This window comes from Micromys minutus (assembly GCF_963924665.1).
Source record: "Micromys minutus genome assembly, chromosome: 12".
NCBI lineage: Eukaryota > Metazoa > Chordata > Mammalia > Rodentia > Muridae > Micromys > Micromys minutus.
In genome coordinates, this window is record NC_137981.1 from 39,180,594 (window position 1) to 39,252,682 (window position 72,089).

Below are 72,089 nucleotides of genomic sequence, written 5' to 3' on the forward strand. Positions count from 1 at the left end.
ACTATAAACAATTTTTACAGTATTCACTAGGTATAAGATATTTAGGTATATAATCTTGTAAAATGTCCCTTATTCCACCTATAATGATAATTCCTCAATGAAATAATTTGAAATCTAGATGTCACTATGAGTTTTAATTCTTTTATTTATGTACTCTTTTTCTACTATTTGTAGAGTTAAATAGGCAATTTCAGTTTACATATATATATTATATATATATATAATATTTATATATATATATAAAGTATTATTTGTTTAAGACATTTAGAAAAGTAAATTTTAATCATTGGCTTTGTTTTTATTAGACCCAATTAAATTAATAGAGTATTATAAAATAAAGTTCAGTCATTTTTCATTTTTTGTTTATTTTTATGCTTTATTGGAATTTGTCATACAATATACTCTGATCATTTCTCTTCTGTCAGTTCCTCCAAGATTTTCCCTAGCTCCCCAAAAATCAAACTCCACACTTACGCTCTCCCATTAGAAAACAAATAAGACAAACAATAAAACAAATACAAGACACAAAAATATGAACAAACAAAATGAAAACACAAAAAACAAAAACAAAGAAAGACATACAACAGCAAACCTATGAAAACACAAAACTTGAAATCTAATACAAAAACAGGACTAGTAAGATACATAACAATACCACTAAAGCATTATTAGATAACACATCTTCAAAAATACCAAGGTTTTAAGTTTATGTTGACCATGTATCCACCTCTGTGGTTGCAGTCTTCCATTACCTATAGTTTTTATACCTAGTGAGACTCAATTGGAGAAAACTTTTTATTAGAGTTTGATAACTGGAAGTATCTTCTGGTTAAATTATGAAGGCGCTTGTCCACTTTCCTATTAAATACTGGCACCCCATCGGATTTGCATCTGAGTCAGTCATGTGCCTGGTGACACAGTTTCTGTGAGTTTATATGTACATCTACCATGTTGTGTCAGGAATCCATTGTTTCCTTGGGGTCTCCCATTCCAACTGGCATTTCCAATTTTTCCAAGTTATCTTTTAAAAATTTACATGTTTCCTGAGGGGAAGGGTTTGATCCCATATAGAACTGAGTGATATGGGAATATATGTATGGTTTTGTTCAGTTATGCCATGTGATTTTTTTTAAAAAACTGTACTTTGAGAAGATATTTTGGAGACATGCAGGATGTTTTGCTAAAACAGACATACAAGAGGATTCTTTGCTGAGAATAGATGCATAGTGTTTTTCTGGAAGCTGCCTGGGGAAAGGGTATGTTTTGTTTTGTTGGAGCAAATGACTAAGTAGAAAGTAATGGTTGGAAAGAGTATAAGTAAAAGCCCACAGACAGTATACAATACTCTTACATTGGTTCACCTTTCATAGCTTCATTGAGAAAAAAAATACACCAAATAACTTTGGTAGTATTCTTACTGTTTCTTTACTGTTCTGGGGACTCATGCAAATCAGCATCAGTGGAGCCTCATGGTTTCTTGTAGGTCAAGATTCCACTGCAGAATTGTGTTTGATGATTTGCTAATAGACTGGAATACTGACAAAAGAATATTGAAATTGTTGCAAAGAACCATATCTGAACAGGTCCACAATCCCTGTTTTCTACTATAATTTCTTTCCCCCTACCTCTGGTGGGTGGTAGGCTAAAAGGTGGTTTGAAATGTAAAAGAAACAAAATTAAAGTATGTCTTGAAAACTCAATGCCTACAACTGAGTGTTACAAGGTACAAACAATTTTCTATAAAACAGTAGACCCTACTAATTCTACAACTTTTCAGTGAAAGATAAAGTATTAAAGATCATTTGAGTAGGATAAGTTGTTCGTGAAATTTTTACAAAAATGTTATAAAGTTGAAATGGTAGGGAAAATGAGGTAGATTTGGAGAACCCTGTTGTTAAAGAATGAATATTATCAAAACATATTTCATTAAATTCTCACAGTACTAGTAAAAACAGTATAGATAGTAGGAAAAGGGAGTTACAGAAAAAACATTATTTTACATGTCGGGATTTATTCTTGGGGATAGGGGTTTAATTTGTTTCTTGATTTTGCTATAATTCTTTTGCTCATATATTACATTTTGACTTAAATTTTACTCCTTCCCCTGTAACAGGACCCTCTCCCCTCTTCCCACTTCTACCTCCCTTCACTTAAAAGACAATATATACTTATAAGTACATATATTTTATATTTCACATTCTGAGTTTGTGTTGGTCAACCGGAGTTTAATTTTAATTTTTAGTTCTACGTGTTTGCCTAAAATATAATTTTATGATTTTATTTTCCTTTTGAACAGCTGGACTATATTTCATTGTCTTTTTCATTGTCTTTGAAGACTACTCCTAGTACATGGTGATCTGATAGGATGCATGGGGTTATTTAAATCTTTTTGTATTGATTGAGGCCTGTTTTCTTACAGATTATATGGTCAGTTTTGGAGAAGGTACCATGAGGTGCGAAGAAGATGGTACATTCTGTCTTTTTAGGTGGGTCCCTCTGAGCAATGGTAGTAGTCCTACCTGTGCTTTCAAGAATGTCACCAATTCTGGGAGACTAGCTCTCGTTCAGTGGTATCTGGGTACATAGAACTGTGGCAAGGGTCAGTTCCAGGCCCAGGAGAAAACCGGAAGTATTCTGTCCCAGACTGTTTCTCAGTTCCTGTGTCCTGAGGGCTCCTGACAGATTCCTCTGGTCCAGGAATTTGAGCAGAAGTACTCATCTTACCTGCATTCTCTCTCTCTCTCTCTCTCTCTCTCTCTCTCTCTCTCTCTCTCTCTCTCTCTCTCTCTCTCTGTCTCTGTCTCTCTCTCTCTCTCTCTCTCTCTCTAACTTTATCTTGTATAAAGTCACATTGCTGAATGTTTTTATCACCTTTGAAATTTGCTAGTATAATTTTTAGGGTCACATACATAAACAATCATGTCATTTGCAATAATGATATATTGCCTCTTTATGTTCCAGACTATATACCCATCATCTCCTTCAAGAGTATTAAATAGACACTTAAGGAGGGGAAATTCTTGTCTTGTCCCTGATTTCATTTTAACAAGATAACTTGCTTTCAATTTGACCTATGCCCCATGAAAACCGAATATCTCTAAGACTTTAACTTGAACAGGTGTTAGATTTTTGTCAAGGGATTTTCTGCCATATAGTGAGGAGATCCTGTACGTTATTTTATTGATAGATTATACTGATGAATTTTTATATGTTGAATCACCTGTAGCTATCTGGGATAATGCCTAATTGATATGGTTAGATAATCTTTATATGTACTCATAGATTTGGTTTTCTAGACTTTTGTTTAATATTTTTGTACCTATGCTCATAAGAAAAATTCTTCTGAAATTCTCTGCACTGAATCTTTGTGTGGTTGAGTCACCAGCATGACTGTGGCTTAATAAAATGTATTTGATAATATTTCTTGTGTTTCAACATTGTGGAATATTTGAGACATATTTGTGATAGCTCTTTTTTGATATTCTGGTAAAATTCTGTGCTAGAATATTATTGCCTGGGTTTTATTTGTTTGTTTGTTTGTTTGTTTTTGTTTTGGGTTTTTTTATAGTTGACTTTTGGTTGAGATATTTTTATTGACTACTTCTATAAACTTACCAATTATACATTTATATAAACTGATTAATTATGTTATTTTAAATAATTTTTGTCCAGTGAATCTATCAAGAAATGTGTACATAGATTTTTAGATTTTTCCAATTTGTACAAAGCACATTTAAAGTATGACTAGATGACTTTTTTCTTTATTTGTTTCATGTTTGCTGTTATACAACCAACCCCATCCCTGATTTTTAAATTTGAGTATTGTCTCTCAGCCTTTTAGTTGGTTGAATAAGGGTTTTGTTCTACTGTCACTTTTCTTATTAAACAGATTTCTTTTATGTTTCATTGATTTTTTTGTGTTGTTCTTTTCATATCTATTTTATTGATTTCAGCCCACAATTTCCTTATTTGCTTCCATTTATTTCTTTTTTATCTGTTTGCTTCTTTTAGTTCTTGAGCTTTTAGGTATGCTTTTAAATGGTTAGTGTGAGATCTCTTCAATTTCCTTATAAAGGCACATATTGTTATGAACTTTCTTCTTACCACTACTTTCATGTGTCTCATATTGAGCATGCTATATATTTATATTCATTAAATTCTAGACTATCTTTGATTTCTTTTCTGTTTCCTTTCCTGACTCAATTTACATTTGGTAAAGTTTTTTTTTCTTTAAGTTTCTATGAGTTTGTAGAATTTGTTTTTTCTGTTGTTGCTGAAAGACAATTTATTTCATAAAGATCTGATATGATGTAGGGAGTAGTTTCAACTTTCTTGTACCTTTTGAGACTTGCACTGTGACTGAATATGTAGTCAGTTTTGAAGAAAGCTCTATAAGATACAGAGAAAAATATTTTTTGCATGTTTGGGTGAAATGTTCTGTAAATATCTGTTAGGGCAATTTATAGGTTAGTTTATTATGGATATTAACTCGAACATTTTTTGTTAGGTTTTGCCTAGATGATTTATTAATTAGTGGAAGTATGTTATAGAAGTTCCTCAACTCACAGACTGTATGAAGTCCAAGAAATAAAGAAAACAAAACAAAACAAAAAAAAATAGTCATGCTCAATCCTTACCCACCAAGAACACATTGACAAATTCCGGGTTGTACCCTATATTACATGTACTGTCTGCTCATTGTAAAATTAAAATAATCTTTACACACATAGAAAACTTTGAATATTTCCAGGTTGCATCTTGTTTTACATGTACTTTATGCTCATTGTTACTGGTGGGATCTTTATCACACTATCAAACCTTTAAAAAAAAAAAGTACTGACAAAAATATATTATATACTTTTTTGCAAAAAAAAATGCTTAAAATCTGTACATTTATCTTTGTTCTTTTAAATAACGTTGTTATTTATTTTTCAAAAGATAAAAGCAAATAGAACAAAAAATACTGAGACTTGGTAAACTAATCTGATGTATATACATCTTTACTGGCTTTGCAAGTCACCTCGTCAAACTTGGAAGTATTTAGGTCATATTAGTTTTATAATTTTGCACTATTTCTTGATTCTGGCATTGCTGATTTCCACTCATGAGATTATATGATATGTACTCATTAAGACAATCACAGTTACATAGGCATGTAGGCATTGTATGGAAATTTGTATGGAATTTAATGAAGATGCATGAAAAAGAACTTGATACCAAAGCCTGTGAGGTAAACAGAAGAAGTACTGGCTCAAGTCCCAGACCAACTACTTCATGTCATTGCCAAGAGCCAAGGAAACTGGAAAAGGCTATCAACACTCTTTTTTGGTTTTGTTGAATAAAAAAAGACCCAGCATGTGGGTGAGATAACTCAGCAAGTAAGAGTTTTGCCAACCAAGTCTAATGACTTGGGGACAGTTTCTGGAAACAGCATTGGAAAACACAAAACAAGCTCATCAAAGTTAACCTCTGAGGTTCATATGCAAAAGATGCAAAATGAGCATGCTTGTGCTTGTATGTGTGTGTGTGTGTGTGTGTGTGTATGTGTGTGTTACAAGAAATAAAGAGTTGTAGTGGGAAGTAAGGCAACAAGGCAACTCTTTAGCAGGAGAAAGAACTTATGTTCAAATATCAGTTCCAAAAATCTAATAATAGATAAATTCTTTTAAAATTGTATTTATTAAGGGGTTTAATCATCATATAATTTTATTGCCTCTTGTCGGGTTGTGGGTTCTAAGTCTGCTCCACAACAGGGCCTGGCTGCTTGTAGAGGTGGAATGTGGGAATTGATTTTGCTTACTGTACACCATCACTAGGCAGGTAAAGGGCCTTAAGGAAGCCCTGGGACACTGGATTAGGGGTGGAGAAACACAGACAGAGATGGCCCAGATGACAAGATGAGGCTGGGTTTATGATGCTCCCAGGCTCTTGGACACTCTGGTACCAGTGGAAGACTTGGAGAAGCTGAGAATGAAAGCTGGCCCCTCGGGCTGGATCTGGCCTAAAGCAAAGGGTTCCAGGGGTAATGCCAGAAGGGAAGAACTCTGACTGGTCCCATAGGGAGAGTCTTTCACTTGACAGCAGCAGATTTGGCTTGAGCATGGTGGCAGTCATGACTGGGAGTGTAGATGTAAGTCTCAAAGTAAATCCTAGCTATCAGGAGACTTAACTAAACTCAAATGAGACTCAAGAATGGACTTCAATGCAAAATCAAGCAGCTTATTTTTCCAGTGCTCTGGAGTCATCCTACACCCAGATAAGAGGTGATCCTTTCTCTTTTTTTCATAAGATTTGATACAATATTTTTGGGCATGTTACAGCAACAACTAAGTACATAATAAATTATGGCTCTTGTGACTTTTACATTAATTGTTTGGGCGGGAAGAGAGGGGGCTCAGGGACCTTCTACTATATCTCTATGTGGCCAGATAATTGGCTGGACAGGGACAGGGATTCAGGGATCTTCACTAATGCCTGGTAGGAAGTTGCAAATTGTGTTTCTCTCTCATAGAAAGGACTTCTAGGAGAAATTAGACAGTAGCTTTGTGGTCAAAGGCCATCTCCATGGCACCCCACAGTGGTGCCCAATGTAAAAAGAAAGTCATTGGTTTTAAGGAATTTATTGTCATAGTGGAAATTGAATGTGAGTAACTATAACCTACTTTTCATAGTGGGCCTGAAATACCTCTCAGGGAGGGAGGATAGTTTATTGGCTAAGCTCTTCAGGCTTTTAGGTACCTCATTATAATGGACATATGTCTTGAGCCTACATGATCTTGCCCTCTACATGTGGACGGGTTGAAGCATTGCCTTTTTATGTATGATGCCACACATTTATAGGGGGTTGTGGAAAGTGACAGAGGAATGGTGCCTGGTAGCAGGTAAAGCTCCTATCATTCCTTCAGGCTCTCTGGGGCTTCTAGCCTTAACTTAGTTTGGGACCTTTCCTATCTTTGCTTGTGCCTTTGTCTTTGTTTAGGTTTTTTTTATCTGTGGATTATATCATAGGTATCTTGTTCTTTATGGCTCATATCCACTTGTAAATAAATACATAACATGCATGTCTTTTTGGGACTGGGTTACCTCACTTAGGATGATATTCTTAAGATCCATCCATTTGCCTGAAAAATTCATAATGTTTTAATTTTTAATAGCTGAATAGTATTCCACTGTGTAGATCTACTACAGTGGGAGAAAATATGTCTAGCCACACAGACTTGATGTGCCAGGTGCTGGGGGATGTCCAGAGCGACACCCACTCACTGTGAAAAAAAAGGGGCCTCTAGAAAAACAAATGAGCCTGTAGAAAATACCCTAGGATTAAAGTTCCTTTCAGTAAAGTGCAACAGATATTTGGATGCTTCCTCTTTTCTCAAAGGTCTAAAGATTAAACAAATAAATAGATAATAAGTAAAACCCATTATATAAGTAAACTAGAAAAAAAATCCTAAGAGCAATGTGTATAAGTTGTATGTTTTCAATTCATACTACTGAGTGAAACCCATCTTTAGTACACCCTAAGACTGTGGAATAGAAATAAACAACCAGGGTAGAATTGCTTGGCTTAGATGTTGATTTTAACAATAGACAATTTGTTTCCTATGCTAGAAATCATGCTGTAGATATTTTAATATGCTTCAGGTGGTATAATACGCTCACAAAACCAAGGCTCTTTTCCACTTTGTAATATGAATGCTTAACTTTTAGCAGGCTTATAAGAAAGGAATTTGAACATTTTTGAGTATTGATTATGGAAGAAAGCAATGTTTCCTACTCTAAAGTGTTAATTTTTACTTTGTCCTGATAAAAGTAGAGAAATATAGTCAAAAATTTTCAACATGGAATGATATGAGTAAAGTCACAATTTTTCTAACATCTAGCTTTTCAGGAAATGTATCAGTATATTTGAACAGGCTTGTAGCAAGCTGAATACTAAAATAGAAAATCTTTAAGGCCTCTCTGCCTCAATGAAATGGATGCACGCTGCAAAGATGGATAGTAGGACACATAGAAGCACAGGTGGGTTAAATTTTCTGAATTCCTCACTAATTGCTTTTAGTGATAATGGAAAGTTAGAAACAAAAGGATGAAAGAATTCTATTCAAAGAAAGAGTTGTGGGTTGCCCTGATGCTGTTGGTATTCTAATGTAAATTCTGCATGCTCAAAAGGGGTGGCCTCCATGAACATTCAATCACACATTCAGATGATCTCATGGGAACCTTCTCCCCATTCTAAATGGTCTATAGATGCTAGAGCTTGGGATTGGTCCGTGGAATAAAAAGGTAGAGTAAGGTTTTAAAAAGTGAGGAAGGGAAAGAAGGATAGAGAGAGGGTGGGAGAAGAGGAGGAAGAAGCCATGACAAAGGATAGTGACTTGGCCACAACAAACTACCAGTAGCAAAGGGTCTTATACTTGGGAAATAAGTTAGTATAGTGTTATATGTGCTCAATATAGGCACAGAATTTATAGTTAATAAAAGTAATGTGTAGTTTTTAAACAGGCAAATTGTTGTTGGAAATTATACCACAGGGAGTTTTGAGTAATATTTGTTTATGTGTTGAGACTACTACAAGAAAAGATCTAAAATGGTTTGTTTTTCACTTTCTCAAAAGTTTACTATTATTATTTCTTTAATGTGAAGGTTAATAAGGTATAGATCGCCAACCAACAAACACATTTTGATGGCTTTATGAAATCATAAAATGATGATTTAATTCAATATTTTATAGAATGTTTGATTACTTTTTATTTCCAGTTATAAAAGTTGTCTCAAGTGTACCAGTAAAGACAGTTTTCAGTACCCGAATACTCACTATTAAACAATGTATACCCCTCATGGTTTATCTTATCCACACAAGAGACAGAGTGTGTTTCAGAGTGAAAATAATTTGATTATACTTTTGAATAGAGGCTTCTCAGATCCATCAAGTGATCACCAACCCATAACCACTACACTGATAGTCTTAGGTAGGTTCCTATAGTTGTGAAACAGAGCCATAGCCAAGGCTACTTTTCTAAAGGACAATTAACTGGGGAAGTTCACATGTCCAGAGGTTCAGACCATTATCATCATAGCAGCAAGCATAGCCACATTCAGGTAGGCATAGTACTGGAAAAGGAGCTGAGAATTCTACATCTCACTCTGAAGTACAACAGAAGCTGACGGCCAATTTTGCACTAGGCAGAACTTCATAGCCCATCCCTATTGAGACACCTGTCCTCCAGCAAGGCCACACTTCCTAATAGTGACACTTCCTATGGTACAAACATAATAAAATAACCCCTGGCCCATGTAGGTTTGTTTAAACCATACCTAGGCATAGCATCATGCAAAACATATTTAATCTAACTCAAAACTCCAATGCTTTAAAACAGTATTAACAATGCTAAAAGTTCAAATCCTCTTTTGAGATTCACTCAGTCACTTAACTGTGATTTCTTATAATATAAAACTCAAGGACACAGAACAGGGCGCGACCCATCTGCCACCCAAATTAGCAGCTCCTAAAGCTTTAAAGACTGGTGAGTAGAAGATCTGGGTAGCCAGGGAGCAGAGAGATCTCTGCGGAGTGCACACAGTAAGCGCACACCCAGGCCTGCCTGATCCAGGGACCAGGAACACAACTTTGAAACTTCTGTTTCCACCTGGCAGTGACTTCATGGCGCAGAACAGGGCCCGGCCAATCTGACACCGGGACCAGTGGAGATCCAGAGACACAGACCAGATACAAGGGAAAGAAAAGAACATATCACTGACAACAAGATGGCAAGAGGAAAGCAAAAGAGTATGTCCCAAGGAAATCAAGACAACCTGGCAAAGCCAGAACTCAGCTCTCCCATAACAGCAAACATTGGAATGCCAAACACTCCAGAAAAGAAGACGCAGACCTGAAATCATACCTCAAGATGCTGATAGAGATACTTAAACAAGAACGGGAGGAAAAGCAAAAAGATTCAGAAGCTTTTAAAGAGGAAACAAGAAAAACACTCAAAGAACTCAAAGAACTAGAGGAAAAGAGAACCAAAGAGATGAAGGAATGGAAGAGGAAATTTAAAATGGAAATTGACACAATAAAGAAAACACTAAAAGAGATAACCCTAGAGGTAGAACACCTAATAAAGAAATCAGGAGTCACAGAAGCAAGCATTTTCAATAGACTACAAGAGATGGAAGAGAGAATCTCGGGGGCAAAAGACAACATTGCAAACATAGACAAAACAGCCAGAGAAGATGCAAAAAACAAAAAGCTCCTAACCCAAAATGTCCAGGAAATCCAGGACACAATGAGAAGACCAAACCTAAGGATAATAGGAATAGAAGAGGGAGAAGAGTATCAACTAAGAGGCACAGTAAATATTTTCAACAAAATCATAGAAGAAAACTTCACTACCCTCAAGAATGAGATGACTACTATGATAAAAGAAGCCTTCAGAACTCCAAATAGGTTGGACCAGAAAAAAAATACCTCCTGACACATAATAGTCAAAACACCAAGTGCCCAAAGCAAAGAAAAAATACTAAAAGCAGTAAGGGAAAAAGGTCAGGTAACATATAAAGGCAGACCAATCAAAATCACACCCGATTTCTCAACAGAGACTATGAAAGCTAGAAGAGCCTGGACAGACATCATGCAGACCCTAAGAGAGCCCAAGTACCAGCCCAAGCTGCTATAACCAGCAAAACTATCAATCACCAAAGATGGAGAGATGAAGATATTTCAAGACAAATCAAAATTTACACAATATCTGATCACAAACCCAGCAGTACAACGAATTATAGGTGGAAAATCCAATACAAAGAGGAGAACTACATCCTAGTAAAAACAAAAAAATTCCTAAGCAAGAAAACCAAAAGAAGAAGAAGACACAGACACAACTAACCTACAAAAGCAATAAAAGCAGGAAACAGAAACCACTATTCCTTGATATCTATTTACATAAATGGACTTAACTCCCCAATAAAGAGACATAGGCTATTAGAATGGATACATAAACAAAACCCAGCATTTTGCTGCATACAGGAAACTCATCTCAGAAACAAAGACAGACAGTATCTCAGAGTAAGAGGGTAGGAAAAAAACTTCCAAGCAAACAGTCCCAAGAAGCAAGCTGGGGTGGCTATTCTAATATCAAATAAAGTAAATGTCCAACCAAAAGTTATCAAAAAAGATAAGGAAGGACTCTTTTTACTCATTACTGGGGAAATCTGTCAGGAGGAACTCTCAATTCTTAACATAATGCTCCAAATAAAAAAGCACCCACATTCATAAACGAAACCCTACTAAAGCTCAAAAAATACATTTCACCCCACATAATAATAGTGGGAGATTTTAACACCCCACTCTCACCAGTGGACAGATCATGGACACAGAAACTGAACAAGGACACTGCAAAAGTAGCAGAGACTTTGAACCAACTAGAATTAATAGATATCTTCAGAACATATCATCCTAAAGTAAAAGAATACACCTTCTTCTCATCACCCCATGGCACCTTCTCGAAAATAGACCACATATATGGACACAGAACATGCCTCAATTGATATAACAAGATTGAAATACTCCCATGCATTTTCTCAGATCTCCATGGTCTATGGCTGGTCTTTAACAACAACAAAGACAACAAAAAGCCTACTTACATATTGAAACTAAACAACGCTCTGTTAAACGATAGCAGGGCCAAAGAAGAAATAAAGAAAGAAATTAAGGACTTTCTAGAATTCAAGGAAAACGAAAACACAACATACCCAAAACTATGGGATACAATGAAAGCAGTAATGAGAGGAAAACTCAAAGCCCTAAGTGCCTCTAAAAAGACACTGGAGAGAGCATACATCAACAACCTGACAGGACAGCTAAAAGCCCTAGAACAAAAGGAAGCAGATATACCCAAGAAGATTAGACTGCAAGAAATAATCAAAATTAAGGCAGAAATAAACAAATAGAAACAAAAAGAACCATTGAAAAATCAACGAAACCAAGAGTTGGTTCTTTGAGAAAATCAACAAAATTGATAAACCCCTAGCCAGACTAACTATAGGGCAAAGAGAGAGTAAACAAATTAAGAGAATCAGAAAGAAAATTGCAGACATAACAACTGAAACTAAGAAAATTCAAGAAATCATCAGATCCTACAACTAAAAATTATACTCCACAAAATAGGAAAATCTGGAAGAAATGAACGAATTCCTAGACAAATACAAGATCCTGAAGTTAAACCAGGACCAAGTAAACCATTTTAATAATCCCATAACACCTAAAGAAATAGAAGAAGTCATCAAAAGTCTCCCAACCAAAAAGAGCCCAGGTCCAGACGGGTTCAGTGCGGAATTTTATCAGACATTTATTGCAGATATAACACCAATACTCTTTAAACTATTCCACAAGATAGAATCAGATGGAATACTACCTAACTCATTTTTTGAGGCTACAATAACCATCGTACCTAAACCACACAAAGACCCTACAAGGAAAGAAAACTTCAGACCAATCTCACTTATGAATATTGATGTAAAAATACTCAACAAAATCCTTACAAACCGAATCCAAGAACACATCAAAACAATCATTCATCATGACCAAGTAGGCTTTATCCCCGGAATGCAGGGATGGTTTAATATAAGTAATTCCATCAACGTAATCCACCATATAAACAAACTCAATGAACAAAATCACAATGTCATCTCACTAGATGCTGAGAAAGCATTTGACAAAATTCAACACTCCTTCATGTTAAAAATCCTGGAAAGAACAAGAATCCAAGGTGCATAGTTAAACATAATAAAAGCAATATACAGCAAACCAACAGCCAACATCAAACTTAACGGTGGGAATCGTGAAGAAATCCCACTAAAATCAGGGACTCGACAAGGCTGCCCACTCTCCCTCTACCTATTCAACATAGTACTGGAAGTCCTGGCCGGAACAATTAGAGAGCAAAAGGAAATCAAAGGGATAAATATTGGAAAGGAAGATGTAAATATATCACTATTTGCAGATGACAAGATAGTGTATGTTAGTGACCCCAAAAATTTCAACATAGAACTTCTACAGCTGATAAACAAGTTCAGCAAAGTGGCTGGATACAAAATCAACTCAAACAAATCAGTTGCCTTCCTATACTCAAAGGACAAACATGTGGAGAAAGAAATTAGGGAAAAGGTATCCTTCAAAATTATCACAAAAATTATGAAATACCTTGGTGTCACTCTAACTAAGCAAGTGAATGAACTGTATGACAAGAACTTCAAACCTCTAAAGAAGAAAATTGAGGATGATCTCAGAAAATGGAAAGATCTCCCATGCTCATGGATTGGAAGGATCAACATTTTAAAAATGGCCATCCTACCAAAAGCAATCTACAGATTCAATGCAATCCCTATCAAAATTCCAACCCAGTACTTCTTGAATTGGAAAGATCAATGTGAAATTTCATATGGAATAACAAAAGACCTAGAATAGTGAAATCCATCCTCAACAACAAGAAAACATCTGTGGGAATCACTATCCCTGACCTCAAGCTAAATTACAAGGTAATTGTGCTGAAAACTGCATGGTACTGTTACATAAAAAGGCATGTAGATCAATGGAATAGAATAGAAGATCCAGAAATGAGCCCTCAGGTATATGGACACCTGATTTTTGACAAGGAGCTGTAAACATTCAATGGAAAAAGGACAGCCTATTCAACAAATGGTGCTGGTCCAACAGGCACTCTGCATGCAAAAGAATGAAAATAGAAACTTTCTTATCTCCTTGTACAAAGCTCAAGTGTAAGTGGATCAAAGATCTCCACATTAAACCAGATACACTCAAACTATTAGATGAGAAAGTAGGGAAAACCTTAGAACACATTGGCACAGGAGAAAATTTTCTGAACAAAACACCAATGGCTCAAGCTCCGAGATCAAAGATTTACAAATGGGAGTTAATGAGATTGCGAAGTTTCTGTAAGGCTAAGGACATTGTCAAGAAAACAAAATGGCAGCCAACAGAATTGGAAAAGTTCTTTACCAACTCCACATCAGATAGAGGCCTAATATCCAAGGTATACAAAGAACTCAAAAAGCTAGACACCAGAGAATCAAACAACCCCAATAAAAATGGGGTACAGAGCTAAACAAAACATTCTCAGTGAGGAATATCGAATGGCTGAGAAACATCTGAGGAAGTGCTCCACATCCTTAGCCATCATAGAAATGCAAATCAAAACAACACTGAGATTCTACCTCACACCAGTCAGATTGGCCAAGATCCAAAACTCAGATGACAACAGATGCTGGCCAGGTTTCAGAGAAAGAGGAACACTTCTCCACTGTTGGTGGGGTTGCCATCTAATACAACCACTCTGAAAATCAGTCTGGCGATACCTCAGAAAATTGTACATAGTACTACCTGAAGACCCAGCTATTCCACTTCTGGGCATATACTCCAGAGACACCTTAGTACACAACAAAGATATATGCACCACAATGTTCATAGCAGCTCTATTTGTAATAGCCAGAAGCTGGAAAGCACCCAGATGTCCTTCAGAAAATGAATGGATACCAAAATTGTGGTACATTTACACAATGGATTACTACTCAGCCACCTCAAACAATGACTTAACCAAATTTTTAAGAAAATGGCTGCATCTAGAAAACATCATATTGAGTGAGATAACGTAGTCACAAAAGAGTAGACATAATATGCAATCATAGTGGGAAGCTAACCCCAGAGTCTCGCACTGCCCCAGAAACAACTCACCGTCTTTATGAAGTCCAAAAAAAAAAAAAAAAAAAAAAAAAAACAAACAAACAAAAAAAATAGTCATGCTCAATCCTCACCCACCAAGAATACATTGACAAATTCCGGGTTGTACCCTGTATTACATGTATTGTCTGCTCATTGTTAAAAAAAAAAAAAAAATCTTTACACACCAAGAAAACTTTGACTATTTCTAGGTTGCATCTTGTTTTACATGTTCTTTTTGCTCATTGTAACTTTTGGGATCTTGATCACACTATCAAACCTTTAAAAAAAAAAAGTACTGACAAAAATATATTATATACTTTTTTGCAAAAAAATGCTTAAAATCTGTACATTTATCCTTGTTCTTTTAAATAACGTTGTTAAAAAATAATATAAAACTCAGAAAAGCAGATCACATAATTCTAACATCAAAGGATATTCATTAACATTTTAAAACTTCCTAATGATGAAACCTGGATTAAACCAAGACAAAAAAACCTAACTCTAAACTCAGTATCTGTCTGTCTCATGTCCAACTAATTTCTGTCTTGTTAATTGCTACACAAATCTCTTTGGCTGGTTCTACTCCCTGTTTTCAGCTTTCTTCAGTAGTTAGTCTATAGCTCTGGATTCTATACTATCTTGGAGTATCCAAGGTAACTTCTGTTTTAAAGCTTCTTGGTCCAGTATCTAGGACCCACTTATGATTGTTTGGACTCCTCCAAAAGCCTTGAATCTCTTCTCAAGTTCTGCCCTTGGGCTGACTCCACTCTACTGCTACTGGTATTCTTGGTTATCATCTCTTGTTATTGACATCACCAATTTCCTTGAGTCTTTTGCAATAACTAGGCTTCACCAGTAGACTCTCATAATTTCTGTTCATGGAATCAGGCCTCAACATGTTTCCAAGACCACTTCGGTCCTGGACTGTAAACTATAATCAACACTATGCCTTCACTAATGGTCTTACCTTGCCTCTCAAAGTGTTCTCCATGACTATTTCATGTCTTCAAAACCAGTACCACCTGATAGAGTGCTTCATGTTACCATGTCCAGCTATAGCACAAGGTACAATCTTGACTATCTCTGGGACACAGCTTCTTTGTGCTCTCAGAAAACACTTCTCAGAAGATTTTACTTCGGTGATGTTTGTCTCTTCTTAAGCACGACTAATTTCTTAGCTTCAGCTAACCAGAATCAATTGTTTGTTAATTAATTAATTAATTAATTAATGTTTGTTTTATAAAATTTTTATAACCATTTTATTATTGACTTGAAATCATGGCTGAAGCTGCCAAATTTACTGCTTGTTGGAGCTGAAACATCACCCCTTTGTTCTATTACAACTCTCATGGCCCAGGTTTAGTTATCTTGATAGTTGCTTTGTAAACTGGTCTTGAACTCAGTATGCATGCCTCCATCTCCTGAGTTCTGATGCTACAGTCCTATACTACCACAGTTAGACCTAAGATTTTTCTACTTAGAACTTGCTTTATACCTGGCTGACCTTAGACTCAAAGATCTGGTTGTCTCTGTCTTCTATGATTAAAGATGTAAAGTACTGTGCCTGGGCCTAAATTTTTGATGCCCCAAATTTCTCAAGATCTGAATAAAAAGCCTGTATATACTATTTCTGGTTTGTAGTTCATTCCAGATTAAAAGTCACAAGAACAATCTGTGCCACACACTAACATTTTCTTCCTTTAAAAACACTTCTGTTAGGCCCACAATACTCACATCATACTCAGAACAATTTTTTTTATATTTCTACAAGCATGAACCATCAAATCTCACTTAAAACATTTCACTGCTCCCCACATCTAAAATCAACATTCCTCCAAATAAAAGTATGTCAGGCCTATCACAGGAATACCCAACTCCTAGTACCAACTTCTGTCTTAAGTTTTCATGGCTGTGAAAAGACACCATAATCAAGTCAACTCTTATAAGGGGCAACATGTAATTTGCATTAGCTTACATGAGGTTCGGTCCATTATCATCATTGCAAGAAGCATGGCAGCATGAAGGCAGGCATGCTAGTGGAGAAGGAGTTTGGAGTTCTACATCAAATTCTGAAGGTAAACAGAAGACTGATTTTTCCATACTGGCAGAGCTTCAAATCTCCCCCTCCCCCATTGTGACTCACTCCCTCCAAAGCCGTACCATCCACCATTACCACCTCTTATGCCCTAACCATATTAAAAACACCAGAGTGATCAAAAATTTGAAGAAAATTAAACTACAAAAAAGCTGGATTTCTTTATATTTTTATAAGATGTTAGACAGCTATAGCAGTTATGAAAAAAATCTTTCCTGGAATATGTATTTTTAAAACCTGGATCAATGTAGCACTGTGGCATGTCTAAACAAACATTCATATAACTCTATATATTTTAAATATTTGAATTTATTTATTTTAATTCTTAGAAATTTTATACATGTGCATGATTAATTTTGTTCCTTCTCATCCTTCATAATTTATTTTCTCTTTTTTTCTTTTTGAATACCTTCTTAACAACTACCCCTTCAGCTTTTATGTACTTAGTATTTGTGTCTGACCACTAGTTTATATAGGGTTACCTGCATAAATGTGGAAGGGAGTATTTTTACAGGAGCATAGACTACTTAGCAGTGGATCCCCCAATGAAGTTATTAATGTATTTCTGTTCTACTTTGACTACTTGTTTCTGTAATACAACACTTACTAAAAGCAACTTAGAGGGTAAAATATTTATTTGGGTTATAAGTTACAGTCAAGTTGATAACTTGAAGAAAAAAAAATCACAAAAATGCTGATTATTAACTTGATTTCTCCTTGACTTTAGCAGCTACATTTCTCAATTACTCCATGTTATTTGGCTAGGGTAATAGCACCTCTAATGGAACTGATCTTCTAGACTCAATTAACAAGCTATAAAATGGCCTCTGTGTCTACCCAGGGGCCAAATTATAGGTCCAGTTTCTGATATCAGATTTTTTTCTTCTCGGGTATTTCAAGTTGACAACTGAGGTTACTAACTTTCCATTGTCCCCCATGAGTGTTGAGGCATTGTGTGTCCTTTCTCACTTTAATGAAGAATTGTTGATGGACCAAAATTTATTCAAATTCTCTGTAGAGACCAGTAGTTCACATTCTGAGAATTTATGAGTACCTTGGTATTGCCATTTCCAGAGGGAAGTGTTCTGTCACATAGTTTTCCAAGGTCTGGATCTTACAATCTTTATTTCTTCTCTAAATGCTGCAGACTTCTTTTCTTCTCTAATACCATCCCCAGAAGATCACAGAGCTCTTCTCCAACATTTCTGTGTCCAACTCATTCCAGTATCTCAGCATCCAAGAAAAGAACACATTCCATGAAAAAAAAAGTAAAGAAAGAAATAAAACTATACTAAACACAAATAATACTAAACAGGCCATAGAAACAAGTAACATATCTGAAGACTTTGACTATTCCCTCCTCTTCTCCAAACCTAATTATCTAGTCTCATTTCTTTCTCTGCAACAGAACATATGCTGCAGCCTTCAATTTTTCCTTGACCTGCATCTCTGTTGTGGATCTTATATACTTCTTCAGTTCTAAACTCTGGTTCTACATGTATTATTTTATCAAAGCCCTTAAATAGAGATACTTTCTGCTAACTCACAGATTACTTCTGTCAAAAAACAGGAAATATATCTAGAGATCTTGCCCTCACTTTTGATTTCTCTAAATCCAAGCCCCCAGCTTCATTCCCAGCCCTAGAGCAAACACTCTGGGTTGACCTCTCTTTATTTTTTCTTTCCATTTCTATAAGATGAGGTAAGCAGATCCTAGTTGAATGATCTGTTAAACTACCTTCTGGAACCCTTTCAGTCAGCTAGCATATTTCCAATTTCTAAAATTCAGCTCCAAGAAGCTAGAAATACATTATAAATCACGTCCCAAGTGACTACAACTCTCTGGTCCAAAGAAAATTTCCTACAGGCAACTTGAAGCCAAAACACTTCTCAAAAACCCAGGACAAACAAACCAAGGAAAAAAACACACAGAGAACAAGGAAATATTCAGTAATAAGGAGCTAGAGCAATATTCATACTAATCACAAATGGGTAAATGGCAATATAAACATACAATTAATATTGCATTGATTATTGATTTAACAATATGACTATAGTAAAGTCCAGCTGTTCTACCACAGAAAGCACTATGTATTCCAACCTATGTGAAGCACAAGAAAAATATCTTAAAACTGCCAATATGAAGGTGAAAGAGGTCTTTATGATACAGTTAATAAGTACCTTAAATGAAAACACAATCATTGAAAAAAAAGTTCAAGAAATAAAATAAAAATAGAATCAGTGTAAAACACACAAATTGAGGCATTTCTCAAAATGAAAAATTTAGGAATTCAAAGAGGAAATACAAAGGCAAATTTTAGCCTCAAAATATATGAGGAAGAAAAGATTATCTTGGGTGCTGAAAATGATAAAGTAAATGGGTACATTGATCAAAGAAATGTTAAATTAAAAAAACCCTCAATAAACATAAAAGATGAAAAAAAATAACCCTGACACAAACATCTAGGAAATATGTGACAATATGAAAAGACCAAATGCAAAAATACTAAGAATATAGTAATAATAAGAATCTCAGTTCTATGTCCCAGGAAATATTTTCAAAAAAATTACAGAAGAAACATTTTTTGATCTAAGAAGAAGATGCCTATAAAGATATTACAAGAATACAGAACATGTAGTAGTCTGGATCAGGGAAAAAAAAAAACCAAAAAGAAATCCAACAAACAACAACAAAACCTTAGCTCAATACAATTACACTAAACATAGAAAACAAATAAAGTACACTAAAAGCTGTAAGGGAAAACGGGAAAGTAATATAAAAAGGCGGCCCTAGAAGAACTGTTTCATTTCTCGATAAAAAAATCGAAGATCTCTAAGACCAGAAGGTACAGGGTGGATGTGTCACAGACTATAAGATTCATAGATGAATAAAACTAGATTTTACATGATAAAGTCACATTGAGGCAACATACATACACAACTGCAGCAAGAAAAAATGCCAACCTAAGAAGGTTAACTACATACATGAAAACACAGGGAATCAATATACTACACCAGCAAAATCTAAAGAATAGTAACACACACACACACACACACACACACACACACACACAGGAATATTTAAGCACTGACACATGCACACACAGAAATATTCAAACACTGACACACACATGCACACACAGGAATATTCAAACACTGACACACATATGCACACATAAGAATATTCAAACACTGACACACACATGCACACACAGGAATATTCAAATGCTGACACAAACATGCACACACAGGAATATTCAAACACTGACACACAGATGCACACACACACACACAGGAATATTCAAACACTGACACACACATGCACACACAAGAATATTCAAACACTGACACACACATGCATACACAAACACACCACCTATCTACCCCCCAAATAAAAAAACAGAAATAATCAGTAGTTTTTTGAGATCTTTGAATATTAATAGTCTAAATTCCTTAATAAAAAGTCACAACCTAACTGAATAGCTGAAATAGGATGATTCCTTCTGCTGCATACAAAAAGCACACCTCAATATCAAAAATAAAAATTACTTCAGAGTAATTGTTTCTAAAAAGGTTTTGCAACCAAATAGATCTCAGAAGTACTCTGGAATAGACTTCAAACCAAAATTAATGACAAAAGATGAAAAAAGTAGGCTTTATCCTTGATGAATAAAAAAATCTACCAATCTAATGTTTCTATTCTTTTTTAATTTATTAATCATTTCATTTGTTTACATTTTCAACACTATCCTCCTTCCTGGTCTCCCCTCCATGAACTCCCAACCCCATGCTCCTTGCCTTTGCCTATAAATCACTTTCCCATCCACCTCTGGCTCACCCTCTAGCACCTCCCTTTTCTGGGGCATCAAGCCTCCAATGGACAAAATGCCTCTTCTCCCACTGATGCCAGATGAGGCAGTCCTTTGCTACATATGCAACAGAAGCCATGGTCTAGCCCATGTATACTCTTTGGTTGGTGGTTTAATCCCTGTGAGCACTAAGGAATATGGTTAATTAATATTGTTATTGGTACCTTAGGTAGGCTATCTGGGTCTCTTTGGCACATCTAGTTCTCTTCCCTCTCTGTCTTTTGGTGCCCCAAATTATCCATAACTCTCAGTTTATGTTTGTGTTTTCTTTTTGTGGCATTATTGTTGCTCTTTGTTTCATGTTCAAAAGAAAAAAAAATGTTAAAACTTTATCTGCTGGCTGTCCACCCACTGGTTTAATTTTAGCTCAATGAAAAAATGCAATCTCAATTTGCAGAGCAAAATGGTGAAGAAGTATGGATTCCTACACCTGTAACTAGGAATCCAGCATAGCTGGAAAAACGTTGCCAAGAGCTGACTGCCTGTACAAGCTATTCTTAAAGGGGCCAGTAGCTTCTCAGCTTCTATGGTAAGACAGCTGATGGTTGTTTGTCCTAGAAAATCTCTGTGATTTTTCTTATTGGTCCAGCAGGTGACAAGGTACTCCTCCCTTAAAATTACAGGTAGAAAAAGTAAAAAAAAAATTATGGAGTCTAATATTTTAGACCATTTCATGTTTGTTTAAATGTATAAAAACATATTCTGCATGCCTTGGTTATAGATTATTGGCTTAAGATTTATTGGGTGTGGTTTCAAATTTGTAACATTGGTAACCAAAATTGGCTTAAAACTGGTAACCCAGAGTTGGACTAATTCTAGACAATACATGGTATGAACCAACCAAGGGAAACAGGTCTTTATACATACCTCTAAATTTGGATAATCCTTGTACTGGAAACCAGACATATAAGAGATAGGATTTAAAACAATGTTTTTTAATGAGATATTAAAAGCTGCACCATCATGCATTCTTATATAAGAACTGGCAGCCAAGCTTTGTAACATGAATGTAATGCATGTGGTATTGATTTTAGAGAAAATGGATTGTTTGCACTGTTAAATATTGCTTTCCAAAATTACAATATCATCATAAAATAAAAAAAGGGGATTATGTCCTCACACACTACTTATTTAAATCTTTAAAAATTTGGATGTCAAATAACTCTCTGCTGAGTTTCTATGGCATCCTACAACTCAACATACTTATGCCTAGTTGATGGAAGAATTTACTTATTGGCATATGGCATGGTCCTGATCTGGTATTAGGATGACGAAGAGGGCTTGTTTTATGTGTTGTTTTGTTTTTGTTTGTTTGCTTCTTTGTTTTATTTTTTTTTGTTTTGTTTTTTGTTTCTTGCAGGGCCTGGTAGCTGAGGGAAGAGGCCCTGTTTTATTTGTTGTTTTGTTTTCTGTTTGCTTGCTTGTTTGTTTTCTTATTTGCAGGGCATGGTAGCTGACAGTGTGATTGGTGAGATATGATAATTATGGAACAAAAATGGTGTTGACTGTGAGTTTACTGAGTACTCTGACAATTGTGACAGGCAATCTGTATTAGGCCTATGTTTCTGACTTGTCACTAATAAAATCCATCCATATGATCCAGACAGAGATTCTTGTGCCTGGTTATTTCTGAACAGAGGAGCTAACTTATAATATTAATATTATATTCAATGTATTAGGTGACAATTTCTGTTTGCTTTGTAAATCATATTATGGGTGTATTTCTGTGGTTCCTTAACACTGAAATCTTTTATTAATTGGTCATCTTAAGATTACCTTTGTTTCTTTTACTGTATTTAATGTAAGTTTTATAGGTTGTGTACTTTCTAATTGTGTGGTATATTGAAATTTGTCATGTCTGTTAGGGTGTTCTGTCGACCACTTTTGAATTATTACTTGTAAGTATTACAGAACCTTGGTATTCTGAAAAGGACTTGTAAATTTTGGAAGAAATGAGTCAAACTTTAATCAGAAGCAAAATGGTAGTGGGCTTGACTATTGCTAGTATAGCACCACTGATCATATTAGCAGCTAATAGCACTGTTTCTGCATTTGGTTTTACACAAGAATTTAACACAACTACTTTTGTTAATCATTTAACAAAAAATGTTATTAATGCTCTGAGTATTCAAGAAGATTTATAGAGATATCTAGGACAACAAATTGATGATCTAACTTCTGAGTCTGGCTGAGCATATGCTTGGGTCTATATGTGTGTATACCTAACTAATACTGGGTCTTAAGATTGTCTTTCATTTGTATACTATATAGATGGTTACATTTGCAATCGATCATTTTGTGACTTCCTCTGACTTCCAACTTTTGAGAGAAGTTCAGTGTTAAGTGACTGATATTATCTAAAAGTATCATTTAGTTCTAAGGCTTGGAGACATGGGAACAATATAGTAGAGATTTTCTTGAATGCTGCCTTGTAAAAAATGTCCTCATTTTCATCATTCATGACTATCACTCTATGATTCACATTCATGACTGTGAGGCAACCTTGTAGCTGAATTGCTTTCAATCTGTGTTGATTTTCTACTTACATGTGCTCTTTAGCTGACATGTCATATAGTTCTTGATGTGACATATGATATGCATTTTTTTAAAAAATGAATATAATTATATCAGATTTCTGTGGACATTAGCTAAGTCACAGATTCAACTTATAGTTACTTTTGTTTATCAGGAAAGTCATTAATTGGAAAATAGTGACTTAGTGGTCTAGGAATAAGTATATAAAAGGACATTTGGAAACAACATAGAAAAAGTAAATACTCAGATTTTCTTTTTTTCAGTGCTTGGCTTTTTTTTTTTTTTTTTTTTTCTTTTTTTTTTTAAGGTTTGATACTCATTAAGGTCTTACTAGTTACAATGAGCAAAAAGTACATGTAAAACAGGATGTAACCCGGAATTAGTCAACATTTTCTTGGTATGTAAGGATTGAGCATGACTTTTTTTTTCTTTTCTTTTCTATTTTTTCTTGAACTTCACACAGTCTGTGAATTGTATCTGGGGCAGTCCGAGCCTCTGGGGTTAGCATCCCAGTATCAGTGACTGCATATTATGTCTGTTCTTTTGTGACTGGGTTATCTCACTCAGGATGATATTCTCTAGATGCAACCATTTTCTTAAGAATTTGGTTAAGTCTTTGTTTCTGATAGCTGAGTAGTACTCCATTGTGTAAATGTACCACAATTTTTGTATCCATTCATCTACTGAAGGACATCTGGGTTCTTTCCAGCTTCTGGCTATTATAAATAGAGATGCTATGAACATTGTGGTGCATGTATCTTTGTTGTATATTAAAGTGTCTCTGGGGTATATGCCCAGAAGTGGAATAGCTGAATCTTCAGGTGGTACTATGTCCAATTTTCTCAGGAATTGGCAGACTGATTTCCAGAGTGGTTGTATCAGTTTACAACCCCACCAACAATACTCAGATTTCTTACAGATACTACAAAAGGTGAACAAAACCAATAGAAGTTCACAGTAAAAGGTGAAAGTATGTGCCTCTCTATGCATAAAAACAGATGTTTTGCTAAATATTAAGTTTCCCAAATGGTCCACTTTCCAAATGTCAATACAAAAAAAAAAAAGAGAGAAGCAGATGTTGTTGTCAAGAAAAATACCAAAGTGCTTTTCACCTCAGTACTAATATATGGCTTTTGAGAATATGTGTAAAAAAACCAGCTGCAGAACACAGAATATCATTCCATTTCTTTTCTAATTTTCAAAAACACTTTTCTGTGATTATTATTAAACAAACAGTTTATCTTCAAAATCAATGTTCAATAAGTTGACTTAAAAACCACTTTAAAATTTCACATTCTCTAAGTTCTGTTTTCTGTTTTGTGAGGCAAATTCTCTGTTCACCAAAGAAGATTAAAAGAGTTATTCAAAATACCCCATTCCATATTTACAGTGATTATTGAGAAAATAAAATATTAAAAATTATAAAAGATAGTATTCCAGAATTTTTTTTACTATTTATTCTTTAGGTTTACAAAGGGGCACCTAGAGAACACTGTTACTGAATGTGTTATTGTCCATGAAACCACCTTGTGCACTACATTGATGATGGTTGCAGATGTCCTTTAACAACTATTTCACATTGCTTCTATTTTTCACTTTGAACTAAATATTTTAAAAGTAAATTTCCTATACATAATATGAGATTAATATTCAAATAATATTGGTAATCTTTATTCAAGTACACTTTGCTACAACATTCATACTGTAGAGAATAAAAAAGGAATTTTGAAGGGCTGCTTGGTTAATGAAGTATTTAATTTGCTATTTTGTACATCTAGAATGAGCAAAGCCAACTCTTGCCTGTCTCTTTTGACTTATTATCGTAGAATGAAATAAAATCAACCATAATAATGCTAATCAATGTACTGTGTGACTTCTATCATAGCAAAGAATGATGCTATTATAAAACTTGCTACATATTATAAAATGCAAAAATTGAAAGTGCTATTCTATGTGATAAGCAAATGAGCATTTTATGACCTGAGAATTCACTATCAAAATTCCTTTAGGATCCAACAATGTTTTATCATCAAATTAAAAGAACATATAACTCAAGAATGGAAAGCAATGAACTTAAATTCATTACCAATTTATCTGTAGTACTATAAAGTACTTGGAATAATAAAATGATATCAAAAGCTGAACTTTTCCTGTAGAACACTGAGATAAAATTTATAGAACAGTGTTATTCTCTTAACTGAATTTTATCTAAAATAATGAGTTTTCACCTGATTTTGGTAAATAAAGTAGCATTACCTGTTAGCTCTCACAAATTTTACATACTTTGCTATGAGTTTCTCTAAACTATTCCAGTTTTCCAATTTCTCACATCATTTAAGCTGATTTACACACACACACACACACACACACACACACACACACACACACACATATATATATATATATATATAGATAGATAGATAGATAATTGGTAGGTTAAAAGATAGGTTGGTGATAGACAATGATAGATGCATAGAGACAATGTATGAAGTACGTACAGTGTAGTTACATGATAGAAACATATGTAAAACATATTCATAAGAGATAAGCTAGATGAATGGTAGAAAGATGACTTATAGATGTTTCATAGACTACAGAAGTAATATCTAGATAGATGATGAAGATATTAATAGCATATATAAATATATAATATATATGCTGTAGATGATAAGGAATTAATAACAGATTTCTCATATTATTATGAAAATGAAGAACACTATAATTTTTGTAATTTGCTAATAAAGTTCATAGACTATTGCAAATAATAAGGATTTATTTGTATTATAGTCATTGACACATTGTTGCAGTCAGAAGAAACTGTACATAGAACTCTTATAACTTTATATTTTTACAACTCTTTCTTACTAAAAATATACATGTGTGAATTAATAAAGCAAATTAGTTCTAGGTTTATAAAATCAAGCCATTACACTGGTTAATGAGTAAATCTATGAATATTGCAATTTCAGTAATTAATTTGTGATCAATAAATTTATTTAAAATAAGGTTGACATAGTATCTTCAAACATAGACTTTAAGTTAAGCCTGTGAACATATATAAAAGATTTGATATTACAAATAAAAGTAAAAAAACTCTATAAAGAGAGAAGTTTCCTCTGGGTCTTTTCTGAGTCAACTATTAATTTTCAATCTCCCTAAAAGAGAAAAAGAATATATTGTAATTGGTAAACACAAATTCATATGGTAAGAGGTCATCTGTGAGGATAGAGGCTGAAACCCATATATCAAAATCTTATGTGTAATTTTTAAATGATTTAAATATATATTGTGCAAAATAAATTCTGAACAAACCTGAAAGTCATCTGCCACCAGGAACAGGAACAGCAGAGATGATCCAGAGAGCAGTCCTGTGGAGGATGTGCTACGAGTAGCCAGAGCACAGAGAGGTCTGGGCCGGGTGCGAGGAAAGCACGCCTCCCCCACCCAGTTGGTTCAGGGGAGCAAGAACTCTGCAATAGGGACTCAGTTTCCACCCAGAGGACCCATGCATGCAGAACAAACGTTCAGGCAATATGAAATTGGGAAAAGCAGAGATCAAGGGACACAGGCAAGGTACACAGTTAAGACAAGAACCAATCACTGACAACAAGACCACATATAATCACAGACAACAAGATGGCAAAAAGAAAGCAAAATAACTTACCCCAGGGAAACCAAGACAACCTGGCAACATCAGAACCCAGCTCTCCCATCACAGCAAAGAGCAAAATGCCAAAGACTCCAGAAAAAAAGACTCAGATCAGAAATCATACCTCAAGATGATGATAGAGATCCTTAAACAAGAAAGGGAAGAAAAGCATAAGGATGTAAAAGCTTTTAAAGAGGAAACAAGAAAAACACTCAAAGAAATCAAAGAACTAGAGGAAAACAAACAAAGAGATAAAGGAATTGAATAGGAATTCAAAATGGAAATGGAAACAATAGAGAAAATACTAAATGCAACAACCCTAGAGGTAGAATACCTAAAAAGGAAGGAAATCAGTAGTCATAGATGCAATCATCTCCAACAGACTACAAGAGATGGAAGAGAGAATCTCGGGGGTCGAAGACAACGTGGAAAACATAGACAAAACAGTCAGAGAAGATACAAAAGCCGAAAAGCTCCTAACCCAAAATGTCCAGGAGATCCAGGACACAATGAGAAGACCAAACATAAGGATAACAGGAATAGAAAATGACAAAGAATATCAACAAAGAGGCACAGAAAATATCTTGAACAAAACCGTAGAAGAAAACTTCCCTACTCTTAAGAATGAGATGATCATGAGCATAAAAAAAACCTACAGAACTCCAAATAGATTGGACCAGAAAATAAAATCCCCCTGATACATAATAGTCAAAACACCGAGAGCACAAAGAAAATAAAAAGAATACTAATAGCAGTAAGGGAAAAAGCTTATGTAACATATGAAGTCAGACCAATCAGAATCACACCCGACTTCTCAACAAAGACTATGAAAGCTAGAAGAGCCTGGACAGACATCATGCAGACCTTAAGAGAACACAAGTGTCAGCCCTAGCTGCAATACCCAGCAAAACTCTAAATCAACATATATGGAGAGACCAAGATATTCCAAGACAAAACTAAATTTACACAATTTCTGAGCACAAACCAAGTACTACAGGAATTTTAGGTGGAAAACCCAATACAAGGAGGGGAAGTACATCCTAGTAAAAACAAGAGAATACCTAAGCAAGAAAACCAAAAGAAGAAAGACACACATGCACAATTCTACCTATAAAGCAAAAAGAGCAGGAAACAGCAACCACTATTTCTAAATATCTGTTAACATAAATAAACTCAATTCCCCTATAAAAAGACATAGGCTAGCAGATTGGATACATAAACAGAATCCAGCATTTTTCTGCATACAGGAAACTCATCTCAGAGACAAAAACAGATACTGCCTCAGAATAAAAGCTTGGGAAAAATACATCCAGGAAAACGGCCCCAAGAAGAAAGTTGGAGTGTCCATTCTAATATCAAATAAAGTAGATTTTCAACCAAAAGTTATCAAAAAAAGATAAGGAAGGACACTTTTTACCCATTACAGGGTAAATTTGTCAGGAGGAACTCTCAATCCTTAACATATATGCTCCAAACACAAGAGCACCCCTATTCCTCAAAAAAACAAAACAACAACAACAACAAAAAAAAACCCCACATACTAAAGCACAAAAAATACATCACACCCCACACAATAATATTTGGAGACCTCAAAATACCACTCTCATCAATGGACAGATCATGGAAACAGAAACTGAAAAAGGACTCAGTGAAACTAGCAGAGGTTATGAAGCAATTGGAATTAATGAACATCTACAGAACATTTCCTCCTAAAACAAAAGCATATACCTTCTTCTCAGGTCCTCACAGCACCTTTTCCAAAATTGACTATATAATCAGTAACAGTACAAGCCACGATAGATAAAAGAAGATTGAAATATACCCATGCATCCTACCTGAACACCATGGTCTAATGCTGGCCTTTAATAGCAACAAAGACAACAAAAAGCACATATACACATGGAAATTTAAAAAACAATGCTCTATTAAATAATACCATGGTCAAAGAAGAAATAAAGAAAGAAATAAAGTATTTTTTAGAATTTAATTAAAATGAAAACACAACATACTCAAACCTATAGGATGCAATGAAAGGAGCACTGAGAGGAAAACTCATAGCTCTGAGTGCTTCCAAAGAGAAACTGAGGAGAGCCTACACTAGTAATTTGGCAGCACAGTTGAAAGCTCAAGAAAAAAAGGAAGCAGATACATTCAAGAGGAATAGATGGCAAGAAATAATCAAACTCAGATCATAAATTGACCAAATAGAAACAAAAAGAATCATTGAAAGAATCAACATCTTCAAGAGCTGGTTCATTGAGAAAATTAAAAAGATTGATAAACCCTTAGCCAGACAATCTAGATGGCAAAAAAGAGTGTATCCAAATTAACAAAATCAGAAATAAAAGTAGAGATATAATAACTGAAACTGAGAAAATTCAAGAAATCAGCAGATCCTACTATAAAAGTCTATATTCAACAAAGCTGGAAAATATGGAGGAAATGGATGAATTCCTAGACAGATACCAGATAGTAAAGATAAACCAGGACCAGGTAAACCATCTAAACAATCCCATAACACCTAAATAAATAGAAGATATCATCAAATGCCTCCCAACCAAAAAGAAAGCCCAGGTCCAGATGTGTTCAGTGCAGAATTCTATCAAACATTTATTGACGACCTAATACCAATACTCTCCAAACTATTCCACAAAATAGTGTCAGTTAGAATACTACCTAACTCATCTTTGAAGCCACAATAAGCTTAGGTCCTAAACCACACAGAGACCCTACAAGAAAACATAAAATCAGACCAATCACACTTATGAACATTGATGCAAAAACACTCAATAAAATCCTTGCAAACCGAATCCAAGAACAGATGAAAATGTATCATTCTCCACAATCTTATAGGGTTCATCTATCAGATGGAGGCATGCATCAATATACAGAAATCCATCAACATAATCTACCATATAAACAGACTCGAAATAAAGAAGCACATCATCATCTCACTCGATGCTGCAAAGCATTTGACAAAACTCAACACCCCTTCATTTTAAAACTCTTGTAAAGAACAGGAATCCAAGGCCCATACCTAAATATAATAAAAGCAATATACAGCAAACCAATAGCCAATATCAAATTCAATGGTTAGAAACTTGAAACAATCCCACAAAAATTAGGGACTAGTCAAAGCTGCCCACTCTCCCCCAACCTATTCAACATAGTACTGGAAGTCATGGCCTGAGCAATTAGACAGCAAAAGGAAATAAAAGGGATACAAATTGCAAAAGAAGTCAAGACATCACTGTTTGCAGATGACATGATAGTGTATATAAATGACCCCTAAAATTCTACCAGAGAACTTCTCTAGCTGATAAATAAGTTCAGCAAAGTGGCCAGATATAAAGTTAACTGCAACCAATCAGTAGCCTTCATCTACTCAAAGGACAAACATGCGGAGAAAGAAATTAGGGAAAAGATAACTTTCACAATAGTCACAAACAACATGAAATCCCTTGCTGAGACTCTAACTAAGCAAGTGAAGGATCTGTATGGAAAGAACTTCAAACCTCTAAAGAAGGAAATCGAGGAAGATCTCAGAAAATGTGAAGAACTCCCATGCTCATGGACTGAAAAGTTCAACATTGTTAAAATGGCCATCTTATCAAAAGTAATCTACAGATTCAATGCAATCCCCATCAAAATTTCAACCCAATTCTTTATAGAGTTGGAAAGAGCAATGTGCAATTTCATCTGGAATAACAAAAGACCTACAATAGTGCAATCCATCCTTGACAACAAGAAATCATCTGAGGGAATCACCATCCCTGACCTCAAGCTATATTACAAGGAAATTGTATAAAAAAAACTGCATGGTGCTGGTACAGAGATAGGCAAGTAGATCAATGGAATAGAATAGAAGATCCAGAAATGAGCCCTCACATATATTGTCACTTGATTTTTGACAATGGAGCTATAAACATTCAATGGGAAAAGGACAGTCTCTTCAGCAAATAATTGTTGGTCCAACTGGCAATCAGCCTACAGAAGAAATAAAATAGAACATTTCTTATCTCCTTGTACAAAGCTCAAGTGTAAGTGGATCAAAGATCTTACCATTAAACCAGGAACACTGAAACTATTAAAAGAGATATTAGGGAAAACCTTAGAACACATAGGTATAAGAGAAAATTTTCTGAACAGAACACCAATGGCTCATACTCTAAGGTCAAATATTGACAAATGGAACTTAATGAGATAGCAAAATTTCTGTAAGGCTAAGGATACTGCCAAGAAACAAAACGGCAGCCAACAGATTAGGAAATGATCTTTACCAACAGCACATCTGATAGAGGCCTAATATACAAGGTATACAAAGAACTCAAGAAGTTAAAAACCAGAGAATCAAACAACCCTACTAAAATATGGGGTACAGAGCTAAACAAAAAGTTCTCAAGTCAGGAATATTGAATGGCAGGGAAGTATCTAAGGAAGTGCTGGACATTGTTAGCCATCAGGTAAATTCAAATCAAAGCAAACCTGAGATTCCACCTCACAAGTGTCTGAATGGCTAATATCAAAATTCAGATGACAGCAGATGCTGGAGAGTATGCAGAGAAAGAGGAAGACTCCTCCACTGTTGGTGGGGTTGTAAACTGGTACACCACTCTGGAAATCAGTCTGGCCATTTCTCAGAAAACTGAATATAGTATTACCTTAAGACCCAGTTATTCCACTTCTGGGCATATACCCCAGAGAAGCTCCAACATACTACAAAGACACATGCATCACAATGTTCATAGCAGGCCTACTTATAATAGCCAGAAGTTGGAAAGGACACAGATGTCCTTCAGCAGATGAATGGATACAAAAATTGTGGTATATTTATACACTAAATTACTACTCAGCTATTAGAAACACAACTTTATGAAATTCTTAAGAAAATGGATGCATCTAGAGAATGTCATCCTAAGTGAGGTAACACAATCACAAAAGAACAGCCATAATATGCAGTCACTGATAATTGGATACTAACCCCAGAAATCTTGAACACCCCAGAATCAGCTTATACACTATCTGAAGTTCAAGAAAAACAAATGTCAAAAAATTAATGAAAAATCTTTATGCTCTATCTTTACACACCATGAATACGATGACTATTTCCAGATTTCATCTTGTTTTACATCTTTTTTATGCTGTAGTTTTTAAGGCATACTATCAAACCTTTAAAAGAAAATTAAGTACTGACAACAATGTATTCATATACTGTTAGGCAAAAATTCATTTATAATTTGTACCTTTATCTTTGTGTTTTTAAAATAAAGTTATTCAATTAAAAAATTCTGTAATACAAAAATTGAGTGATCCAATACATGTTCCTTGTTTTGCTACTGTGAAGGTTGGACAACTTTGTGCTCTTTGGCTCATGCAATGCTAAGAATGTAATCTAGGGATTTTTTTTATGCTAGCCACAACTCTACTACTAAATTGTAGTCAGTACCCAAACATAAGAATGACTGAGCCATTCTTTAGTGGAAAGGAAACATTTTTTAATGTATTCCATTCTTGTAAATTTGAACATATAAGTTCCAATTAGTATATTCTATGTTGAAATAGAGTTCATTGGAAACACTATTGGCAAATATACCAAGAATGTTAGAAAATTTAATTATCTTCTCCTCAGTCTCATAAAAAATATTACGTTCTTTCCATAGATGAATAAAAACTAAGAATCCACTGTTTTTCAATAAAAATTGATGAGTTTAATGCAAATTTAGGAAAACATAAATTTATATATTATTTAAATTTATATGATATTTAAGTACTATAAGGGAAAATGTCCTTTAATTAGATATTTCAGGTTATCTACATTTTTTTCCAATGTTATAGATATTTGTGATTGAGGTAAGTGTTGTGCTTTTATTTTCATTAAATTCTAGAAAGTTGGTAATGTTTTTCATTATTTCTTTTCTGATTTCTTGAAATCTTTCCCTATTTTCTAATCACCAGGGTTGCCTCTTCTTGTGCTTTCTTTATTGTTTCTATTTATATTTTTAGGTTTTGTGTAGTTTTGTTCATATTTTTACCTGATTGAGTTTTTTTACTCTAATCTTTAAAGGAATTTTTTTTTGTTAAAGGGCATCTACCTGTCCCCCTGCCCCCCCCCCCGTGTGTGTGTGTGTGTGTGTGTGTGTGTGTGTGTGTGTGTGTGTGTGTGTGTGAGAGAGAGAGAGAGAGAGAGAGAGAGAGAGAGAGAGAGAGAGAGAGAATTGTCATTTGCTCTCTTTATTTGACCAACTGAGGTGGCTTCTCACACTTTTTCACATTGCTTCTCACATAATAACAGTAGGAGTCTTCAAAACCCCATTCTCATCAATGGGCTGATCATTCAAACAGAATCTAAACAGAAATACCATGAAACTAATAGATTTTATGAACCAAATGGATGTATCATATATCTATTGAAGATTCCATTCTAAAAGGAAAGAATATACCTTCTTCTCAGCATATAGTCAGGGACAGGACAAGGTTGCCAATCTCTCTGTACTTATGCAGCACAGTATTTGAAGTCCTGTCCAGAATAATTAGACAACGAAAATTGGTAAAAAGTATTCATTGGATAGAAAGACATAGCAATATCACTATTTTCTGATGATTTGATAGTATATATAAGTGACCCAAAAATTTCAACCAAGAATTCCTAAACCTGATAAACAACTTCAGCAAAATGACTGGATATAAAATTAACTCAAACCAATCTGTAGTCTTCCTCTACTCATAGGATAAACTGGGATAGAAAGACATTAGGGAAGTGACAATCTTCACAATAGTCACAAATAATATAAAGTACTTTGGTTTGATTCTAATCAAGCAATCAAAGATCTATATGACAAGAACATCATGTCTCTGAAGAATGAAATTGAAGATCTCAGAAGATGGAAGGTCTCCTATATTCATGAATTGGCAGGATTAATATAGTGAAAATGGTCATGTTGCCTAAAGCAATCTACAGATTCAATATAATCTCCATCAGAATCACAACTCAATTCTTCATAGAGTTAGAAAAAGCATTTTGAAAATTCATTGCAATAAACAAAATCCCAGAATAGAAAAAACTGTTTTCAACAATAAAAGAACTTCTGGGGAAAATCACCAGCCTTGATTTCAAGCTGTATTACAAAGCAATTATGATAATAAATGTAAGGTATTGGTACAGAAACAGGCAAGTAGTTCAATGGAATAGCACTGAAGACCCAGAAATGATCCCCCACCCCCAAAAACACTTGATCTTTGACAAAGAAACTAAAACCACCCAGTGAAAAAGAGACAGCATTTTCAAAAAATGTTGCTGATTCAACTGGTGTTCAGTATGTATAAAAATGCAAATCAATCTATTCTTATCTCCTTGTACAAAATTCAAGTCCAACAAAATCAAGGGTCTCCATATAAACCTATATATTATGGAAGTAATAGAAGTGAAAGTGAGGAAGAACCTCTAACACATGGCCATAGTGGAAATTTCCAGAACCGAACCCAAATGGCTTATGCTTTAAGATCAACAACCAATAAATGTGTCTTCATAAAAATGCCAGTCTTCTCTAAAGCAAACGACACTGACAGTGAGACAAATAGGCAAACAAAAGATTGGAAAGAGATCTTTCCAATTCTACATTCTACAGACTCACCTAAGGAAATGTTCAACATCCTTAGTCATTAGGGAAATACAAATCAAACAACCCTGAGATTCTACCTAACACCAGTCAGAATGGCTAAGATCAGGTGATAAAGATGTTGGTGTGTATGTGCAGAAAGAGAAATCTTTCCGTTGCAGTTGAGAGGGCAAGCTGGTAAAAACTCTCTGAAAATAATTCATGCATTTTTTTTCTTGACAAAGCAGCAGTGCTGCCCTTTATTTATTTATTTTTTGAAGGCTTGATAGTATGCACCGAAATCTTACTAGTTACAATAAGCATAAATTACATGTAAAAAATAATGTAGCATGGAAATAGTCAAAATTTTCTTTGTGTGTAAAGATTAAACATAATGATTTTTAAATACCAAAAATTGCCACAAGTTTATCTTCTTAGCTCTCTGAGAGGGTGCTATATACTTATTGATTTTTTTTTCAAGAAGGACTGAGGCTTCTACTTTTTGGCCTTTTTTTGAGCTTCATATTGTCTGCAAGTTATTTCTTGGGTATTCAGAGCTTTCTGGGGCTAGTATCCAGTTATCAGTGACAGCATATTATTTCTGTTCTTTTGTGACTGGGTTACCTCATTCAGGATGATATTCTCTAGATACATCCATTTTCCCAGGAATTTCACAAAATCATTGTATCTTATAAATGTGTAATATCCAATATATAAAAAGAACTCAAGAAGTGACACTCTAGAGAATCAAACAATCCTTTTGAAAATGAAGTACAGAAACAAAGAATTCTCAATTGAGGAATATTGAATGTCTGAGAAGCACCTAAGGAAATACTCGACATCCCTAGTCATCAGGGAAATGCAAATCTAAACAACCCTCAGAATCCACCACACACCTGTCAGAATGGCTAAGATCAAAAACTCAGATGACAGCAGATGCTGGCAAAGATGTGGAATAAAAGGAACACTCCTCCACTGTTGTTAGGTTTGTAAGCTGGTATAACTACTCTGGAAATCAGTCATATAGTTTTTAATATTGGACATACTACTACCTGAAAACAAAGCTATACCACTCGTGGGCATATATCAAAAAGATGCTCCAAAATATAACAGGAACACATGTTCCACCATGTTCATAGCAGCCTTATTTATAATAACCAGAATCTGGAAACAAGCCAGATATCCCTCAACAGAGGAATGGATACAGAAAATGTGGTACATTTATACATTTGACTACTACTCAGCTATTTAAAACAATGACTCCATAAAATTTGCAGTAAAATGGATGGAACTAGAGACTATCATCCTCAGTCTGGTAATCCAGTCACAAAAGAATACACATGGTATGTACTCACTGACATGTGGATATTAGTCAACAATCTAGGAATATTCTCATTAAAAATCACAGACCATATAAAGCATAAGAAAAGAATATCAACATCTGGATGCTTCACTCCTTCTTATTAGGTGCAACAAAATATTTTCAGGAAGTAGTTGGTGGGAGGGACTTGGGAGGAAGAGAGGAGGAGGAGTCGAATTAAAGGGTGGCAGAATTGGGTATAGGAGGAGATAGTGATGATAGACAGAGGGTCAGGAAACCGAACAGAGTTTTACAAAATTGGGGAATGGAGAACTGGAGATAGCTATCAGAATGTCCCAGATGCTTGGAAAGCCAGAAGCTCCCAGTGACCAGTGGAGATGACATTACCCCAAATACCCAACAAATGGAAGAAAGAATAAGTAGAGACCATATCCAGAGGTCAGGCAAGGTGACCTTTAGGGATGGGGCCACCCACTCATTTCAAAATTTTCAACTCAGACTTGCTCCTATCTAAAGGAAATACAGGAACAAAGTGTGAAACAGAGACTGAAGGAAAATCATACAGAGGGATCCATTCCATATACAGACACCAAACCCAGACACTGTTGCTCTTGTCATGAAGTACTTCCTGACAGGAGCTTGATATATCTGTTTCCTGAGAGTCCCTTCCAGAGCCTGACAAAGACAGGGGTGGGTGCTTTTAGCCAACCATTGTATTGAGCATGTAGACACCAATGGAAAAGTTAGGGAAAGAACTGAAGGAGTTAAGGGTTTTTCAACCCAATAGGAAGAAAAACAACATCAAACAACCAAACACCCCAGAGCTCCCGAGGAATTAACTGCCAACCAAAGAGTACACATAGAGGGAACCATGGCTACAGCTGCATATGCAACAGAGAATGGACTTATCTGGTCTCAATGGGAAGACAGACACTTGTTCTCTGAAAGCTAGATGCCCCAATGTATAGGTCCCTCGATGTGTATTCTTTAGTTGGTGGTTTAGTCCCTGTGAGCTCTGTGGGAGGTCTTCATGAAATTCACAGGCAAATGAATTGAACTAGGAAAAAAAAATGTCCTAACTGAGGTAACAGAGTTATAAAAGGACAAACCTGGTATGTACTCCCTGATAAGTGAATATTAGGAAAAAAAGCTCGGAATATTGATAGGACATATGAAGATCAAGAACAGAGAAGACCAAAGTATGGATCTTCAGTACTACTTAGAAGGGAAAATAAAATAATTATGGAAGGTAGATGGTGGGAGGGAATTGGGAGGAAGGGGGGAGGATGGGGGATAGGATAAGGCATGGGAGGAGATGGGAATAATAGATGGAAGGTAAGGAAATTCAACAGTGGTGTATATAATTGAAGGATTGGGAAGTGGGAGTAACCACCAGAAAGTCACAGATGCCAGGAAAGCAAGAGGCTCCCAAGCCCCAAAAGTATTAGCTATAATACTCCAAAAAGGGCAGAGAGAACCTGTAGAGACCACATCCAGAGGTTAGATATGCCCCTCCAATTGAGGGATGGGGACACCCACTCATCTTAAAATTTTAACCCAAAATTGCTTCTGTCTAAAGCAAATATAGGGACAAATTGTGGAGCAGAGACTTAAGGAAAGGGCATCCAGAGACTTCCTTACCTGTCAATCTATCCCATATGCAGCCATCAAACTCAGACCTGATTGCTGATGCCAAGAAGTACTTGGTGACATGAGCCTGATATATGTCTCCTGAGCAGCTTTGCTAAAGCCTTACCAATACAGATGTGGAGTCTCACAGAGAACCATTGGACTGAGCAGGGAGATCCCAATGGAGAGTTAGGGAAAGGACTGATGGAGCTGAACAGGTTTGCAATCCAATAGGAAGAACAAAAATATCATACTTTTTAATATAAACAGGTTTCCTACTCATTAACATTTGTAGAAGTGAACCTGGTTACCCAATCTAAAAACAAAAAACAAAAACAACAATAAAACTTTATTTAGATTAAGACTGAAATTTGGCTTGACCCTGTGATATATGTTTGTGTTTGTTGGACAGAAGTATATGAAGTGTATGGTAGTGCATTCTAACTAAAAATAGAAAACAGAACATAAAACTGGTACTGCATGATTGCCTGTTCTCTAGGGCACATAAACTACAAGCAACAGCAGATTTATGCCATTAAGTAGGTATAATCTGCATCTTGTGGTTAGGATATCTGCATTTTTTATGTGCCTTGAAGCACAGTTATGCAAATATTTCACGTTTCAATTCTCTCATTGATAACATAAGAATAGATTTAGAATATGAATTAAAGTTTTCCCCATCCAAAGGCCTTCTATGTTTCTTTTTCTCTGAAAACATAAAAGAGTGTCTAAAGGACAAGGGCAGAAGCATCTTATAAATCATCCTCAACATTATCTGTGACATAAAACTTATCGGTTTTGTAGTTTAAAGGTTACATGATCTAATAATATAGAGGGCAAAATGAAACTGTTTAAAAGCAATTAGGTATGCAAATTTGAAGTTCTGCCACAAGGTCGAACAGATGTCTGAAATTTTAGTTGATTGTGTTTATTCATTCTAAATATGTTTACATAATGCATTCTATGCTATTTTCCCAAGCAAATTGAAATGGAAATGTATGGATGGTGTGGGTTCTGGCATTTTTAATCATGCAAAACTGCCATTGGCTTTTGGTGACATTACGCCTGTATCATTAGTTAAAGGATCCACCCAGGAGAAGGTCAGTCAGTCATTGGAGCAAAGGTTTTTGTTGCTGTGCAGTTAGGTAGAAATGTGTGAAGAGAACAGCTGGCAAGAACACCAAGGTTCATGACAGAGAATTTGCAAAACAGCCTCATTTATTCCCAAGAATGTAGGCATGAATTAGTCCACAGGTGTGTGCCTCCAGTTACTAAGTGAAAGGCTAAGATGTTCAGTGTCTATGACTAATGCTAAATTTATGGTTTTATTTAATGTATAGGCCATGCTACATCTGTATTCCTCAGACAACAACTGACTGGAGTCAATCTTTATCAAAATGTATTAGCCTTTTATTTGCTGATTAGTCTTACAGACTTTTCCTTCTATCCAAGCTTGATTTCATTTTCAATTTAAAGAAATATTTAATATTTTTTTGGAAAAAAATATATTCACAATATGTATCAAAGCCACAGTTTAAAAAGTGTCTTCACTGGCTAAAATTAAGGCAGTATTCAAAAGAGTATGTATATATAATTTTTTAAATACTTTTAAAAATATTCCTTCTCTGTCTATGACTCGGTTTCTCACTGTCTCTTTCTGTCTGTTTGTGTGTTCACAAGTGTACACATGCATGCCCTAGAAGACACCCTGTAAAGTCTGTTTTTTTCTTTAGCATGTAGGTGCCATGATTAAAATGAAATTGTCAGGCACTGAGACAGGTGAATTTATGTGAGTTATCTTAGTGGCTTTCTCATCCGAAAATTTTATTACTGCCCTACTGTTCCATGCTCCAAACAAATGGATATGCCTCTCCAAATTATAATGTCGCTAATTTCAAAAGCCTTACTTGGAGGATATCAAACTAATAAGAAGGTTATATCTCTTGTTTGTATACAGCATTTGCAAAAAATAAGATTTGTTTCATGTTTGACAGGATCAACTTATTATAGTAGTAAACTTTTGTGTTTCTCAATAAATAATTTTGTATAATTAGACAATCTGTCTATGCTGCTCAGTAATATATGTAAAATAGTTTTTCAAAGTTTAAAAACTTTACAAACTAGTTATTTCAATTTGTTATAGAATTATGCAATTTCAAAAATTATATTTTACAATATTTTTAGTAAATCTCTTCTCATATATATCTACCTTGATGTGCATAAATTTAATATTTTAAAATTTTGTCATGTGCCCCACTTCCCGCCCACAGGAAAAGGCGTGCAACAACAGGATTCTTCTGTGAACAACCTTTATTGTATGTTGAAGAGGAAGACACCGGGCAGGAAAAGGCACCCTAATTTATACCCCCCAAGGGTGGTGTGTCGCTGTGTGATTGGCTGCCCGCCAGTGGTCTGATTGTGACGCCCCGAGATGGGCGGTGACTTGGCTTGCACCACTCTTTGCACATGTGCCCAGTGGTTATTTACCACACTTTAGCTGATTCATGGCACCTGAAACCAGCACCATCTTGTAAGGTGCAGCCTTCGGCCCTCAACAATATTTTATAATTTTTAAGTTATTTTTTTTTATTTTTGGCATTGGATGAAATAGAACACTGAGATTTGTTTATGATTGGTCAGCATCACATTATATGTATACACACACACACACACACACACACACATAGTAGTTAACACTTGCATATAACAATACTAAGGTTAAGGGTCAAAGAGATAATTGTGAGTAAATACTCTGAACATCAGGTCTAAATATCTGAGCAATATTTTCTGATCCCACATAGTAGAATAAAAAAACTATCTTTTGACTGCATGTTGTCCACTCACTTTCACCAGTTACAGGTGCATTCCCCCCAACACACACACACACACACACACACACACACACACACCACATGCATAGTTAAGTCTAATTTTCATTGCCAACTTGACACAGTTTAGAGTTACCTGGAAGAATCATCTCTAAGAATGTCTGTGAAGTACTATGTTATGATAATCTCTCTGGGAATATCTGACGACAGGTTAACAATACAATTCACTCTTGACCCTCAGCCTATCCATCCTCTCTTATTTAAGTTTAGAGAGTGGGACTTAGCACTTGCATGATTTCTTCATTGCTCTCTGCTTCCTAATTTGGATATGATATGGCCAGTTCCTACAAATCCCTTTGTTTCACCACCATGATGAAGCAAAAACAGATACCAACTCTTTACAAATTTCTTTGGGCGTAAAGTCAAAACATTCTACCACAACAAGAAAACATTAAATCATAACAAACAAAAGGACCACAAAACAAACATGTACACACTCACAAATATATAAATGTAAAAAATAACTACTAAGACAAGACCCATTTGTCTTAGTCAGGGGAGGGGGTGTCTCTATTTCTGCACAAAATACCATGACCAAGAAAATGTTGGGGAGTAAGAGGTTTATTCAGCTTACACTTCCACATTGCTGTTCATCATCAGAGGAAGTCAAGACTGGAACTCAAGCAGGTCAGGAAGCAGGAGTTGATGCAGAAGCCATGGAAGGATTTCATTTACTGGCTTGCTTCCCATGGCTTGCTCAGCCTGCTTTCTTTAGAACCCAAGTCTACCAGCCTAGGGATGGCACCACCCACAATGGGCTGGGGCCTTCCCCCTTGATCAGTAGTTGAGAAAATGCCTTACATCTGGATTTCATGGAGGCATTTGCCCAACTGAGGCTCCTTTCTCTGTGATTAACTCCAGCTTGTGTCAAGTTGACACAAAACCAGCGAGTACAAATATATAAATGTAAAAAATAACTATTAAGGTTTAAACATGAATATTAGACAATGTAATTCCTCCACCATAGTTGAATACCCAACCAATGAAAACAATGTAAATATACAACAACATGCTCTTAAAAATTATTTTATCCATAAATGATGATATATCACGAATGAAGAAATAACATGTCATGGATGTTTATAAATTTGGGGATTAAAACCCTGTAGGACCTTATTTAGAATTAGAGTTCAGTTTTGGGAACTGAGCCATCCCCATGTTAGACCAGTCCAGGACCATATCCTCAATAAATTTTCTCTGTTTGACGGAAATTGATTGCACAGTTTGTGGGTAATTTCTGGATCCCAACAATGAATACTTTTAATGAATAATGATAGACAATGATAATAATAATTTATTTGGTAAACACATATCAACCACATAAAAGTAACTATAAAATTTAAATAATTCCACTGCATAGCAAACTCTTGGTTACAGGAAAATTGAATATGATTCAGTCCTGTGCCACTCATATATTCACAGTAGAGTAACACTTAGCCCTGGGTTAATCATAGTCCAAATATTACTGGATCTTACCACTGGTAAGTAAACAAAGAAACTGACTTGGCTATACTACAGCCTAGAAAGCTCATAGAAGCCATATTTTAAAGATGTCTTAGAATTTTAGAAAGTGATTCACTGACTATAATAATGACGATCATGTGAGCAGAAATGTAGATGTGGTAACAAAATAATAGATGAGAAATTACATCCTGATCTACAAGAACTAGACAAAGTGAACAAATTCTCAATGGTATGGAATTTTGAAAACCTCACAAAACACCATCAGTAACATAACTCTTCTAAGAAGCCTTCTTAAATCTTTCTAAATTCTTTCATGAAGTGTGCACCAAACACTCAAATATATGAAGCTCTGATGACTATTCAAACATACAGAATTTGATATTTACCAAAACTTAGTGCTGAATAAAATGAAATCAATATGATTTGTGAGTGTTCTTTTTATAGGAACAGCCTGTAAGAACAAGACAGGCATTGATATGTGTCCTAGATAGGTTTCTCTTGCTTTGATAAAACCTAAAATCCAAAGCAAAGTAGCAAAGAAAATGGTTATTTCACCTTACTTTTTAGAGTTCATCATCTCCAGAAGCCAGGCATGAATTTGAAGTAGGATCCTGGAAGCAGACATAAAAGTAGAGACCATGAAGAATTCCAGGGTTTTTTCCCCATGGCTTGATCTTCTTGCCTTCTACTTACCAGGATCACCTGCCCAGGAGTGACAATAATTACAGTAGCCTAGGTCAACCCACATCAGTCATTTATAATAATAAAAAGAATGTTCCATAACTGACCTACAGGTCAATCTGACAGAAACATTTTCTCAGTTGAGTTTCTTTCTTCTCATTTGACACTCTAGATTGTGTGCCAAGATTATACAAAAATTAACCAGCACCTGTATAAGACTTATATCTATAGAACACCTAAATTCATGTTGTACTGTAACAGTATTCTGAGAATTTCATTTTCTCTGCATGATTACATAGAACACCTTTTTTCCCCTTTTACTGTAAACATTTTTTTGGAAAGCCATTACAGATAAAGGATTGGCATAAGATTAGAGACTGTGTAATGAAACTTTGATCCTCCTGTTGTCAATGTCAACCCTGAAGCTTAGTGCTGAATAAGATGGCCCTTTGTAACTCTTTCTGTATCCTGGCTGGCTGGTTTCACTCTGCCATTCTGGCTCAGAATCCTTTCCACACTGACTGTTTCAATCTGGCTTCTCCCAGCTTTCCACATAAATGTGCTGTTCAACTGAGGAATGACTAATGACCAAGAAGCACCTAAAGAAATGTGCAACATCCTTAGTCATCAGAGAAATGCAAATCAAAGCAACCCTGAAATTCCACCACACACCGGTCAGAAGGGTTAAGATCAAAAAGTCAAGTGACAGCAGATGCTGGCAATGATGTGGAGAAAAAGGAAGACTCCTCCATTGTTGGTGGGATTACAATATGGTACCACCACTCTAGAAATTAGTCTGATAGTACTACCTGAGAACATAACTATATCACTCTTGGGCATAAACCTCAAAGATGCTCCAACATCTAACAAGGACACATGCTCCCCTAAGTTCTTAGCAGCCTTATTTATAATAGCTAGAAGCTGGAAAATACCCAGACATCCTTCAACAGAGGAATTGATACAGAAATTGTGGTGGTACAGTTACACAATGGAGTACTATTCGGCTATTTAAAAACAATGACTTCATGAAATTCTTAGGCAAATGGATGGAACTATAAAGTATTATCCTGAGTGAGGTAACACAAACACAAAAGAACACACATGATATACTCTCACTGATAAGTGGATTTTGCCCAAAAGATTGGAATACCCAAGATACAATTCACAGACCACATTAAGCTCTAGAACAAGAAAGACAAAATAGTGGACGCTTCAGGCATTCCTAGAAGAGGGAATAAAACAATCACAGGAGGAAATACAGAGACAAAGTGTGAAGCAGAGACTGATAGAAAGGACATTCAGAGACTTCCCATGTGAAGATTTATCTCATACACAGCCACTAAACCCAGACTCTACTTTGGATAACAATTAGTGGTTGTTGACAGGAACCTGATATAACTGTCTCCTGAGGGGTTATTCCAGAGCCTGACAAATTCAGAGTTGGATGCTCACAGCCAAAAAGTGGACTGAAAATTGTGTCCCCAATTGAGAAGTTAGCCAAAGGATTGAAGAAGCCGAATGAGTTTTTAACCCCAGAAGAACAACAATGTCCACAAACCAGATGCCCCAGTGCTCCCAGTAATTAAACCACTATCCAAAGAGTACACATGAAGTGCCCCGTAGCTCCAGCCCCATATGTAGCAAAGGATGGCATTATCTGGAATCAATGGGAGTAATATATAATCTAGGGAAATGCCAGGACAGTGATGTGGGATGGGTAGGCGGGTGGGGGAACATCCTCATAGAAGCAAGGGGATGGATAGAGGTTTTATGGAGTGATAACTGGGGATGAGGATAATATTTATAATGTAAATATTAAAAAATCCAATAAGAGAAACAAAAACTCACTTTTTCAATATGTTCTAGGCTTCTGGTTTCTTCTCAATCTCTGTCTCATTCTTTCTTGTTCTGTGACTAGTTTATTCTCTTTGCAGCTTGTCTCTAAAGCTGTCTGTTCTCTCTCTCTCTCTCTCTCTCTCTCTCTCTCTCTCTCTCTCTCTCTCTCTCTCTGTGTGTGTGTGTGTGTGTGTGTGCATGTGTGTATGTGTGTATTTTGTGTGTGCTAAACTTGTAAGTTTCCTAGTTTTTCTTTCCCTTGAGAGTTGTGTCTATTCTATCTTTGATTTATTCTTTCAAAATTTTCTTTGTTTTCAAACTTCTGTCCTCCCATCAATTAGATGTACTTTCAAACATGCCTGCTTTCTTCTATTTTTTTAACCTTATCTTCATTGTTTTGGATTAAGGGTGTGTACTAAGGGTGCTTCTACATTACATCCAAGTCATACTATAATAAAGGGTGTGCCTGCATTCCAGCTTGATCACCAAATCCTAGACCTTTTATGAATGTGATCCCTTGCCAGAGTAGCCATGTTGCTGGATTAAAATTTATCTGCACCACTGCAGTTCTTTGATACACATATAAGGAAAAAAAACATATTTAGGAGAATAAAGTTTAAGTTGGAATTTTGAGGCTAGAAGAAAACATACAGAATATGTTTTCGAGATGCAACTAGGTGTGGTAGTTTATAACTATAACCTACTACTTGGTAAACTGCGGTAAAAGAGCTACTGTGATATTAAGACCAGTATGATCTATGGTAAGTTTGAAACCACCATAGGCTACAGAGGAATCTCTGCATCAAATAACTGATGCATGAAGAAGGTGATAGGAGTGGAAAACAGAATGAAGTGAAAGATATAAAGAGAAAGAAGACTGAATGTGGAAGAGCATTGAGAGGATTGTGAGAGTGCTATCTCTTACATCTGCTTACTTCTCGTTCTTTCCTGGCAGATTAAGATTAACATCTTTCTTGGTTTTGTGTTTATTGTTGTCTGTTTCTCATTACTGGGTGACTTTCTGATGGACTCACATGGGACAGGCACCTTCAATCACATTATAATTGGTTCTTAAGGATTTTAAACTAGGGTAGAGAATCTCTCTGTCACCATTAAGAAAGATAAACTAACCATAATTTGCAGGATGGAATAGCCTCTTTTCAACACTGGCTGACACCTTGAGAGTCTTTTAACCTGGAATTGGTTAAAAGGAATCAAAAAAGTAATTTTCAAACCCAAATTTGACCACCTGGACCAAATACCTCATATAATGATCTGGTGAAACCACCCAGAGGACCTGAACAATTGGTTAAACTTTCCCCCCCCCCCCCAGACAATAGCCACATGCTTTTGCCTTGGCTAGCAGAAAGCCCACAGCTATATAAGAAGAGACACCAGAGTGCCTTTCTCCTCCTACACTATCCTACTTGGTCATTCAAGGAGGAGTAGTGGAAGTGTTATTCCCCCTACCCCCACCCAATTCAACCCTGCAGGTGAAAAGACAGTCACCCCAGGCAGCTCTGTCACAGGTAGGGCCTGGGAAACCTGGTGCAGGCAAACAGTGCCACAGTGGGCTGACTTCTGAGTCTAAGTCTGTCATCCCTCTCTTTTGAGAGCAGCTGTGCTAGTTGATGATCAAAAAAACCAACTCATGGCCTTTGCCACTAGTTACCTTTACAACTAGAAACCTCACTACTCCCCTTTTCAGACAACCCTCAATTTTAATTAATCTTTTAGAGACAGACTTCTTCTTCTTTTTTTTTTTTTTTTTTTTTGAAAAAACACTGGCAGGTTTAAGTTTAATGAGTAAAATAACACTGCATAGTAAACAAGATTTTAAAGACTATTACATTACAATTTGTTTGGATTTACCTCTTTGGAAACTAAGCAAGTTAACCTCCCCACTTTCATAGTAACTGCAAAGCAAACATTCTTTGTTGCTCTAGACAGGTATCCAAAGTCACACTGGTTTTGAGTGTATCTCAATAGGCTCATACACATCTTCCTCTTCTTTGCGCCGTTTTTCTCCTGCAAATATCATTTTATTTTCTTCTGTTACTCCTAAAATGGTTTCGATATCATCAACGGTAGTCTTAAAATTGGTCTCGCCTTGCATATTAGGTGCTGATATTTCTTGATGGATGATGAAGAGATTGCGAGCAAAGGTCATGAGGACCCCCTGGAGATCCACACCTATTGTTAACATGCCCAACTTGTATCTCTTCAGAGATTCATATAATATAAAAACAGTTCCTTGTCTGTCCTCAAGGTCATATCCAATGCCATGGGCCTTACACATCTGGAAGAAAACGTAATAGAAGATTAGCGAGAGATTGCCGTGCTTCAGCTGGGTGGACATCACTGCATAGCGACTGGTTTCTGGTGCCAGCTCTGCCTGGATACTAAGGTGATGCTTTTTTCTTTCTGTGTCGTCTTTAATGGGGGGCACTTCCAGGGTGCTCAGACGACAATTCAGATGACCATTTGTCAGGTACAGGGTGAGCTGCGTCATGGCTAGCTGGTCATTGTAAGCAAGGTTGAGGCCTGTTGTCCATACCTGCTGCTCTAAGGTGATCGGATCAATAAAAGTCACCAGATCTATAGAAAAATAGCCAACCACGTCTTTCTCTTTGCAGATGTTTCCAATTTGGAGGCACAAAGAATTGAGAACTTAGGGATCCACCGAGGTCTGAGGCATGGTCGTACCAGAAGAAATGAAGGGGCCGTCGGCATGAAACTGGTCACCCATTGACAGCACTCTGACTTCTCCATTAGGTTCTATCAGCATGTCTACGGTGAGGTTGGTGATGCTCTCTGCAGGCGGGTATGCCTCAATTACACCGCCTTGAGTGAGAAACATGTGGAGGAATTTTCTCCACGTCGGGAACCGTTTCTCATTGACTAGCTGCACGTGCTGGGCTAAGACGCCTGCCATCTCCTCAGAGATCTTCACCAGAGCCGACTCTTGTGCCCATTTCTTCTTCCAGTCCTCATGGCTGAATCTGTTACTCTCCTTCAGCACCCAGTTGTAGCACTGTAGATGGGAGGGAATGTCACAGAATGTTGTCCCGTTTCCTCCGAATTCCATGTTCATTTTAAAGACCCAGCGTCGGATTCCCAGGTTGTCAATCACCAGCTGGCTCAGCTGTTCTATCATCTGTTGGTAAGTGTAGATGTCATAGACTCCAGGAGGCATGGGCACGTTAGCATTATCAAAGATCCGTTTACTTCCAGACTTGGTATTGTACAGGTGAACCAGCTCAGGCTCCGAGCCCAGGATGGGCACGTTCAACATATCGGCAACAGCTAAGTCGTCTCTGTGGAGGACCCCGCCCACAATGTAGGCCTCTTCTCCTTGGATGAGATTTTTTATTCTTTTGATTGCCTTGGGACTGTACATCAGGTGAGTGGCCAGGCACATGTGATGCTTAGTGAAGGAGTTTACAGCTTCAGGGGTGATAATTCTGAACCTGTTCTGCAAGTCAGTCCTGTCCCCATAGTACCCCGACTTGATGGCTGCTTGTAGACTCAGGAGTTTTCTGTAGTACAGCTTTAGCTCATCGTTCATAGGATGGGAGCAGATGTAGATGACATTGACGTTGGCATCTAGGATGTCACACAGCCTCCCCAACTGCATGTTCTGCTCCACGTCCAAATCAGGAATGCATCTTCGCACAGACTGGGAATATCCTAATGATGGTATATGGATAATGGTCCTCCTGGAGGTCCTGATGCGACTCCAGTTGGCTGCCAGATGCTTGGCTCAAATTCGGAAATTCTCCAGGTAGAGACAGACTTCTTAACCCCTAGCCTACTTGGAATGATTACCCACAGCTTTCACAGGTTTTCTTGATCACAGAAGCACAAAAGGGAATCCAGACAGAGGCCAGTAAACTGAGTCCTGGACCAACAGGGGAACCCACCAATACCCAAGCAGCTATTGATGCTGGCTTTCCCATAATCCACACAGGATGAAAATTTAACAACATTTTAAGGTAAGGAGAGAATCTTAAATCTGCCAGGCCTTGTTGCCAGGTTTGAAAGTGTCTGTAAGACACCCACTAATTTGACCAAGGATAAATAAGATAGTAAAAAAATAATAATAAAAGCCCTGAGACTTTCTTAGACAGGGCCATAAAAAAGCAAAAACAGCAGTAGCTCTAGCTTTTATTGAATAGACAACATCATATAAGAGAAAATCAACAACAGCAACAACAACAAAACAAAGGGGAAATAAAGCACTCCAAAGGGTTAAGACTACTAAGAAAATGAGAGTACTAAGTAAGACTACTGCAGAAAAAGGTAGATACATGATAGATAGATAGATAGATAGATAGATAGATAGATAGATAGATGATAGATAGATAGATAGATAGATAGATAGGTAAGATGAAAGAGAAAAACCAATCAACTCATAATCTCACAACACATAAAACAGATAAATTCCACAGAATAAGGAAGGCCCTAAGGATCAAGGATGAGCTCACTTGAGAAAGAACCAATGTGCTTATAATTAAAAAAATAACCACTGGGCCAGAAAATGCTCCACGGGGACTGGTGGGGATTGCCTATTTAAACCATGACCTTTAAAGATGCAATGGATAATCCTACAAACAGAAGAGAAACCCACTTATTTCCTTTTGATAATAGAATTTAGCATTCTATTTTGCAAAAATCTTTAGATAAAGTCTCTTTAACAGTATATGAATTACCTACTAGAGGCAGCAGAAACCAATCAAAAATGCTTCAAGGAGACTTAGATTCTGGGAAATTTAGCCTCCACTAAGAAGGCCCAGCTCTGTCAACCACAGGTGACCTCCCTGAATCTGGGGAATATATATCAAGTAAAAGTCAGAGGTGGCTCTCAGAAGCGAGAATAAAATTCCTACACCAGCTTTGCAGTTGTCAGAAGTAACTAAGCCCTCTCTGCCTCTTCATGGACTAGAAATCTGAGACTCAATTGCCAGAGGCTGCACCCCTCCTGCATTTTCATATCACTGTACCCATGATACTCCTTGTTACAAATGCTGACAAACTTTCACTGGGCCAAAATATGACAGTCACTAATGCCAGAATGACTCATTATGAGAGTTTCTTCTGAAATCCTTTCTAGGATAATCTTTCAAGGCTCAGCTGCCCTAAGCTCAGCCACCCTGCTGCCTGATCCAGACCTCAATGAGTTTTTCTACATGACAACTTAAAAAATTTGGGCTACATCCATGGGACCAGATCATTTATTCAGGATACCCCCTTGATGAATGCTGAGTTAACATTGTTCGCCAATGACAAGAGCCTCATTTAGAATGGAAGGAGTTATGCTGTAACAGTGGTGGTCACAAATATAGGGTGGGGCTATTGATGACAAGCCCAAAAAGCTGAACTAGTTGCTCTAACAAAGGCATTAGAACTGAGAAAAGACCAGAGACATATATCACTGGTGTTTCTTTTCTAATGCTCATGTCTTGGGAAATATTTACAAAGAGAGGGGCCTTTAAACAGCAGAAGGAAAAACTAAATATCCTGTCTATACTAAGAACTCTATGGGGGCCTAAAAGCTGGCTATCATCAATTACTTGGGACACCAGAGAGGAGACCTAGTTTCAGAGTACAAAATGGGACAGATGAAACATTCAAACACACTGTCCTAGAAATCAGATATTTCTTGCCCTTGACTTCCTTGCACCAAGGAGATCCTATATTCCCTTAGAATACTTAGTGTTCAAAGCATGGCATAATCTGGGCTAGAAATTTGCCTATATCTCAATATTATAATGGCTAGTGAGAAAACAGCAGATTATAAACTCATTGTGCCAAACAAACGGAACTACACATACCTCAGAAGATCCACTCTTCTTCCAACAAAGATGTACAGAGAATATAGGATTTGATACAACATGCTAATATCAGGATTAGAGGTGAAAATACTAAGATAACTAAGATTATCATAAAAGCCTGCCAGCTAAAAAGAACCCTAATAATAGGTTCACAGACACAAAGCCTAGAGCCTACTGGGAGACAGAATTTATAGAAGTATAATGAGAAAAAACAAAGGAGGCTGCCTTCCAGGCCTACATCCATCATCTTGATCTTGCCTGTAGCTGGATACAGGTATTTAATGGGGTTATAGATAACTTTTCAGGTTAGACTGAGGCTTTCCTCACCAAACATGAAACTATATCCGTGGTGACAAAAAAGCTCTTAGAGGACATACTACTAAAGTATGGGCTTCCTCAGATGATAGGGTCAGACAATAGACCAACCTTTGTGTCCCAGGTAAGTCAGAAATTAGCCAATATTCTGGTGATTGATTGTAGTGGTAAATATAGAAATAATTCTGTTGTTAGAGGCACCTCGGACTCACTCCATGGCAGCTGCTCTATTGTGGAACAGAGTGCATCTAGACACTATCACATAATCTGCAAGGTGCCCTCTCTACTTGGCTCCCTTCCTAGGCAGTTCATTCTGCCCTATGGTCTGCAATGGCTCCAGGGTGTTGTTTTCACTCACAATCTCCCACCACCCAGTTAAAACAAGACTGTACAATAATTAACTTATCAAACAGGTTTATACGCTAAATTATCAATCCACAAACCCTTTGCACAATAAGCCTACAACCAGTGGACAAAGATATAAACTTCCCATCTAGATAAGATAAATTGACCCATAGAAATCCTTTGAAATAATCAAAGCAACCTTATTTTATTTATCTAGAAATGGACCAATAGAAATATACATGTATTCTTGCATGTTGCCTCCTCTCAAAATCTCTCACTTTTCCCTTTCTCTTCTGTTTTCCAGCTTTGTGCCCACCCCACTCTCTATTGTCCAATAATATATCTCCTTGACAACCACCTACAATTGAATTTAGACTTTATTGTGCATATAGAACCAAGAGGTCAGGACAGATAGAGATAATAAACAAAACCCTAAAAGAGACCTTAACTAAACTGACATAAGAAACTGGAAATGACTGACTGAATAACTCTCCATTTCTCAGCTTTCTACATGATATAAAACTCTACTTATGAGATGGAAGTTATTTCTTTTAAAGCCATGTTTGAGATATCACCCCTCATTATCACCCATCTCACTCACACATCAACATACAGGCAGAGATAATCACTGAATTTGAGAATTCCTAATTGCTAGATGATCTCAAAGCTATCTAAGGAACTCATAAACATACTTGGCCTAAACATTGTGTTCTGTATGAAACAGGTATTTTCCCCCACCCTCAATCACCCTGAAACTCACAATTTTAATGTGAAATCACACACTGTTTATAGTTGAAGAAGACCCTGAGCAACAGGAGAAAAACCCAGCATCGGGAATTCCTTCTGTCTTCCAATGATGGGGCACATCAAGATGAATGGATGATGAAACCCTGACACCCTCTAAAATACTATGGTCTATATCTTTAAGGTCATCAATATATCCAGGCCTAAATTAACCAAGTCATACTGGCTATATTATAAGATAACATTTTCCACTTCTAAGAGTCTTTAGGTTTTTCATTGCAGAAATAGTACAAAACAAAAGAGGTATAAATACAATATAAAATGACTATGCTCAACCCTCTAAAACAAAATGGTGTTTCCATGTGAACCATTCAGAGATAGTCAAAAGAGAAATGGCCAAAGTTATAAAGGGCCTTATTAAATATAAGATAAACTTGAGACTATTCAACTTTTGGGTATTAAGAGTCATTATTAGTCCCTCTGAATCCTCAAAAATGAAGCCTATGAGCTTCAGGAAGCCCCATGATTGGGCCTTTTATTTACTAGAGAAAGGGGAAAATGAGAGACCAGATTATTTGGATTCAGACTCCATCTTAGAAAAGCTGACTTAAGGGGGTAAAATCTGTAAACTAACAGGCCAGAACTTAGACTCAGTTATCAGGTTGCCCCACCTCAACAAAACCTGTATCTAGCACCAGTTTTCATGTTACTCCCCAACAAATCTACACCTTGAGGTTACAAGCCTGACCTGACATTTCACTTACTAATGACCACCAGTCAGAAGGAAATCAGAAGTTAAGTTTATAATTTGGCTCTCAGTACCAGCAAATTTTGTTAATGACGATAATAGACCACCAACCAGATATGTACCTTGGAGCTAGCTGTTTCCTACTGCTCTGCTGTGTCAGATATGGATGTTTGGTCACAAAGCTCAAGCTTAAAGATTCTAATGTGATTATGGTGGAATTGGCTCCTGGTTTGTCCTTTAAGGCTCATGAACACGTTTTGTTGTAACAGTATCATATGTCCTGAAAGTAAACAAGACAGATAATAAAAATTATTTTTCATACATGTTTTTTTCAGTTTAAAATAAAAAGTTTTTGAAACACTGCCTTTCACTATCTTTTCAGTTTGATCTTCTTGATACTATAGGCCTAGTGTGGTTGAATCTGGATAAGATACTTGTTGAAGTACATTAGGGCTAAGGCAGTAGAGAAAACTTCCTGTAGTCCCTTCTAGAATTCACTCATGTTATCTGCAAGTTAGTCTTCAGTGAACACTTTGCTGCTTGAGAGCATCAACTTCTTCTCGAATAGATTTCCTGGTTGAGGATTTTGATTAACATTCAATAAAAAAATCCTGAGGCAGATAAATTTTTCCTTTTTATTGTGCTAATCAAAAATATTAGCATTTACTTGCTAGAGGCCACTGGGAATCTCTTTATACAAGTTCATTCATTTCCTTTCAGTGTTATTCTCTCTCCCATGTCTGTAGTTACTGCTGCATCATCAGTTTCATAGTATCAGAAGCTCATATTTTCATTGTTCTGTTCAAATCCTGAATAATGGATTTGGGAGAACTTTCTTTTGCCTGGGTGCAATATTTTCTGATATATGTGATTCATCTGTCAATCTTGTTGGCTTGGGTTATGTGGGAGTCTGCTTTCATGACTTCTCCAAGTGGCTTGCTCTGTGTAGTTTTATCTCAAATAGAAAGGAAGCTACTAAGTTCTGCTCTGTGTTGCTTCCTAACCTTAGTGTTGACTTCGTTTGTGTACAATGCCCTGCATGCCAGGCTTATCTGGCTTTAATAATATTATGAATCCATCTGAATTTGTGTGTGATTTTGGGTGACAGATGGTTATTGCTCTTTCCTGCTTCCTGGTTTTAGTTAGAAACCATCAACAACCAACACATTTTATATTATATTAAAATGCAAACTCTTACTGAAGCAATACAAGATTATATTTATTAATTGGAACCATTGACTTTCTATTTCAAATATCTGAAACAAACATCAGATGGCTGTGCCCTCCAATAAACTTTTGTTACTTGAGTTTGAGGACAGCAATCAGGCAAATATCCTCAGTTTATTTTTATTTGTTATAAGGTACAAAATATATGTCACATACTCTTGATTTGCTTTTCACAAGTTATAAATGACATTCTACCAATATGAGAATAGTAAAAGAACAAATAATCTACATTTGTTTCCCTATTATCTTGACAATATTAATTATATTTAAAACATTATCCTCCATAAATGCAAAGTTTCCTTTGTCAAAGATTGGCAAATGATGTTGACAGAGAATATTTGTATATTTACAACCTTGTAAGCGAAGTTAAAAATGTCATGATTTTTTGTGTCTTTTTGTGGCAGCCACATTCCTAGATTTTGCAAAAAAAATTTAAAAAAAAAAGAAAGAAAAGAAAAGAAACTCTAAATGTAGCAATTTACTACTTTTCAAGTGTGGAAAAAAATAATAGTTAAAAATAAGTTAATTTAGGTGTGTGTTTATATTTAAGAATGAAAGATAATATAAAAACTTGTATGGTTCACTTTTAGTTTTTTAAGATCAGGAAAACTAAGTATTATGACAAACTACAGGGAAAAATGACAATGTTTAAAGGGTAATTGGTGTTTTTAGACATGAGAAAACATAAAAAATCGAGGAAAATTATCCCATGTATATTGACCACAAAGTATCAGTTAAGTTTAACCTTATACAGAGAGGTATTAAATTTTTTTTTTTTTTTTTTTTTATCATTTTAGCCAAGTCTCCAAATGTACCCCAGCATGTTTTAGATGGGTCTCAATATCTTAAGTGTTGAAGTTCTGAGCATAAGCTTTTACATTTGGTTTTCTGAATACATGTTTTTTGTAGTTGTTGGCATGTTGAGACAGCAATTGTTATTGGTATTTAGTGAACAACTATTTTCAACAATGAATCATCATATTCCAAACATTATGGACAATGATATTTAGAAAAATGCTATCAAAAGATGAGCTATCTTTTATTGAAAAACAAAAAGATGGTAATTGGGAAAGGCAAGAATGAAAGAGTAGGAAGACAGAATTCAAAAGTATATGTACATAAGTTTATTTAACAAGATCAGCATCATCTCAGCTATGATAAGAATGATAATGGGTGATAATGGAAGAGATCAAAACCTAGTTAAGAGGCTATAGCAAGGATCTTGGTAACTACTGATGAAGAATAACAAAATCCTTAAAATAGCAGATGGAGAATGAAACATGATTGAAGTGATTATGCTTGAAGTAAAAGACATATGATTTGAATGCTATGGAAAACAGTGATAGTGAGTGTAAAGTTTATTGCTAAAAATACTCAGTACTTGATTTCAAAAGATATACTTAAGAAACTTGATAACCATGAAATGTGCAATTTTAGTGCATTTAATTGAAAAATAGAAATAGAACCATAATTATCACAATGGACCAAACTCAAGTTCAAGTTCAAACACACTGAATATGATAGAGAAAGTGGAAGATAGCCTTGAATATACTGACATAGAAAATGACTTTCTTGAAAAAAAAGCATCATTAGCAAAGTCACTAAGACAAAAAAATTAGTAAATATAACCTCAGGAAATTGAAAGGATTTGGTAAATTAAAGGACACAATCAATTCAGTAAAGCAGCAGCCTACAGGATGGAGACAGATTTTTAACAACTCCACATCTAATTGAGTATTAATATCTAAAATATATAAATAACTAAGGAAATTAGATATAAGGAATCAACAGTAACAAAAATGAAAATAGCACAATTATAAAAAAGTACATATCTAAAATGATAATTCTCAATAGAGGAAACTCAAATGGCTGAGAAACATTAAGACATATTCAACATCCTTAGGTATCAAGGAAATAAAAATAAATACTATTTAAGAATTACATATTATACCACCGAGAACAACAAAAATCAACACACAAGTAATAGCTCGTGTTGGTGAAAATGTAGAGCTAAGGAAGCAATCCTCCATTGTTGATAAGAGTTCAAACTTGTACATTTAATATGAACATCAATATGGTGGTTCCTAAGAAAATTGAAAATTAACCTATCTTTAAAGCCAGCTGTTATACTCTTGGGCAAAAACCCAAAGGATGCTAATATATACATCCTAGACTATTGTGCAACTATTTTCACTGACTTTATTCATAATAGCCAAGAACTAGAAATAAACTTGAACTCTCCCAATTGAAGAGTAGATAAAAATATAGTACATTTACACAATGAAGAAATGCTCAGTTGATAGTGTTTGTGTTATCAGAAATTACATAAGCAAATGTATACAACTAGAAAATATTATCCTGAGTAGGTAACCCAAATCCAGGTTAAAAGAAAATGTGGAATGTGTTGGGTGTTTGGGAGTTACCACACAAACCAAAAGTATACCAAACCCAGTTAAGCAAGAATAGTTTATTGAATGCACACTAAAATACTTAAAATCCAGGTTCACAAGAAGTAAAGACCTAATTTTAGCAGTGGTCTGTCCTAAGGGCAGACTTTTTATTTGAAAAACAGGTTCAAACGTTTGACAACAAGCAGTAAATGGGCATAAGATTTTTGCATAACTAGATAGAGTATCAGCTAACCTTTGAATTTACTGATCCCGAGTGAGGTAAAAACTGTAGTAGAAGGGCGAACATGGGAATTTTCAAACATTTAGGTAACAGGATATAAGTGATTCATCATAAACTTTTGGCTTATTAATAACATTCCTCAGTGTCATTTAACAAAATAACATTGAACTTATTTTCACCTTGTCAGTAACATGGAGTCTGTATGTAAAATGGCTACGGTTATCTTAAGAGGAATAGGCCTCAACAGTATGTATTCACTTTTAGGTGTATGTTAGCTATCAAATAAATGAAAACCAAGCTACAGTGTGTACACCAGAGAGGTTAGAAAAGGAGGAGGGCTATAGAGAGGAAATATGGATCTTTTGGATAAGGGACAATAGAAGAGATGTTACAGTTAGACTGAAGACTGTTGGAGGCAGTGGCAAAGAGGAAAATGATCAGGTGAGAAGCAGAGTTGGGATGAAAGGAGACAGTATAGAAAGAGACAGCTGGGACTGGGTTGCATTGGGGATTGTATTGAAACCTACTGTGGAAACTTCCTGGATTCTATGGAGGTAAACACTTGGAAGATTTTTAGTAATGGGTATGTAATCTGATCTGGCCATCTCTTGTAGCAAGGCAAGGCTCCCAGCAGAGGAACTAGGATTCACTTGGTGGAGTTGTTGGCCAACGAGGTACTTTGGAGATGCCTATGTATAAAAGGCTGATGCTAATATGGAAAAGTGCTCTTTGAAACTGATTGCAGGGCCTTATGACTGAGGACAACATATACACCACTCATTGAAAACACAGAAGTCCAGGTGTTGCCTGCATGGAATCTTTGCCCTTAAGTTCTAGTCTCTTGGGTTCAGAAAGGTAGTCTACAGGCTAGGAAAAAAATTCTGACAATATCCCAATCACAAAAATATTGACCTAAAATGTGTTCTAACTACAAGACATGCTATGGCAATGGCGGGACAGAACTCATGGGAATGTACAACAAATTTCTGGTTGAACTTAAAGTCCATGAATTGAGAAGAAACCCATAGATGACACTGCCTGGGTTGTGATCAAGACCTAGAGACTTGATAGTCCAGAAATCTAGGGTAGAGCCAATCATGAGGGATAAATATTATTGTAGGAGTCAGAAGGAATGAAGAACACCAGGAGAATAAGTCTACTGAATCAACTAACCAAAGTTTACATGGACCCAGAAAGATCGAAGTAGCATGCAAGGTGCTACATAGGTATTTACCAGGGCCTCTGAAGTATTATGTAATATGCTGTGGCTGTTAGGTTATTTTATTTTTTTCAGAGGGTGGGGTGTCTAATCTGTGGGAGTCTTTGACCCTTTTGTCTAATCTTGGTATCTTTTTTCTTCTATGGGGTGCCTTGTCCAGGCTCTGTATGAAGGTTTTTCCTTGTCTTATTTTTGTTTATTTTGTTGTTTTTTATTGTTCTTTCTCACAGGTCCTTTTTTTCTGAAGAGTGGAAAGGAGTGGATGGAGCTGGGAGGGGAGGGAGGTTTGTAGGCAGAATGTTGGGAGAGTCGGGAAGGGGGACTGTTGTTGTCATGTATTGTATGGAAAAATAATTTTATTAGAAAAAAGAAAGAGAGAGAGAGAGAGAGAGAGAGAGAGAGAGAGAGAGAGAGAGAGAGAGAGAGAGAGAGAGTTAAAATTAAAGAAAGAGATAAAATGAAAGGAAGAAAGAAAGAAAAGGAAAAGGAAGGAAGGCAGAAAGAAAGAAAGAAAGAAAGAAAGAGAGAGAGAGAGAGAGAGAAAGAAAGAAAGAAAGAAAGAAAGAAAGAAAGAGAAAGAGAGAAAGAAAGAAAGAGAGAGAGAGAAAGAAAGAAAGAAAGAAAGAAAGAGAAAAGGAAAGAAGGCAGAAAGAAAGAAAGAAAGAAAGAAATATAGAAAGAAAGAAAGAAAAAAGAAAGAAAGAAGGAAGAAAGAAAGAAAGAGAGAGAGAGACAGACACAGAGAGAGAGAGAGTGAAGAGAGAGAGAGAGAGGAAGGAAGGAAGGAAGGAAGGAAGGAAGGAATGAAAGAAGGAAGGAAAAGAAACCTGATAGAAATTAGCCAGCAGTCTGTTTGCTTTTACCTGTTTATGTTGAATATAAAAGATTGACTTTGAGGGATATATCCTTGTTTCTTATTCTGGAGGAGTGTGACATTCTTAGACTTGTTGTTCAGGGTGCTGAGTACCAGCCTCAGCATGGGATAGTTTACTGAAAAAGAGGAATTTGGGGTTGACAGATGGCCAACTCAGAGTCAGTGAGGGATACAAGCTGACAGTTGTGTTGTTCTCTAGATAGCTCTCTGCTGGAGACCATTTTCTCCTGTGAATGAACCAAAGCCCAGTAATTTTTTTTGCATAAGCTACTTCCTTAGTAATAATTGCATATCAATTCAATCATTTACCATGGGATCCCTTTTGATTAACCCAGGAATCATCAATTTCGGACCTTAGCCTTTTGACTCTGAAGACAAAGTCACATGGCCAATACCTACAAGGTCGGCTGCTTGGTGAAGCTGAAACATGGCCCCATATTTATATTACATTATCACCAGCTTTTAGTTTTTTAACTCCTTATTGCCTTAGTTTGGCTGTTATGGAACATACTCTGTAGATAGACATTCAACTCAAAAATCTACATGGTTCACTCACCTGAAGATGAAATTAAAGGTGCTTACGACTGAACCTATGCATTTCTTTACCTAGAAATTGGTCTGTTTCAGGCTGGCCTTAAACTCAGAAATCTACTTGCATTTGTCTACTGTAATTAATGGTGTGTACCACCTTGCCAGGGTCTAAGATTTTCATGGCCACTGTTTCTTAATATCAAAAGCAAAGTACTATGTCTTCAAGCCTCAAAGTCAGAATCACAAGTATGACCATCATTTCTAGATTGTAGGTTATTCCAGATTTGAAGTCCAAACTATTCATTGTTCAATGCCTATTTAGGCCTGCTCTTTTAACATAACTGTAACCAATGTATACTCATTCTCCAAGTTACTCACAAGATGAAATTAAGTTAATTGTTTCCTGAGTTCAATTTCAAGCAAGCATTTATAGAGCAAACAAGCAAGGGGGTTTCTATCCTGTTATACATTCTATAATAAGGAGGCTATTATAGAATTTTGTCTCTCCTTAAAATAATTGGCTAGTACTGACAGGTAAATCATCAGCTTACCTTATGCATTTTTTATGATTGGTGCTTATTGGAGAGTAGCCTTGAAACTAGTGCTAGACACAGGCTTCTTAGGGAGTAACCTAGAAAGGAGTGCTCAGTATCAGCTTGTTGCATAACTTGACTTCAAGCTTAGGTCAGGATCTGTAAAATGAGGTCTGAAATGAATATCTGGACCCGCAAGTTCATCTATATTTTAGGAGTTATTATTTTAGCTGACACTCAAGATTGATTGTAATATACCACCGAATTATATTTGAGTTACCCATACTCTGTTATACTTGGTTATCTCAGTATACTACAACTTTCCTCACAACCTGTGCCTTTTTTCTTCACCTAGGACCACTGAGTTAGTGAAAAATGTTGTTCCAGATCACTCCACTTCAATTCTAGCCTTTAAATTTTTGAGCCTATACAAAATTTTTTTTAAATGCTGCCACAATTATGTGACTCCTTTCTGTGGTCTTGATTAATCAGTCTGAAAGTGTTCAAAATATTGTCATAGTATCCGAAAATGGTAACTAAGTGGTCACTGCAGAACTTTCCTCAAGAGCAACTCTTCAGGCACAAACAATAAACTTAGCTTGGTAGGATCTTGCCCTCAAATCACCACTTCTTGAATATCTTATTATGGAAGAAGATATAGAACACCAGATGTATGCTCTATTCCTGAAATTATGCTGTTTCTGATTATCAAAGATTGATTATTCTTGACAGTGAGATTATTCCTTGAAAGAGAAGCATAACATAAAATATATACATTATTATAAAAGCAAGCCTTATACCTACAGCAACTGTGATTACTTAAGGAAACCCATGTCTTCATGGTTATGCCCCAGGGTCAGCAGCACTTGCATATGGTACTTCCATAGCCATGCCAGACTTGGCATCATGGAGTAATGTAAGACGTTTTTATTGCCTCTTACTTATGTTTACAATAATTAAAGTAACATATTTTTGCCATACTTGAATTTGGAAAAAAATAAAACTTTCAACAACATTTTTCACAATATAACCTATAACTAATTAACATACATTTTAATTTTATTAAGTAATTCAGTATCAATATACATATTAAACTATCTTTAATTTATTGAAAAAATGTAATTCATAAAAATATACACAGAAGCATGATAATTTTTACTTAAACACAAGAGCCATTGCAAGTCTCTCCATGGTATTTAAAAAAAAAAATCAATATCTGTAATAAAGTTCCTGATGCAATCCTTTTATTCCATCAGCATAATTTAGCAATTCTGTGGAAAGGCAAAAAGACCTGAAAGAAAATGTATGATGCATTTTTTTAATTTAAAAAGCTGCATGGATAAAAGGCACGTTTATAAATTTTACAATCATTAACTTTTTTCATGAATGACAAAGACAGTTGCACTAAACTGTGTGATGTCTGACAACTAATAATTTGAGACTGCCTGGAGCAATCTGAAAAGACTTGAGTTGCTTTGGAATATTTTACGAAATATTTTGATTTTCTTGTTTTTTTCATTTCCATACTTTCTAGCCTTTTCCTTAATAGCTGCACCTTGAATGCTTAAGGGAGTGTAATAGTTCTTGTTCTTAGAGCACATGATATTGTTGTTCTGTTTAGAAAAAAATTCCCCTGTGCATATGTGTTCTAAGCTCTTCTCCACTTTCTGTTCTATTAGATTAAGTGTACTTGATTATATGTGGAAATCTTTGATCCACTTGGACTTGAGCTTTGTATAAGGAGATAAGAAAAAAATCAATTTGCATTCTTCTGCATTCTGACTGCCAGTTGAACAAGCAGCATTTGATGAAGATGCTGTCCTTTTTCCATTGGATGGTTTTAGTTTTTTTGTCATAGATCAAATGACCCAAGATGCATGGGTGCATTTCTGGGTCTTAGATTCTATTCTATTGATCTACCTGCCTGTCTCTGTACCAATACCATGCAGCTTGTGTCATAATTAATCTGTAATACAGCTTGAGGTCAGGGATGGTGATTCCCCTGGAAGGTTTTTTTTTTTTTTTTTTTTTTTTTTTTTTTTTTTTTTTATTGTTGAGAATAGTTTTTGCTATCCTGGGTTTTTTATTATTCCAAATAAATTTGTAAATTGCTCTAACTCTATGAAGAATTGAGTTGGTATTTTGATGGGGATTTCATTGAACCTGTAGATTGCTTTAGATACGATGGTCATTTTAATTATGTTCATCCTTCCAACTATGAGGATAGGAGATATTTTCACTTTCAGAAGTGTTCTTCAATTTTCTTCTTAGAGAGCAAGAATTTGAGCAATAGGACCTCTTAAAATTGCAAAGGTTCTAGAAGGCAAAAGAAACTGTCAAAAGGACAAAATGGCAATGAACAGATTGGGAAAAGATCTTTACCAATCCTACATCTGATAGAGGGCTAGCATCCAATATATACAAAGAACTCAGTAAGTTGGATTTTACAGAATCAAATAATCCTATTAAATATGAGTAACAAAGCTAAGCAAAGAATTCTCAACTGAGGAATATTGAATGACTGAGAAGCACTTAATGAAATGTTCAGTATCCCCTGTCATCAGGGAAATGCAAATCAAAGCAACCCTGAAATTTTACCTCACAACAGTAAGCATGGCTAAGATCAAAAACTCAGATGACAGCAGATGGTTGTAAGGATGTACAGAAATAGGAATACTCCTCCACTGTTTGTGGGGTTGTAAGCTAATAAAACCACTCTGGAAATTAGTCTGGCAGTTGGTCAGAAAATTGGACATAGTACTATCTGTGGACACAGCTATGCCTCTCCTAGGCACATACCCAAAAGAAGCTCCAACATCTAACAAAAACACGTGTTCCACCATGTTCATAGCAGCCTTATATATAATAGCCACAAGCTGGAAAAAACACAGATGTACTTCAATATAGGAATGGATACAGAAATTGTGGTACATTTGTACAATGGAGTACTACTTAGCTATTAAAAACAATGACTTCCTGATTTTCCTGTGCAAATGGATGAAACTTGAAGCTATCATCCTGAGTGAGGTAACCCATTCACAAAAGAACACTCAGTGTATGTACTCACTAATAAGCAGATATTAGCCCAAAAAAGCTCAGAATAATCAAGAAATAATTCACAGATATTATGAAGCTTAAAGAAAAAGAAGGCCAGAAGATGGATGCCTGAGTCCTTCTTAGAAGTGAGAATAAAACACTCATGGGAAGAAATAATGGGATAAATAGAGGAGCAAGGATTAGAGAAAAGATCATTCAAAGACTGCTTTACCTGAGGATCCATCCCATACACAGCCACTACTCCCGCACAATATTGCTGATGCCAAGTAATGCTTACTGGCAATAATATGATATAGATGCCTCCTAAGAGGTTCTGCCAGAACTATACTGATACAGAGGAAGATTCCTGTAGCTAACCATTTGACTGAATACAGGGACTCCAAGGAAGGAGCTAGAAAAAGGACTGAAGGAGCTGAAAGGTTCTGTAGCCCCATGGAAAGAAAAACAATTATTAACTAACCAAACCCACCAATTCCTGGAAACTAAAATACCACCCAATGAGTTCTTATGGAGAGACCCATGGCTAGAGGTAGATATGCAGCATAGAATATCATTCTATGGCATCAATGAGTTTAGATGACTTTGATCTAGTTAAGGCTACTTTTCCCAGTGTAGAGGAATGCCAAGGTGCTAAGGTGGGAAAGGAAGGCTGGCAGAGGAAGCACTTTTATGGAAGCAAGCAGAGGGGGAGGGCAATGGGATTGGTGGAAAGGGAACAACACCTGAAATATAAATACAAAGAATATCTAATCAAAAATACAAAAAGTAAAGGAGTATTATGGTGTGCATCAGGGAAAGATGTTTTGCAAAATCAGTATTGACAATTCTTTGTTTTCATTTCAGATTTCTAGTGGTTTTGTTTGTGCTGATTTGGGAATAATTGTCATTCTTTTGTTCAGCCCATTCAATTCAAGAAGTGTTTGCAAGCACCAAAATACCACCAAGGAGCAGATTCTGATGCAGTCAGACTACTGTCTTTATTCAAGCTCAAGCTTGGGCACACCGCCTACTGTGACACAGCAGGCTAGGACTATGACTGTGATCCTTTGAGCCTTCTGCAATACAAAGATTTATAGGAAATGATGAACAAGTGAAGAGGTTCCAGCTTGGCAAGCATCTAATGACTATTATAAGCCAAGAGGTGGGTGCTCTGAAGCAAAACCATGAATAATCACAAATGGTCTGAAAGTACAACTGGAACTCTCAGAATAATCCTGATTAGCTATTATTTGGGAGTTGCTATGGAGTAACTCTGGGTATTAGACAGAAATATACTGTGTATTTCATCCTGAGTGCAGGGTTCAGTTGCAGGTCAAGTTCTAAGTTCTTTTTTTTTCTTTTTTCTTTTATTCATTGTTTTCTTTCTTTCTTTTCTTCCTTCCTTCCTTCCTTCCTTCTTTCTTTCTTTCTTTCTTTCTTTCTTTCTTTCTTTCTTTCTTTCTTTCTTTCTTTCTTTCTTTCTTTCTAGTTAACCTAGAAGTTGAATTGTTGTCCTATCCAAAGACCATTAGCTATTTAATTGCACGCCACTTACCTTTCCTTGGGTTCCACATAGACAAAACAATTCTCAGAAGTTCTATTTTATTTCTCCATACTTTTTTTATAAGACAGCTTATTCCAAACATTATGTGGTTACCATTTTCCTAGCACTAAGAATTAATATTAATTTGTACAAACAAATAAAAATAATTGAGGAATTCACTGTTCTAGGAATTTAATTTGTAATTAGATCTATTTTGTCCCTTACATAAGTCTTTTTTATTTTTAGTTTTTTTTTTTGAATAAACTCTTCTTATCTTTAAGAGGGCTCAAGATAATGCCATTACACAATAATATTTGATACTTATCAATATAATCATATAATAGAGTGAAACAAATACAATGATTTAAAGTGACAGTTCATGATGACACCCAGGACACATACAAGCTCTAGAATATATTAGACATTCCTAGGCTCCTTGGCATGAACCTTGATAATTTTGTGTCACCATGAATTTGAGTGTAACCCTATCTATGAACCCAAAAGGAATAAATTTGTGTCAATAGTCACATTTGGCTTAGATAACTACAGTTAATATATTTATCATTATTAGTGTTTTTTTCTTTTTTTTTTACCCAAATTATTTTTATTGGAAATTCTCAGCATTTACGTTTCAGATGTTATCCCTTTCCCACAATCCTCTCCTACTTCCTCTACCCTTGCCTCCATGAAGGTACACGCTCTCCCAACCACCCTTTCCTACCTCAGCATCTTGGAGTTCCCCTATAATGGTAAGACAAGCCTTTGCTGGACCAAAAGACCTCTCCTCCCATTGATGTCAGAAAATGCTATCCTCTGCTACATATGTACCTCGGGCCTGTTATTAGTGGTTTAAAGAGGATGAAAACTCTTTATTTATCTTTCAAGCACTTGCCCAGCCAAAGTCAAGGAGTCAAACCATACTTTACATGTAGTTTCTAGAAAAATGAGAGAAATAGCAAAATTAGTGAGATTTTTCTCTCATGTAGCTGAGCATACATGTGATTGATAATGGTATTTTCAATATACAAAGTGAGTATGCTAAGAGAAAAAAAAGTTGGAGCAATATTAACAAAACCAAATGGTTAACTATGAAGAGAAAAAGATTACTATTATAAATTATTAAAAAATATGTCTCCAGTTCAATTAACATGGGCTCATGGAACGTCATAAAATTCTACTAAGAGTAAAAGGATAGCCATTTCTCAAACTGATATTCTGCTTTTATAATGCACACACAAATTCATATATGTATGCCTATCTATCTATATATATGTATATATATATATAAAATAAAATGCACTTATATGTCAGTTTATATTACACAGACTCATGAATTATATATGTGTATGTATGTATGTATGTGTGTGTGTAAGTGTGTGGGTTAGTGTCCATATTTGTGCACACGTGCATGTGAATATACCAGGAAATGGTATATAAGGGCTCCATATTCATGGCTCTTTATTCCTCAATGGCTCATTTGTTTTGTTGTTGCCACCAATAATATCACTAAGTACACCTCTGTGTCTCTGACAGTTTATAAGCATATGAATCTTTTGTGATTAGGGGTTGGAAAACAATTACATTTTCTATATTTGTTTCAGACTTCAGTAATTGATAAAATACTGGATACAGTACATCCCTTACATTGCACCATATTTTAATCAAAGACAGAAATTCTGACTAGTTAATCTCGATGTTATAAAATCCACCCATATAAAAAGTATTATTTTATATAAAATTCAGTATTGTCATTGAGGAATTTATTAAGCTGATGAAAATCATTTTTACCAGTAAAATACTATGTTTTAGGCATAAATTGGCTCTTTAGAATAAATAAATAGTAGTTTTTAATGAGTTAGTAAATTAAATCTGTATAAAATGATTGAATTACATTCTAGACAGACCACATCTCATAGACTTGAAAGATAAGAAACACAAAGTGGTATCACTATTCTGTACCAAGAAACCTGACATTGGGCAGCAGATCTGGGACCAGGTTAAGGCTATTTATTTTTTTTTAATTTCCATCTTACCTTCTTCCTGAGGATGCTTACACAGAGGAAAGAAAACCATGATATTTTTCTCTGTTTTCACAAGGGCATCAGTTATACTTTCATGGCTGTACCTTTATGATCTCCTCTAAATCTGGTTCTCTTGAAAGTTTGGATGTCTAAGTCACAATGGTGTTAGCATTCAACATACTTATTTTGATGTGTACTTAATTTAGCACACTCTCCTCAAAGTATATATTTTTTAAACTTCTGTATTAAAGACAATTGTGTCTGCCACTAGAATTTTGCTTCAGAATAATAGAATTAAATAATATATGTCACAAAAAATCTATGATATCCTAACCTTCATGCAATTTCCTAACCTAAATAAAAATTCCTAATGTCTAGTTTTCAGTAGAGAACCTAGGAAAATAAGAATGTGCCAGTTTAAATCTGTTTCACCCTTTTGTTAAATATGAGTTATTTTACTTTTTATAACATATTTTCTTGACACATGACTGAATGGATAACTATTTTTCAGTATCCATATTGGGGAAATAATGTTTACATACCTCCAAATGTAGTTTATGCTTCATTTCTTTGAAGCAAAATATATTTGACATGTTAAATTGCATAACATTCAAAGAAAGTTCATCTTGATTTATACAAGTGATGACATTTATGGAAAATAATGGGAATAAAATTATTGTTTTCTCAGATATCATAAACATTAATAAAGGCTTCTCTTCCAATAAAATATACAGAAAATAGATGTTTCAAGGATAAAATTCTTTTCTTTTCTTTTTCAATTGGTGAACCAATAAGTTTATAAGGGCTATTTGGTAAAGTATGTGTAAGAGTTTACATAAAAAATTGGAAACAATTAAAAAGCAACTGCATCATCAAAACCTTAAGTCAGTGTGGATAAAATCTGCAATCCAGGAGCTCACCCCACAAATCACAGGTAGATAAACTGGTTGAATATTGTCTTTTTCAGGAAGCTCAGGTGATCTTTGTTTTTTGGGGGTACCTCAGCTGGTCTGAGAGTATCTCAAAGTAGATCTTACTACTTATGTACTTAGGAAAGAGAATTATATGTCCCAGTTTCAGGAATTTCCTGGACTGATTTAGTCGTTTACTTCCTGGGACTTATGAGATTCCTTATAAGATACAATGTTTCCCCTTTCTGTAGGACATCTATAGCCTTAACAAGCTTCCCATAAATATGACAGAAATTTCTCAAAGGAAATTGCTATGTGTCCTAAGTTCAATTGTTTTTCATAGAATGCATTTACACTGAGAACATAAAATGAAATTAAAACATAAAATTGAATGAACTTCTTTGAAAATAACCAGTTTTGTAAATGAAAATTACTATTTTTCTGTAAATATTTGTTGTATATGAGTTATCACTTTTCAAGTAATTGCCACTTATTGAAATTTTTCATTTTCCAAAATAAATGTTCAAAGTACCTATATCCACAGAGTACATTAGATAATTTCTTGGTCTTACCTAAAGGTTTGCTAATAAAAGAATGAGGATAGGCTTAGGTGATATGCTTTTAAAGATAGTATGATTTTAAAGATAATCCACATTTAAATATAAAACATAATGTGTATAAACTTAAAGTTGTACCACTTGTTTAATAAACAAAGTTAAACATAGGAAAGACATTTTTTTCATATTTCCATACCTCTCCATTCAACAGTCTAATATTTATTTCATTCTTGATTATTTAAAGACAAAAATGTGTGTATAAAAACACCATCACACATGTACAAAAAGAGGACTTCATAACAAGCAACCTAACAATTCTTACATATAGAAAAGTAAATCAGAATATACCATACAAAGGACTATGCAAAAGAAAAACAATATAAAAAGCATATGATATCTGTTTCCTCCTTCTTTTATAAATATGTTTATCAGTATTAAATGTTAACTCTTTTCTGTACCCAATATTAGAAAGAGTTATTATTAAACAGAACTAGTTTCATGCATTTCTTCTCTTTCAAAAACATGTTTGCTTTTGTATTACTATATTTTTGTTGTTAAAAATAGTAACTCTTGGTTTAAATCACAATTTTTATAAACTTATGATTTCTTGGATTCTTTTCTTGATTTCAAGGATCTATGATTTGTTTTACATTTGAGCCTCTTTTTCTTAGATATGCCTTATATTTCATAGTACTATAATGCTATGTTTTTAGTTAATTTTCATCTGTGATAATTGAGAAACTTCACATTTTAGAAACATAATTAAGAAACACCCATTTTATTTTATATATCATAATATTTGGCTTTTGCCCAAGTTAAATGGAAAATAGATAATCATTTTTCAAACAACTAGAATAATTTAATAACATTATAAATTTCTTATTCTCAGTCTGAATTGTGTTTGAATTAACTTTTACTTTATTTAGTTATGTAAATAATTCTAACTCTTGTTTTACCTAAATTGTATGATAAGTGTCTGAATAGACAGAACATTTACATTTATTTTTGAATAAGAGAATAGGTTACAATGGTATTGAAGTTTGGTAACATGAATTCAGTCAGAGTTTGGAGAACGATGACTCAGTATGCAATTCACAAAAGTACAAAACACAAGCCAGCCTTTAAGAAGCCAACTTTTTGGAACTAGACCTGAATAGTCCTAATGTTCCCAAGTTGCTGATTTGGAATGCAAGAGGTTTAAATCATAGAAATGCCATTTCGAAACAAAATTGCCTTTATACTCTATGGCCTTAGCCTTGGCATATGAATCTTTATCCATGCAACATTTCAACATAAGGGTAGTGTTTGTCACAAGATAGAATACAAAATTCTCAATTAACAAAGAAATATGATTGGAAGATGTTTATGAAAACATCATTATTTTGCTCATACACATTTTCTAAGATTCTTCTTGATCATTAATGTGAAAGGTAATTTTACAGAGAAAATATTGTAAGAGAAATGATAGAGAAAAATGGATGATGTGGTGATAAGTGGAATATGAGAAGAAGAAAAAAAGCTTGATAGTACAGGGTTCTCCCTTGAGTTTTTTCTCTAACTCTTGATGTATATTTGCTTTCAGCACATGAGTCTCTGCTGCTATATACTTATTTGTCCTGAAGTGTTTATATTCAAAGCCACATGTCTTAAAATAGATGAAAAAAAAAAAAAAAAAAAAAAAAAAAAAAAAACAAGTAAAGCTTGACAGTCAAGGATGAAAAGTAGCCATGTAACAAAAACAAAAAGTACAAACAAAAATAAAATTTATACTTAATGATAACGGTCATCACTTCTCTTTGTGTAACTCCTGCACATTAAGTTAATTGTATCAGAAATTATAGAATTTTTTCCTATTAGTTGATTGTATAATTTCAGATGAATACATTTTTGTGAAAATATTAGTTGAAGGACGCAGAGCAGAGCCTGGCCCACCTGCCACCCGGAACAGAGGCTAGTAGAGGCTAGGCTGCTGGGGAGCAGAGGGATCTCTGCGGAGTGGACACAAAAAGTGCAACGCATGCCTTGACCTGCCCTGTCCTTCCCGATCCAGTGACCGGGAACAGATCTTAGGAACTTCTATAACCACCCGGAGGCGACTTCAGGACACAAAGCAGAGCCTGGCCCACCTGCCACCCAAAACAGCGGCTCTTAGAGGCTGAGCAACTGGGACCGGGAACAGATCTTAGGAACTTCTGTTCCCACCCAGAGGCGACTTCAGGACACAGAGCAGAGCCTGGCCCACCTGCCACCGGGAACTAGAGCTCTCGTAGAGGCTGAGCAACTGTGAACTGAACAGATCTTAAGAACTTCTGTTTCCACCCGGAGGCGACTTCAGGACACAGAGTGGAGCCTGGCCCACCTGCCACCCGGAAGAGCAGCTCTTAGAGGCTGAGCAACTGGTGAGTGGGAGACCTAGGCTTCTGGGGAACAGAGGGATCTCTGCGGAGTTCACACGAAAAGTGTACCCCCTGCCTTGACCTGCCCAGTCATGCCCGATCCAGTGACCGGGAACAGATCTTAGGAACTTCTGTTCCCACCCGGAGGCGACTTCAGGACTCAGAGCGAAGCCTGGCCCATCTGCCACCCAGAACGGCAGCTCGTAGAGGCTGAGCAACTGGAGGGTGGGAGACCTGAGCTGCCAGGGAGCAGAGAGATTTCTGTGGAGTGCACACGGAAAGTGCACCCCCTGCCTTGCCCTACCCCACCCTGTTTGATCCAGGGACAAGGAATAGAACTTTGGAACTTCTGTTCCCACCCGATGACTCTGAGGCATAGAACAGGGCACGACCCATCTGCCACCTGGACCAGAGGAGATCCAGGGACACAGACCAAATACAAGGGAAAGGCAAGAACATATCACTGACAACAAAATGGCAAGAGGAAAGCGAAAGAGTGTATCCCAAGGAAACCAAGACAACCTGGCAACACCAGTACCCAGCTCTCCCATCACAGCAAACATCAGAATTCCAAACATTCCAGAAAAAGAAGACAAAGACCTGAAATCATACCTCAAGATGCTGATAGAGATACTTAAACAAGAACGGGAAGAAAAGCAAAAAGATTCAGAAGCTTTTAAAGAGGAAACAAGAAAAACACTCAAAGAACTCAAAGAAATAGAGGAAAACAGAATCAAAGAGATGAAGGAATGGAAGAGGGAATTTAAAACGGAAATTGACACAATAAAGAAAACACAAAAAGAGATAACCCTAGAGGTAGAACACCTAAAAAAGAAATCAGGAATCACAGAAGCAAGCATTTCCAATAGTTTACAATAGATGGAAGAGAGAATCTCGGGGGCAGAAGACAACATTGTAAACATAGACAAAACAGCCAGAGAAGATGCAAAAAACAAAAAGCTCCTAACCCAAAATGTCCAGGAAATCCAGGACACAATGAGAAAACCAAATCTAAGGATAATAGGAATAGAAGAGGGAGAAGAGTATCAACTAAGAGGCACAGTAAATATCTTCAACAAAATCATAGAAGAAAACTTCCCTACCCTCAAGAATGAGAGGACCACGAGCATAAAAGAAGCCTTCGGAACTCCAAATAGGTTGGACTAGAAAAGAAATACCTAACGACACATAATAGTAAAAACACCAAGTGCCCAAAGCAAAGAAAGAATACTAATAGCATTAAGGGAAAAAGGTCAGGTAACATATAAAGGCAGACCAATCAGACTCACACCCGATTTCTCAACAGAGACTATGAAAGCTAGAAGAGCCTGGACAGACATCATGCACACCCTAAGAGAACACAAGTGCCAGCCCAAGCTGCTATACCCAGCAAAACTATCAATCACCATCGATGGAGAGATGAAGATATTTCAAGACAAATCAAAATTTACACAATATATGACCACAAACCCAGCACTACAATGAATTATAGGTGGAAAACCCAATACAATGAGAGAAAATACAGCCTAGTAAAAACAAGAAAACTCCTAAACAAGAAAACTAAAAGAAGAAAAAGACACAGACACAACTCAACCCCAAAAAAGCAAAAATGGCAGAAAACAGAAACAACTATTCCTTGATATCTATTAACATAAATGGACTCAACTCCCCAATAAAGAGACATAGACTATCAGACTGGATACATAAACAAAATCCAGCCTTTTGCTGCATACAGGAAATTTATCTCAGAGACAAAGACAGACACTATCTCAGAGTTAAAGGGTGGGAAAAAAACTTCCAAGCAAACAGCTCCAAGAAGCAGGCTGAAATGGCTATTCTAATATTGAATAAAGTAAATGTCCAACCAAAAGTTATCAAAAAAGATAAGGAAGGACACTTTTTATTAATTACCGGGGAAATCTGTCAGGAGAAACTCTCAATCCTTAACATATATGCTCCAAATAAAAAAGCATCCACATTCATAAAAGAAATCCTACTAAAGGTCAAAAAATACATCTCACCCCAAACAATAATAGTGGGAGACTTTAATACCCCACTCTCACCAATGGACAGATCATGGAAACAGAAACTGAACAAGGACACTGCAAAACTAGCAGAGACTTTGAACCAACTATAATTAATAGATATATTCAGAACATGTTATCCTAAAGTAAAAGAATACACCTTCTTCTCACCACCCCATGGCACCTTCTCAAAAATTGACCACATAATTGGACACAGAGAGAGCCTCAATAGATATAAGAAGATTGAAATACTCCCATGCATCCTCTCAGATCTCCATGGTCTACCGGCTGGTCTTTAACAACA

At 35.8% G+C, this 72,089-nt stretch overlaps 1 protein-coding gene across 1 annotated transcript; it reads right to left on the reverse strand.

Annotated features, from left to right (window-relative positions):
• Positions 1-46,256: 46,256 nt before the first annotated feature.
• Positions 46,257-59,324, reverse strand: LOC308428330 (IQ domain-containing protein H-like; the record flags this gene model as incomplete). Its single annotated transcript, XM_080926741.1, is given in 4 exon segments — positions 46,257-46,967; positions 46,971-48,059; positions 48,063-48,074; positions 59,316-59,324. Coding segments are annotated over 4 exon segments (1,821 nt in total).
• Between the last annotated feature and the right edge of the window lie 12,765 nt (positions 59,325-72,089).